Source organism: Scomber japonicus, chromosome 3, assembly GCF_027409825.1.
Source record: "Scomber japonicus isolate fScoJap1 chromosome 3, fScoJap1.pri, whole genome shotgun sequence".
NCBI lineage: Eukaryota > Metazoa > Chordata > Actinopteri > Scombriformes > Scombridae > Scomber > Scomber japonicus.
Window position 1 is genome coordinate 27390616 of NC_070580.1, and position 72089 is coordinate 27462704.

The following is a 72089-nucleotide window of genomic DNA, read 5'->3' on the forward strand; positions in this document are numbered from 1 at the left end:
GGTCCATACAAGTATCTTTAGTCTGGCCTGCAGGGCTGATTATAGGTTTGGAGGACTGGGGTGGTTTCAGCTCCTTGCACTGCTGGCTGGATGCTTTGTTGATGGCAGAAGACTGGCATGTTAAAAAGAAGCTGAAAGTCACCCTCAAACTGTGACAGAAACATGAGCCCCAGGGGGAAAACAAAGCATGATGTCACCAGAGAAAAATCGAAACATGAGTCACTAATAAGTCCACTCATGATAGGTAAAATGTGTGTGTGGGTGAGTAAACCTAGAGAAATAAGCAAAAAAAAGAGTGAGTGGAGCTGCAGGGTGAAGTGAAGACATGTAATTTGCCTTCAGCCTCCACTGGCTTGCTGTGGACCAGTATTGATTTGCCCCCGCTCACTTTAAAACAACACGTGGGTCTAAATTGTATTACTGTAAGCTGCATCATACTGTTAAGTGTGGCTCCTCTCAGCAGTGAACAAGTTAGTCTGCATTGCACCGTTGCCTCCTTATTGTCTCTGCACTGAAGATTGACTAATGTTGGACTTTTATTTATTCATACAGGTAAGACAAAACCTCTGAACTCATTTAACCCGTCAGTTTAGATTCACAAATAGATTAATTTTTTATTTAATTTGAGGTTTACATTGATGTAAATAGGTAACAATTCAGTATAATAAAAACCGTTATTAGTTATTAAAGCCTAAAGTATGGAAACAATTCATTACATTTAACATGAGTTTGATTATAATGAGACTTGTTTTACATTCTCCATACCTCTATATACTCAATCGATATTGGATTTTAACTATGTCACTTTCTAAATTGGTTTGCCTGCTTAGTTAGTTAGTTAGTTAGTTTACATATATGTACTAAAGAGCCAGAATGTGTGTGTTTTGGATCTGTGTGAAACAGGAAGGCAGTTTTTAAGGAAATGACCTATTAATCCCAATTCCACATCATGACTAACGACATGTGTAATACCTTGTGGAGAAAAGATTATTTAGGGCACAAGGGCACACAGAGACACAAACTTCATTTTTGCCATGATTTTGGTTTAGTTATCAAGATATATTGTATAAAATGATTAAAAAACAGACAGTCTAGATTATATTTTATATCCTAAAAGCAGTAGTCTGTCACAAGGTGTTTTCATATCTTTATAGGAAGCATATAAAACATTCCATAGTTGAAAGAAAATGGTAGAAATCACAGGAAAAAGCAACAAAGGAGGAATTTTCTCTTTCAGAAGAAACAGATGATATGTGTCAATGAACAGAATACAAAGAAGTAGAAATAATAGGATTATAATACATTCAATTAGTTAAACCGGCAGTGTTACAAATCTTTTCAAAGTACTGTAATGTCTTTCATGTATACATTATTATGTGTTTAAAAAAAGAAAAGATGTCTTTTTAATCCTTTTTCCAGCTGGAGCCTTTATGTTAAATTCATGACTTTAGGTTCAGAGCTGTTCCCTGTTGAACAAAACTGTTACAGGTCTATCCTCATAAGACTGCTGTTGACTTTTCTGTACAGCAAAATTGACTCCAAAATGTTCATCATAACAAGATGCATGTCCTAAAAGGGCTACAAAGGAAAAAAATCATAACACTAAACTTAACATAGATAATGTATACTTGAGGGTAACATGGTATAGAGAGAAGTAGCTCAATTATTCACATTTTTTAAGTGGTTATAAAATGTTGTTCATATTTTTTTCATAATGTCACATTATTATTTGATAACAATGTATCAAATGATGTAATGTGACAAATGTTGCTCATAGAGGCTGTTTACATTTGGCTTTAAAGTGCATTTAGGTGATAAGAACACAAGCGGACAGCCGAGACACATGAATCTATCTGGCTGACCACTTGTGTTTAGATTTCATTACTGCCTCCACTACAGGGTCAAAGGGCCCTGTGTATAGTTACTATGTCAGTTGGTCACCAGACAAGCACCAGATTTGTGTCATTAAGGCTAGCTTAGAAAAGAAAAATATTTCAAGAACTAATATACATGTTCGGGCCAGCTGTTGAGACTGGCAGGACAATTTGGTGTTGGCTTGCTGTCACCAAAACAACCACCACATCCTGCACCGATGATGTATTTTTTGTTATGTCCTTGTCTGGGACACATCAGGACACATTAACATGTGGTCAAATGCATCCCAGACCACCTCAGCAAGTGGTTGGAGTGATTGGATCACAATGCGTCTTTGTGGTTATTTACACTTACCCAAGACAACTTAGTGTAAACAGGGTCCTCTGTGTCCTCTCAGTGGTCAGTTTCATACTGTACTTTTAAAGAATGGTATCTTGTTTTTTTCCTAGTAAAACAGCTTTATGCTAACTACCGCTATTGCATCACTTCTGCATATTCTGTATTTCTCTATTGTTGTATAGTAGCCAAATTTACATTCATATAATTTAGCACAATCTATGTTAATTTGCTTTTCTTCATTTGTTTAATTCATATTTTTTAAACCTCAAATTTAAACTTCTTTTGTATTATGCTACTTCCTCACCAAAGCCCCAGGAAACTTAATAAGATATCATAAGATAAAATATTCCTTTATTAGTCCCACAATGGGGAAATTACTTTCATATCATCTTGCATTATGTAGCACTGAAATGAAAAATATGAATATAAGTGGTGAGATGACAATAAAGGTAATTGTGTCCATGAAACATGATGTCAGTATTTGAGATTGTGGTCATCTTGAACTTTCATACTTTAGTTACCAGAATAGGATGGATGTGAGGATGGAGGTGAGGGAGTTGGGGGATCCCACCATTACATCTTTGGAGGAGAGGTGGTGTCTGCAGGCCGCAGTGGGGCCAGCTGGTGTTGGCATGGCCTGAAAGGAGCCCTTCTCCTGCTGCACGTGCCAAGTGGTGTCAGTCTGACACTGGCTTTCACAGCACGTCTCTCATTGGAGGTTGTGGGTAGAGGAGCAGGAATACATTAGGCAAAGCTGTTGAAACATATGGCCTCTTTTTGGATGCAACTGAGGCCTTTGATTGATTTTCTGTTTAGCCATTTGTTTTTTTCCCATCTGATTTTAAACACATTGTAATTTAAGTAATTGTTCCTGATAGACATTTAGTTTCTTTTAATCCTTCTTTAACCAGTGACTTTTTTTTCTTATTGCCTGAGAACAGCTGCTCCACTTAAGCAGTTAAGAGTGCAACAAAAAAAAACATTCAACAGCAGACATTGATTCATTTTTCTGATCTCAATGTTTCAAGCAGTTGAGGAATTTGAACCGGTGACCAGTCTGGTTCTCAGACCTTTTGATGTTGTAATTGATACATAATGCTTTAATGGTCCTTCCCCTCAAACCATCTTCTCCTCTTTCCTCTTTCCCACTCTCTTTCATTCACCTTCAGTCAGGAGGTTCGTGGGTAGAAACACTCTCTGTGAGGCAGACGCCCTGGAATGCACAGCTGTTTTACAGGATTTTGTACACTGTACACACAAAAAAAAATCATGTTATTGGCCAAAATTGTAGTTTGTAAATTGAGTAAACTACAAAAAATGACCTAAAAAGTAGTTTAAATACTTGACGCAGCACAAAATATGAATGTAGTTTAACTACCAGCAAGTTACAGCAAATTGTAGTTAAGCTATGTAGTTCAACTACATGTAGTTTAAGTCTCCCCAACACTGAATATACACTGTGTATATACTGTAGCATTTAATGTAGGCTGACTTGCACCTTGTCATGGTAACTTGATGAAGTCAATAAACATTTTCTATTCAGTCTAACCAATGTGCAAATACTCTGCTTTTTTCCTCCTTCTTCCAATGACTGTTTTGGTATAATCTTAAAACTCTGCAGTTGTCAGATTTGCACATAAAATGGTTTTATAAATATTATCTTATGGTTGCAGCTCTAATTTGGTTGTGCTAAATTAGAGTTTCCTGTTTTCCTTTTCAGATCTTAGTCTGGTGACTCTCGCCAACCATGAGCGGTGGAGTGAATATCAAAATCATATCTAAGAGCCAGAATGACACAGGTGTCAGTTCCAGTTTGCCTGTACCTCGAAGCATGATGCCCCTGTCCAAGATGGATCCTAAGCAACAGTACAGAGGCCTCCCAAACTCTATGGTGCAGAATCAGCATGCAGCCAAACGACAGCTTTCCTACGCATCATCTACTGTTTCCTCAGGCCCTACAGAGCTGCTGAGAGGCACAGCTTTAAAGAACCACCTGCTACAGCAAAAGAGCAGTATATATTCTCACAGGAGCCCAGCGGCCACAGAGCGTACTGACGGGACGTGCTCGGCGTACAGCAGCCCTCAGATACCGAAGAGGGAAGTCCGGCGCTCTAAAGACACACTGGACCTTCGCACTAGCACACTGACCCAGAAAGCTTTACGAGACCTACAGTTAAGAAGAAACACCAACAAGAACTGGACCTTTGGAAAATGTCGTCTGAGAAGCGTTGACAACGCAGAGGCGGATGACCCCTTGTGTCAGCTCTCGGCTACTAACCAGCTTGGCCAAGGAAGAGGACGCCTCCTTTATACTAAAGGCACTAATGGGAATGTGATATCTTCCACTGGAATGGGGAATTTCCAAAAAGAAGTGAGGAACATCTCCAACCTGGACCTGAACACTTCTGAAGGAGTGGCGTCCACTAACAAATCAAAGCCTTCGTATCAGACATTCAATATGCACCGCAGAGGGAGTGAGCCAGGGAAGGTGAACATGGCAACTGTTGCTCCCTTCAGGTTCAGGTGAGGGCAGTGTTTCACCTTTTAAGTTAGGAAGATAAGCTTTTTTTTTCTCAGCACACATCAGATATCATGCAGCCTCAGGGCAGCTCATGCTTTGTCTTACAAATCATTATCTGTATTTACGTAATAAGCATTTTTTGTGGCACATAAATAAAATGTGTGTGCTTTTGTGCTTTTATACTACTGTAGGTTTCAGGTCCATGAGGAGATGGATGCCTCTCTGGATGATCTGAGTGACTGTTCCTCTGATTCCATGGAGGTCTGCTGTGACGATATAGGTGAGTCTTTTTGAATCTCCTCCCAATTATCTTGTGGCATTTGATTCAAATTAATTAGTTCCCGACTTGCCGTTTTCTTGTGAAATACTGCATTTTTCTTAACCTGAGAAGCAAAATTCACTCTTTTGTTGAAGTCCTCACCCAGAGGTCTAGCTGTCCTCCTTGTACCACCTTGTGCCCTGCTGGGGACATTTGCTGCATGTCATTCTCCATCTGTCTCTCCCCCTTTGTCCTGTCACCTCTCTCCTGTCAGCTGTACAATAAAGGCATCATTGAATTTATTTAAAAATAGTATTCACATCTAAGACATACACAGCATGTAACATGTGGCTTCATTTTTAAGAGTCACAAGCCAAAAAGGTTGGTAACAATGGCTGTAAACCTACCAATGAGCAGTAACCTTGACACACAGTAATGAAACATGAAACAGCAGTCGAGGTTATCATAAATGATCTTAAAATTAAGGAGCTGTCCATAAAGTTTAATCACTCAGTGTTGTGTTTGACCTACATTTCAATTTTCCCTCTGTTCTTTAAAACTTTGAACGTTGCTATGCCAGAGCAAGTGAGTTATATTTAGGAAAACAAGGTTTTTCACACAGTTCGCAGAGTTCACCAAGTTGGTTTATCAAAACACAATCTTTCCAGTTGTATTATAGTGCATCCTGTAACACCCAGGCTTTAATATGGCTGGATGTTGACACTGGACTCTGTTCAGCGTGGCAGTTGTTCTCACCAGAATTGCTGCCAACTCACAACGAAAGCTTCATTCTATATGTACCACCTGTTATGTGCATCAGGATTTCCTGAAGTACTTCACTTCTTTCTTTATGTGCATGTGGGAAAACACGGATTCTTGGCAGAGAAGTCTTCTCTCAAATCACACAGCACTGTTAAGTCAGCACTGTTTCTCAAATGTTTTTGTGTCTCCGGTGTGCCATCGAGATTTAATTTATGTCATTTAAGTCAGTGCTGCATAAAACATTAAAATTGTACTGTTGTGTGTTTGTTCGGGTGCCTACAACAATACTGTAACGCACACATCGTGTTGCTTAGAGACTGACAAACATGAGGTGTAAACACACACAGTATTACAGTATACTGTACAGTATTTGCTTGGTCAGTATGTCATTACTTAAAGAGAACTGCAGGAATATCTTGCTGAATGAAGGCAATTCATTAGAAGTAGACAACAGCATCTAAACCAATTAATCACAATTACATGATTGAGGATTTACTTTAAATACAGTAAGTGATATTGATTCAAGTAAGTAAGCAGACGCATCATGTATTGACTCAGAGAAGGCAATGACTACAAGACAGAATAAATACTTCAACATATTAGTTGTGAGATTGATAGATATTTTTGGATGAGCTTCATCATTTAATGTGAAATCTTGTTGTTACGCACTCTCTGACAAATAACCAATACCAACTAGACCTCCAATTAAAATAAACCAGACACACTAACGTTCATCTTTTTAGCTTCAGGGATAAGTTCACACACACACAAAAATTTACTTTGACACATATTTTTCTTGCTGTAATAATTTCTCCTGTTCATTCCAAACCTTAAGAGATCCCTTTTATAATGCACTTTCAATATAAGTTATGAAGGACAAAATCCACAGTCCTCCTTCTGTGCAAAAATGTATTAAAAATTTTATCTGAGCCCTCCAAAGTAGTCAAATGAAGCAGATATATTTTAACAAGGTGTCATTTTAATGCTAAATTCCCATGTTTTTTTTATTGGGATCCCTCCACTGCAGCTGAAGAGGGAACACTGTCCGAGGAAACATAAAGAAGGAATTTGAAACTAAAAAGATTTACTGGGTTCAACAGCCTCATATTATCTTCAGACACACTTTGAAATATATTTTTGCTCAAAACGAGGGCTGTGGATATTGTTTCCCATCTCTTACATTGTAGGTGTGTTTTGTAGCGGATCTCTTAAGGGTTAGCATGGACAGGAGGAATGTTTACAGCAACGGAAACTTGTATCTTAAGACAGACTTGAGACATCAAGCCTATCCTCTTTAACAAACTGAAGATTTTAAAATGAACAAGACTAAGAGTCTACAGCCATGCTAGCAGCTCTGTGAGGTTGTACTTAAACACAGCGATACCTTGAAATTAATGCTAAGGCAATGCTAACAATGACAATGCTAACATGATGTTTGGCAGGTATAATCTGGACTATGTGCAAATAAAAATACCTCTCATGAGATTGTCTTTTGCCAATATTTGGTCATAAAGAACAATATTGGGTAAATATAACTTTTTATCTGATTTGATGTTTTTTTTCAACAATTTTCTTGACAAGAAACTGCACTAAAATACTGCATGTTAGACAAATTAGCATCTGACTTCTTAAATTAATAATCAACCACCTAATTAGTTAATTCATTTCTCTTTTCCCTAATACAACCAACAAAACAGTAGCGGTATTATGTTAAAAATATAATTAGCCTGGCAAGTTATTTTCGATAACCTATCTGATTTATTTTTTGCTGCTGGTCACCCAACATGGACTGAATTTAGAAGATGCTTCATATAATTGTGTGAGGCTATTATAAAACCCTCCAAGTGGCTTCTTAATTATCTTAATGACCGTGAGGGGTGAGAGCCTATAGTCGGGCTCCTCGGGGAGAGACGAGACTAGAGACTGAGTGGTCCTCAGCTGAGTGTGGACAGACGCAGCGCTGAGAGATTGAGTGGTTTGATGGGAGGATCAGCTTTCACCTCCTGTCTGGGAGTTCCTCTTGTCCCGACTGGACAGACCTAAGGGACGCTTAAATTCTGTTTTTGACTGCAGAGCAGAGCGATGTGTCTTTGTAAGCTGTCATCTGGCTTCAACTACAAGTTAGCCGGAAAATGAAATACAAGGTTGTTTTTAATGATGGTTCCATTCAGTTGAACCATCTGCGGAAACAAAAGCTCAGTCCAGATTTCTGGTGAGAAAACTTTAAGAAATAAGGAGACATGTGTGTTCCATGATTAATACAAGTCAGCAAGTTAAGCACTCTGGCACAATTTAAACTTAAATGTGGTTTTACCTTGTTATTGTTTCTGGCAGTTTGGATTTGATCATGAATAGACTGTGGAGAAGAAAAAATATAACTGTTCAATATTCATCATCCCTCGGGCTACTCCCATTCCAAAAAGCACAATGACTTCATTAGGTCTATGTTTTGAGGTCTAATGCACAAACACAATCTTTACATGTGCCTTTTAACACCATGCTCATTCCCTGCCATTTTCCCCTCTCTGGAGGTCTTCCTGATGTTCTTGAATCTATTGCGTCACCATTGCAGCTGAGCAGCCCCAAAATGATTACACATGCTGTCCAGGGAAATGTATAACAGACAGCTGTGTAACTGTCCCGTCATACTGTGCTCACACATACATATAAACACACACACACACACACACATACACATACAATTACAGTACTCAGATGGCCAGTCAGAGAGTGGGAATCAGACCCAGATGTGAAAGAAAGCAAATTAAAGATGCAGCTCCACCCTTCACTCTCCTGAGAGCTGGTGGCGATTGAAGGTTTCTACATTTACAGAATGGACACTATAGTTTTTGAACTTTTCATGTTTAGTGTAAAAGGCACATATCATAAATCACATATTTGCCTCAAGGGCTTTATAAATCCATACAGTGAGAAAAAAAAACTTTTAATGTTGGAAGAAACCCTAGGAAGAGCCATGTAATAGATGTGTGTATGTACAGAAAAGACCAAGATAGAGAAATTACAGTATGGAAAAACAAGAGGACAAAAATTACACATAAAATGTCAGCCCCATTAAACCTTATGGGCATGATGTTAAGACTGGAATTGCTGGTGACTAGTATGAGCGGCTCCAAATTGGTTGCTATAGGCAAAACAGTCATTTGAGCGAAATGCTTACTTCAGCATGCTAACATGCTCAGAATGACAATGCTGACAATGCTAATGTGAAGCGGATATAATGTTTAGCATCTTAGTGTAGTGGTTTAAGATTGCTAACATTTGCTAATTAGCATTAAACACAAAGTACAGTTGAGGTTGATGGGTAGAACTGTATGTTGTAGGTCATAAAGGAAAAGTCAGGTGGTCACCAAAGTTATTATAATTCATCCTGAGGTGGACATGAATGTGTTGACCAAATTTCATGGCAAATCATTTAATAGTTGTTGAGATGTTTCAGTTAGACTGATGGACATTGTGGTCTCTGAAGTAAAGCAGCTCCAACAACTCCTGATTGAAATTGTTCATTTATTCTGTGTCTAATACAAACTGTAAATATAGATGATTTTATAAAAAGAAAATACAGCATGTTGGAATTTTTTTCCCCTATGATTCATTAAGACCATTCCCACTCCACTCACCAAAACAAATAAGCTATTCAGTGCATCTTGGGAGTGCATCATGGATCTAGAGTCAGCAGGGGAGTCCTGAAACTCGTGATGTGAAGGAACAAGACTTGACATTGTTTCCAGAAACTAATTGCCAGATCAAACAACTACTCACTAGTCCCTTAGCCGCCCCAGGTGCCTTGAAAGCCATATAAAAAAGCAGTAGAGTGTGTTGTGAACACATTGTGAGAGTAAGAGAGGGACGGTCCGGGCATTGTAGCTAACAGGTCAATCATATCCAGTGGATTTGCTCCATATAGCATGCTCTTAACCAGGCATGCTGTGTAGTGGAAAAGAGCAACAGTTCACTCAGTCATTCACTTAATAGGAATGTTAAAAATCTATTCAAAAGGATGGGATTCTTCATAGAATAAAACACATTTTATTCGATGACCGCTTGATAAGAAGTGGGCTATATCACAGTAGTATATTGAAAAGGTAAATGTTTCTTTAGCAGCTGTGTTTGTGCAGAGCAGCGAGGTCTGGTGCAGATGACATGCAGGCGATGAGAGGGTGGTTTCCATGGTGCAGCTCTGCATGCGAGCGCTGCAGAGCCTCCTCATATCCTCCTGAGAGACAGCTGTGTGGAATATCTTAAAAGATGATTACACTCATATGTCAGCAAAAAAAAACCCAAAAAACTGTGGTGACTGGATATTCAATTTATTGCAATCATGTGTGTGTGAGTACATGTGTCTTATACTGACCTGAAGATATTTCCAAAGTGTGGTTTTGGGTGTGTTACTTGCTTCCACTGGCACATTTGTCGCTTACTCAGTCTGCTGAAGTGAAGTCACCTATTGGCTGAAACACTTTTTGGACTTTAAGATTAAAACCACCCAATATTTTTTTTCATAATTTCATCAAGTTTCATTAGAATCTACACATTTTTAATATAAGTAATTGTTGTTAATATAATATAAGAATACAGTAGACTGTTAGCAGGGCAGCAAATTGCTGATATTTAATATATGATTTATCCAGCTGTAAATCTGGAATTGATATTGTAAGGAAGCTCAGACGGGATCAAGAGATAATCTGGTTGCTCCAGTTGTTGCATTTTGTGGGGTTTTGACAGTGATCATAGTTCATGCTATGGGGTGTAATTACATATCTAAATGTGTGTCCATCCACACATTAATATCAATACTCCACATCACAAATCATGCATCATGTTGAGTGCAACAAACATGGTACACTGGAGGTGAGGAAGGGGGAGGGGAAGAACAAAGGAATCAGAAGAGATGGTGGGAAAACATGGAGACTGGTGCCTGGTTTTTAAAAGCCACAGTTGATCATTTCTCATCAGTCTTTTTACATTTCACGTATTCTGCTGAGACACAGCAAAGCATCTTTAAATGCAGAAAAAAAGGAGGAGGAGGGAGGTTTGGGAGGGAGGATGGGAGGGAAGTCGGAGGCGAGGGAGAGGCAGCAGAGAGTAGGGGGAGGAGGGAGCGTTGATGCGTCTGCCGCCGCTGTCATTCTGCTGCTGCGCGGTTCAGCGGCAGGAGGGTGCGCTGAAGGGAGGAGTGTGGAAAAAACGGAGGAAAGGAGGACGGGAGGGAAGGAGAGAAAGGGAGCGCCTGGGCAGCACTGCAACAGCTGCAGCTGCAGCAGCCGGTCAGGAGGAAAGAGGGAGAGAAGGAGACACAGGGAAGAAAGCAAAGGCTGCAGGGATTGCCTTAGAGGAAGCATTTTTATATATGCTGTTTTTTTGCACAAGGAAAAAAGGTTTGATTGAGGAAGCCTGTTTTCTCCCTGCTGATGCTTTTCTATATGGTCTCATGCAGGAGGCATGCTTGGAAATAGTGTGAAAGGCAGAGAAGGCGATTTGAAGATGGAAAGGACGGATAGCACAAAGGCATACGGCCAAGCAGATGGCAAAGGAGTTGGTATGGCAGCTAAGAGGGCCAAGTCTGGAGTGCCCCAGAGCACACAGCGGGGTGAACTAAAGGTTTACCGGGCAGGTAGCTCTGAGGGCAGGCTACCAGTGCCCTCCAGTCTCCGCAAGCAGAGGTCTATGACAAACCTGGCTGTACTCACTGATGCTGAGAAGAAGTTGCATCTTTATGAGCCCAAGTGGTGTGATGACATGGCCAAGCCTGGAGCTGGGCAGACCAAGACAGGCAAGCCCAAGACAGCAGGGGGTGGCAGCAGCGCCGTAGGGGGTGCCCCTCTCTCTCGAAACCTATCCAAATCGGAGCATTCGCTGTTTCAGGGCAAACCAAAGCCCTTCAGCCCTCTGGCTGCTCCCTCTGCCCTGAATAAGCAGAGCCGCATACCTCGTGGTCCTTACGCTGAAGTGAAGCCCCTGAGCAAGGCACCCGAGGATGGGAAGTCCGATGATGAGATCCTCTCCAGTAAGGCTAAGGCCAACGCAAAGAAACAGGGAGCTGGAGCAGAGTCTGGTTCTAAAGGCCAGGGGGAAGAAGGGGGAGACAAGCCCTTCCTGAAGGTGGATCCAGAGCTGGTGGTTACAGTGCTGGGTGACCTGGAGCAGCTTCTCTTCAGTCAGATGTTAGGTGAGTACAGCAGAGTGATACCTCTACCACCCCAGGACCCCTCAGTGTGGGCACCATGTGCTACAAACCAAACACCCTGCTTGTGTGTATCTCTAGGTCGGCAGCACGCCCCCTTTTAATGCAGCCACCACACGGCACCTGCTTGCTGCTGCAGCCCCACATTTCCCCTCAATGGATTTTATGCAACTCACCGACTGAGGGGGAAAAAAATGAAGACGTTCCTGTTGTGCTTTGAAAGCATGCTCTGTAAACCTTCTCATTATTTTATTGAATGCTGCCCTCGCTTGGCATTTTCACATAAAGCTGAACGGTTAGCAGAAAGAGAATATAGATCATTGCCGTTGTGCTCCATTGTTCTTATTCCCTCAGCATGCCACTCAGGTGTCTGGGGCTCGGTGGCATTTATTATGTGAAATATGCTTGCTTTATATCATAACATTGCCAGCTGATTGCATGAAAAAAGCCTGAGGGGTTGGGGATTATTACTAGCACACTGATCTCGTTTCTAAAGCTGCCGTTTGCTGCAACATGTGCTGATACACTCGAGGGTCCGTCCACTGTTCCACATACGCTTCCAAAAAACAAAAATGGGAAAGAAGGCATGCCATATTGAATTAATTTTAGCCTCACAGACTCATATTTAGCCTCCCTCCAGCTCCATTCATCTGTAGAGCACTGACAGATGGTTTACACCCTGTGTACAACAACGGTGCAAATGGCAGAGAAAATGGCTCTGGAGCTGGAGGTCAGGGGTATCAATGGGGGCGGGGGGGGGGGGGGGGGTTCATGAACAATCAGGGTGTTGATCACATGATGTTGATTATGATTATGATCATTCAATCTTTTTTTTTAATATGTTTTTTTTTTGTATAATTAAGCATCCTTCTGTGTTTACTGTATTTGCAGCGTGTATCTTATTACAAGCTGTATTCCAGACAGGAGAAGGTATCATTGTCTTTGGAGACTTTTAGATCCATTTTTACCCAAAACCTTGATGCATTAAGTATCAAATCCATTGCCCTATCAGTTATCTCCCGGAGAGGATATTTTAGATCTTAAATCTCAGTGAGATTAGATTTCAGTCTTTAGATTTATTGGCTACTTGGGTAACTATTGGTTAAGAGATTAAATATTTTCTGTTGTCAGTGTATGAATCTGTGAGTTACTTTATAAATGTCAGTGTTTTGGTTTCTGATGATAAAAGTGTTTCTATTTAAGAAAAACTGGAATGTTAGAGGGCATGTTTCTCACTTGTCTGCACATTGCATTAATTACTCCTAAAATCCCATCATTGACAAATCTGGTCCAAGCATGTCATATTCCAACAAGCATTTCATGTCCCATTCACTCATGCAAAAGTGAATAATTTGTCATTTCATTGCTCCAGTATCATCAGGAGTGCATATTCCCTGTTGCATCTTAATGAACACATCTGTGATGATTTAATTTGTTATCCATGCTTCATTTCCCTACGTGGATGTCTATCATTTATGTTAGTCACACTTAAAGTCAAAGTAAGAACTGTGGGCAGTACAGGTTATCATGGATGGCCCCATGCAGGCTGGCAATATTGGGTCCTTTCATGTGTTCTTACTGTGTAACTAAAACTAGCATTTTTGAGAGCTCTGCCGGATTTGGCACCACACCCATGTCTGCTATATTAACCTAATTCCATACAATTTGCAACAGTTCACATACTGCTTCAGGCTGAGGCACCCTTCTCTCTTCAGTGTAATGTACTGACCTCCACAATGCCTCCAAATCAACTGAAGGTCATTATTTCTCAAAAGGGGAGTTTATCATCTCAATGAATTATTTATCATCATTTAATATGATAATCCAATGCAGGCCTTTGACCTTAGTGAAGTTCTTTGTGACCATGAAAGGAAAAACAGCCACCAAAATGGGAAGAGCACACAGTGATGGAAACAATTGCAACACTGATTATTGACTCGATTTAATCAGTGAGACACAGAAAGCTTCTTTAATTACACTGATAGTTGTGTTTTGTATTCAAGACAGCATTGTCTGAGCACTCTTTTTCGGCATGTCAGTCCACGACCCTGAGAACTTTTTCCTTCTACTGTACACATACAGCGGATGTGGTTGTTACTGTAAAAAGATCTTTTTATTCATAGTCTGCTTAATGCTTGGCTTCCGCAGAGTATCTCATTATAAGCTAACTGAAAGGATGCTTTTATTTCCGAACATAGAGGGACTTATTCTTTACCGATATGATAGAGAATGGTGGACTTAGTTAATAGGCTAATTTATTAAACTCGCCATGTTAGTTTGTGTAACACAGCTGTCATACAACACTGGAACATTGCATACCACTGTGTCATCACAAGACAAGGCTGCAGATGCGCAACGAAGTAAAAAGTTCCATCCATACGTAGCTCAAATGGATTTTTATGCTGTTTTTGATTTTTTCTTATAAATTTTTCCTTTTCACATGAAGCAGTTGATATTTGCAAAGTCCACTGTGTAATAAATGATAAAGGACAAACTTCAAATCAGTTGCTTGCAATTATTTCCAAAATGACAAATATACTGTGACAAATGGATTCCAGGTCATTAGGATGACAGATTTGTATCCACGAAAAGAGCAGAGGATTTAAGTAGTACAGACAGCAGCACTCCTGGAAAAAAAAGAAAAAAAACTCTTCTAGACAAGAGAGGGATGAGCAAACCTTATTTCATTGTAATTATATGTGATCTGTCATGCAAGATCTCCACAAATGCAGCAATGGCCTACAGCAATGTAGAATCAAAGTAGAGAGGGAGTATAGGAGAAGCAATGGTTAGGCAATATTGAAAGCTATGCAAGGATCAGAGATATTGACTCTAAATGGTAATGTGACATTTTATCATCATCAAGTTGTTGGCATTTAAGTATTATTTGAATATAACAGTTGAAATGATCTGCAGCCTTGGCCTTGAATCATCAGTTCTTCATTCTGCCTTTTACACAATTTTTATATATATGTAAGAAAGAGAAGTTGGGGCAATATTGAACGTGTGTGTCTTTGTGGACAAGTCAACCATCTTCTGGAAACAGTAATTGTTTCATGATCACAAAGTAATAGATGCTGCCAGCCCTCACAAAACAATGGGGCAGAGCCGTAAGCTGATTGCATGTTTCAAACAAAATAAACAGTGAAGCAGTTGGTCTCTGGCCCAAAGATTGTAAATACTGACTTATAGGAATTCACTATGAGCAGTTTATGTAGAGCTCAAATAAGTGATCGCCCACCACACTCTCCACCTGACATCACCCTGACACTGTTTCATGTTTTTTTTTTTTGAAGGGTTCAAGTTAGTTTCCCATCTGCATTCACTCACTGTATCAGCTGCCATTGCGAGGGGCTCTGGTAAAATCAGAAATTTCACTCACTGGTGCTACAAAATGAACTGTAGATGCTGATCAAAGATGTGAATCCTCACACTGATCTATATGTTTGCTTATGGAAATTGAAATGGAAATGATACCAATGTCACAGGTTCAATCGGTGCAACATGGAGAACCTTTAATGTTGACATAGTAGTGTTTGCAGGGTTAATAGCTGACGGCCTCTAACAACATTTAACAACATTAATTTTGCCATGCTTGAGTCTGCCTCTGTGTTGATACAGAGCACTTCCTGTAGTGTTGCATCATTCATAGGTCTTTACTCTCTGTGTCAACTTGTAGGAATCACTGCAATGCAGGGTACCAGAGGACTGTCGTTCCCTGCACAGGAACATTGTGCATATTCAATAAAGTAAATACTCAAAACAGATGTGACACACAATGCGTGCTGGATTGCGTCCAAGATTCCTGGTTGAATATATCCCCAGGTATTCACGACACAGTGGATTAGCAGTATTGCAGAAATACAGTGTAATTAAAAAATGTATTCCTTCATTCATTTTCTTTTATGTAGCTACCTACCTTTTATTTCTCCTATCAAGTACAACAATAGAAATAAGTCTCACACTTTACAGTGTTCTCCTTTACATTTGCTGGTGTGAGAGATTATGCATCTAACTTTTCATAATGTCAAATAAACTAAACTAAATGCCTGTTTTGGGTCACTGTGCCTATCCCAGTATACACAGGATGAGAGACTCCCTAAAGTTCAATGCAGGATTAATAACTGTAGAGATTAAGAATTTAGAGAAAATGGGATATTGAAATCACTCTACAGCTGGAACCAGGTTCACTAAAGCTTTGAACAACTGTCCATCACATAAACAGGTGTTGTAATTTGTTTAAAATGGAGCACATCTCTCTGGATCTAACAGCCGGATTTTGAAGTTGCTGACAAATACTGCTGATGACTCTCATAGGGGACTGTCAGCCAAATGTTATTGACATTCACTGATGATTAGATCTGTGTTTTTTTGCTCCCTGTGCTCATTGTTTCTAATTTGCCAGTCAAGATGTATTATAGAATCTGTCCTCCAAAAAAGCAAATTATACCAGATTCTCAGATAAATTTCCATCAGCATAATCTCCAAGGTTAACTCCATATCTCATTCAGTTCATAAATCATAAATAACAGTGCTTGTCAATATTGCACATACACAGTGTACACCCATAATGGATTATATTGAGGTTTCCAGAAGACTCCATGTAGGTTTGCCACAGAACCCGTCAGTCTTTGGGGTCTATGCTATTGAAGCCATCTAATGTATCAAAGGTCTTTGCCTTCTTTGCAGATGTGGACTCCCTGTACCAGACAAAAGGAGATTATCACATGTTTTTGAATGTGTGAACTGTATATGTCTGTTTGTGTGTGATATAGCTGCTTACATTTCACACCCTCTATACACTCCACTGAATTAGTGCAATATCCTCTTTATGAGAACAGCACATTATTGGACGTGTTTTCCCCTGACATCCTAGCCTCCTCCAGCCATCCCAGTTAATGCACTGAATGTTTTGCCTCCACACTGCAGTGGGAAGCCCCATCTCCTTGTGTTTTTGTGGCAAGGAGATTTCTCTTTTTGTTACAGCTAACACAACAGCATTGATAATTGTACTGTAATATTGACTTCACAATCCACTGACTGGATACTTACATTTACACGAATAAGCTGACCTGCGGTGAAATCATTCTGCCTTCAGTCCAGCGTATTGTTAACTTTACTGCATGGCTTTGAAACAATGGTCAATGCAACAAAAAACAGAAGCGCTGGAAAGAAAAAAAGTCCCTTGAAACAGATCCTAATGTAGTGAGAATGTAAGAATAGATCCCCCTGGTGGGCGAGCTAAGTTACAAGCAACCTTTCAGTGTTTCATTTTCAGGAGGTACCATGTCAGCTAAGAGGGGGGTGGAGTGGAGGTTACCATGGTGAGGCAGCCTATGGTGTGTAATTTGTCTGCCTAATGATGTGTACATACGCTGAATGTGCGCTCACCAGGAAAACACTTTCAGTCCAGACAAAAAATAGACCCAAGAATACATGCATGTGGAGGCAAAATTATGTGTGTATATATGTGTGTGTGCATGACTTTCTCTTCACAAACACACACACATACTACAATAAAAAAGACAGCTTGTATGGAAGTTTTTATATGACAGTAAATGGTTTATAAGCTTTTGTTCTGCATGACTGTCCCATAGACCCTGAGTCCCAGCGGAAACGAACTGTGCAGAATGTCCTTGACCTCCGCCAGAATTTGGAAGATACAATGTCGAGTCTGCGGGGCTCTCAGCTTGGCCATAGGTGAGTGCAACACATGCACATTTTGAAATTATTAGCTGCTTCTTACTGGTGTGTCTAACGTACTGGCTAATATCACATAACATCCTAAGAGAATGCACATTTTCTTCATGAAATCACAGGATAAAACCTTGAGCCAAACTCTGTCTTTGGTTATACTGAAAGCAAAAACACATTCTCATATGAACAACAGATAGCTTGTTGGATCGATACATAACACAATCATGTGTAAACAGTTGTGCTGCGGCCGCTTGGAGAATTGCCACCTGGTGCACATCTGGCTTCCATCCTTCTTAAATTGGCCGTCTCTGTTTCATGGTCATGACTTCATTCTAGGAATCTCTGTTTGGCTCTCACAGGAAAAAGGCCTGAGCAATAATTTGTTGCAACAACCACAACACAACAAGACACTGATGGAGGAAAGGTCTTAATTTTGTCTGGACATTAAAGTTGAGATGTGATATTATATGAAACATGAATCTTAACAGGAACACATTTCTGCTCGTATGTCTTTAAACCTACATTAATGAGTATTTTTAATAGAGTTGTCTGTGGGAAATTATAAACCAATTCTGCAACTATATAAAGGTTTTTAGCTTCTTTTAACTCATTACTTTGGTTTTACACCCTCTAGCATGAGTCTGAACTGCTCCTATCAACCCCTGTACGCATCAATTTCAAGCAAAAACTGCTGATGAACCAAGTTTAAGCCTGCCCAGCATCAAACGGTTGGCAAAGTTACTGTTGAACACATTTTCCTAAAACCACATAAACTACATGACCAATAAAATACCAAACTTAGATTGTCAGGTGGCTATAAATATGCTACTGTTGCTGTGTGTCTGTTGAATGTGCAATTAGGCAGCGCCAGTTGGTAGATAACATGTCATAATGACATTATAAGCTAGTGAGGTACAGTATATGTCAGCTTGCTTTTATGTTTTCTGACCGTACATAGCCAAAAAAGGGCTTACAAGAAGTGAGACTATAATGTGTTTGGTTTTAATGTAAAAACTATTCCTAGTCATTATAAGACATAATTTTCACTATTTTGACCATTTATGATCACATAATATAAACCATTTCATCCCAAACAAATAAAGAACAAATGATCAAACACAATAAATAATGATGTATATTGCATCCATTTTTTACTTCAGAATTTAATCCAATTTGTGTCTTAATGTGATTTACACGTGATAGAAAATCCTGAAAACACTTTTTAAAAACAAGCTACTATATCACTCATTGTCAAAGCTAAAAATTCTCAGTTTTTCACGGTCAGTACTGGAGTGCATCCATGCTGCCTCCATATTGATGAATAATCCATCAACAATGGATAAAAATACCCTCATGGTCGTAGCTATTGCAATATTTATCTAGGTGGGTTGGTACATCTAGTTATGTAATCGGCAGACACACAGACGCTTCCAGCCATTTGGAGACGACAGTTCTAACCCTGTCCCAGTTACAAGATTGAATAGGAAAACTTTGATGTTCTTGATGCAGAACAGCGGTAAGAGGTGAGCTGCTACTGTTTATGCAACAGCATTTTCGGGTGTGGTCATGTAAAGACAAGTCCTTGGTATGACAATGACAATGACTGGTTAGTGTGAATATATTGCCCGGAGAGACAGATGCTATGTTAATACAGAGATATCAGGTCATGCTTCTCTTTGTCTCTGGGTTCTGAAATGCCACATTTCTAGATTCAGTCTCTGAAGGCACAACTGCTGTATCTGGGTCAACCACGACTCAATGCCACTATGGATTTCTTTGAAGAACTTCTGACAGAGGGAGAAAAATGTCCTGCTCTTCCGTTGCACTGTTGTTGATTTACTGATAAGACTGTCAGCTAAATTCCTCAAACTTAAGTTGTAAAATATATGGTTCACATTTTTCTCTCCTTTCATGTAACTCTCCAGCTGTCTGGACACCAGCAGTGTGGGCTACGACAGTGACGAGACCAACGCTCGCAGTATATCCAGTCTGTCCAACCGCTCTTCACCTCTGTCTTGGCGCCATGGCCAGTCGAGCCCTCGTCTTCAGGCGGGCGACGCCCCGTCCTCCACGGGTGGAGGTTACCAGGGGAGTAAGACTGGTTCCCAGTATACAGCCCATACGATGCCAGCTCGCTGCTCCAGCCGTCTCAGCAGCACATCTCGTATTGAGCTCATCGAAGGGCTTGACGTTGAGGACACCGACCTCAAGTCTGGTTACCTGAGTGACAGTGACCTTCTAGGAAAGAGCCTGCCAGATGATGACGACGACAACCTGGCTAATGGGTAAGAGTAACTGAAGATAAGCATGGGTTTAAGCCTCCTGTTTCCATGACAACGTGAACCAAGTGGTGACTGTAGATGACTGCTTGCTGGTTTGTCCTTTTGGAGTCTACCTTGTGGCTTTGAAAAGGTCAGCTACTGGAGGAGTTGCTGTCAGATTGTGTTTAATTCACAATAATCAATAAGCTGATTGGGATCCTGCTATAATTGATACTGTTGCATTTAAATAGTTCATTTGGTTACCTCGAATATATGCATTTGAATATTCAACTTTGATGCAAAAAAAAAAAAAAGAAGGTTACTTTTCATGCATTATGGAGCTCAGCTTCGTGCTGGTACCTGATGTTTGCACTTGGCAGGAATATAAAAGAGCTTTTATCAGCAGTCTCTGTAGATTCTTGCTCTATTTCTCAAAGTGCTCACGACATTGTCTCTCTAAAGGCTGTTTTTGCTGACTGTGAGAACTTCTTCTTTCAGAAGTTGTTCACAGAACAGAGAATTTGAACACTCATCCGGTGTCCTCGCAGTTACACATGACATGCAGCCTCATCTCTAACTGCTATAAACAGTGTCTGAGTCTGAAAAGAAGCAACAAATAAGTTATATTAAATGTTTTCACAGGAATGCAGCATCTCCTTTTCCTCCTCTGCACTCTCTCACATCCTTTATGTCTTCACCTAATTCCCTCTCCCAAGTTGACAGCTGATTGTGAGAGTTGGAGAGGAGGAGAGGAAGAAAGAAAGAATCCAGGACAGTTCTCCAGTGTGCTTTAGCAGCTTTATCACTGTTGCACATGCAGTGGGATTTAAGCTCAGCCTCTGGAGCACTCACTAGGCCCTGCGAGCCAGGTCACATTCTTACTACTGAGTGCATTAAGGACAAGAAAAAAAAAGAGATGAGACTCCTTTTAGAGCAATAGAAATTAGAGCAAAGAAGATACAATGTGAAATGGAACTGGGTCGAGTTAAGTGAAGTAAGAATTTCGAGGTGAGGTGAATCGGTAGCAATCTTATCTTGCCGTTTTTAGGAATGATTAAAAAAAAAGAAGTGTTGTATTAAAATAAGAATGGACAACTAGCTCCATGTGTAAAGAGTTAGCATTTTGGGAGGAGAGAGGTGGAAAAGATCAGACAGTAGAACCCTGATAAGGTTAGGATTTAACAGGGATTATGTCATATGGGTCCGTTCCTCACAGTAACATCCATGCACTCGAAATCCATTTAAATCTGCCCTGTATTTTGTCCCGCCGCTTGCTGCATCTGCTCTGCTGCGGTGACTCAAATGAATGTGAGAGGTGGATGCGGGGGCTCGTGCCTGCTTTATAACACCACAGGCACCAAAGATTCAAATCATTTTATATAACCATTAAAAAAAAATGCTGCATCATGCTCAGTGTGCAGCCACCCAGTAATCCCCCAACAAGCGTTCAAGGTGACTGTGAGACACCCCGATGGGACCAACTGCTCCTTATGTTATTACACCAGGAGGATTATGGGTGTGTTTGGATACATACATACTATGGAAATTGCTTTCCTATGCATTATCATGGGAGTAATAATGGGCTATTGTGCCTGCCAAGACACACAAAGACATGGAAACAGTAGGTGCTATTTTCTCTTGGACCTCGAGTAGGTTGCATGTTTTTCTTTTAACTGCTCTTATTTGTATGCGTTGTGGGTCTGCTTGCTTTTCAGTGGAAAGTACCTTGATTTCCCTGCAGGAATACTGGAATGCTGGTGCTTATGTTCTCCATATCAAGGGTTTACCCAGGCCCATAAATTCACCAACATCCTAAACTGTAGATAACTAGCTAATCCGGTTTCTAGAGCAGCACATACTCTAATTTTCTTCTTACAATATCCTCTTCTGTGATACATTTGCATTTCTACTGTACATCCCCTGTCACACACTCACAGTTCAGCTCATTGAGAACCATTAGCTACCAGCTCTTGAAAATAGATCATGCTCCTCCTGCGTAACCATGGAAACCAGCTTGAAATCTGCTGTAAGGAGAGGTGCAATTTCTGTTCCCTTTCACTGAAGCCCAAGTCTCACATTTCATACATTTCATTGGTCTGAAATTAGCTTTAATATAATGAACTATGTCAATCGCACAGTGAGACAACTCGACTCAATGGTACTGTTCCACTTTTCAGTAATGCTTGGATAATGTCTGAGACCAGTGTATGTGGCTTAAAACAATCTGGAAACAGAAAAATGCATAAAGATAAAATAAATCAGAGACAAGGCATGTTGTCTATGAACTGTTATATGAGACATTGTAACAAAAAAAACAGTAGCACATCAGTAGAAGTCTAATGGATATTGATTAACCCACACTAGACAGCATTGGCTAGCTAAGGCTGTATGTGTACACACTGACAGTAATCACTGCTACTGTGTGTCTGCCTCATCAATAATGTGATACCACATGCATCCCAATCTCACTGAAGGCTCCATTTTTCCATCACAGAGGAGCAGTCGATTCTCTATGCAGCAACATGCAGCATAATAGTAGGTTGGTTTGTCCCAGTTAATAATCACTGGATGTCTTAGAAGAAGCCTTCCAAAAATGTTTGTTCCTGAGAGGCAGCGGCCATTTATGTTTTACCAGTATATGTCTGCGAGTATCATCCCATAATACAGCATACAGCCCTGCCTGTGCAATATGACCAACATCTCATATATTTCTTTGGGTCTTTTTATATCCAGGCAATGATATATATCCTGAACAAATAGTGTACATAAAATTACCAAATACATTTACCAAAAGTAAAATGCACTTACTTAGTGCTCCATGTCAGACTTTTCATACTCAAACCACATTGATGCAACAGAAATAGCCTCTCTTTTGGGTACAAGCTCCTCATTTTGTTGTGGCTGGTCAGAGTCCTCCTCCTGTTTGATATTACCCTGTTCAATCTCCTCCATGTTTGTTTTTGTTGCGTTCATGCAAATCTGCATCCATGCAGAACACAAAGAGTCATCCAAATGGCAAAAATGTTGCCTTAAAGGGTGAGATTTGTGGCACAACAAAATAAACTATAGAGCATAATATGAAATGATAGACATTTTTCTATCATCTCAAGATATATATCATCATCTTGGATATCCCTACATTAAATACTGACTTACTTAAAGCTGCACCATAGTTTTGGCCATTAGGGGAACATACAGCCAACTCTGAGCACCATTAATATTCACCGTCAGTATTTGCGTTTATGTTCCTAGCCACCTGACGAACATAAGTTCAGCATTCACTGTCATTTTGGCTTTGAATTAGTCTCCAACAACAACAAAGGTGGGTCTTTAGCTGTATAGATATTGAACAACCTCTACCAAGTTGATAACTCTGTCTGTCTGCTGTTATGTGCAGGCCAGGTAGCAGTATATAAGAGCTTGTTTCCCCAAAGAGTGCTGCCTCCTGTTGGAAATCATGTCAATTAGCAGCTTATGCAGGCCAGAAATAATGAGCTAAAAGAGGCTTAAAAGCTCTGCAGGGCTGAAAAGTTGACCTAAAATGTTTCAGAACATTGCCAGTTGGAGCAATTCCTTTCACATTACACATTTAATTATACATTGATACATAAAAAATGATTAATGCAACTTTAAAATGCTTGGACTTTTATTCAAATATCACTTGAGTTATTTGTGGGTTAATTCTGTGGTACATCTTGAAGCTTGATATACACGAACAAGCAAAAATATTAGGTAGACCTTACAATAATAACAACTTAATCATCATCATCATTTTCTGTTTTTCTAGTCATTCGGTACTCATCTTCAGACTGTCTATTATAACTGCAGACATGGAAATATAAAGGATGGAGGAGAGTTTATATTAAGTTTCATCTAAAATTTCCATAATTATGTACAGTGCAATATTACAATTACAGGAGTGTTGTGATGGCTTCTTATTCTGCCCTGACCACGTCAATAACCATAAGTGGTTCCTGTGGTTACATTCTTCACACCATACTGGCAAAGTTTAACCATCACTCATATGACATCATCCTGATGCAAGCCACGTTTTAAAAGAATGGTTTATGAGTAGAACAGTAATCACATTATATTGCTAGTGTATGGTTGGTTTTTCCATTTCTGGTATATGAATTATGACTACTATTCAGCATACAGTGTCATTTCAGTGGTGTTCAGTCAATTATGGTTGATGTTTTACAGGCACTCAACTGTAATGTATGTAAGTAGATTGGTTTAGGTTAGCTTTTCATGTCTAATACAGATGTTGAATGGGAAACTTGCTTGTTTTCTTCCATTATGTCAGTTAGTCGATGAGATGAATTTAAGCCTAATGTTTGTAACAGAACATGTGAGTTTCACAGGAGGCCCATTTGCTTGAATATGGTAATTTTATCAGACAGATTTATGTATCATCTTGGCAGATAAACAGTATGATTTTAAAGTCTCCCCCACTCAAAAATGTGTTTTGTTTATTGTGACCTCACTTGGTTGTTTTAGCTTCACTGTGCAGAATGATGTATGTGCAGAGTTTGAAACTGAAGGGATTTTTTTTACATTCAGCTGCTGAAAGTGGAAAGTTTCTCCGAGTTCATTGACAATCCCATTGTAAAGGTGTGGGCGTACAAGAATGATTTGTGACATTACAACTGGTTTGGAGCCAATCATGATCCGATCTTCAGTTTAAACAAGTGGGATGTGGAAATCGGAAGTCTGACGTATTGTGAAATAAAATATTTTCATATTCGTAGATCAAAACTTTTAATGAGGACAAAGAAGTAGATCATTTTAAGGCTTTTAATGTGGTACTTGACTGTAGAACACCATATCAGATGCATTATGGTTCAAAGCAGAGTATTTTTAGGAGTTAGATAGACATGAAATACATGTTTTTAAATTGGAAGACTTCACTGAAAAAAATGGAAATGTCTTTCAGTGTTGTTTTGGTTCCAGACTGTTTGGCTGACTGCATAGAGAAGCAGTGAAAGGCCAATAAATATCTACTGATGATTCCAATGCCTCATAAAAAGTTGATGGCCTGCTTCTCTTCCGGACTAACTTGAGTTTGACTAGTTTTGATCCAGAATGTGTTTTGACAGGTTCTTCTGTCTTTCTCAATGAAAACCTGAAACACAGATAGCTGTAATAGTTGAATGTTAACAAAATCATTCTTCTTTATCTTGGTGAGCTGCTCAAAATGATAACATGCACAAGGTATGCCAGCAAGTATAGGCATGCTTTACATTGCAGATTATCTTAGAATATGTACAGACTAAACCATCACGTATCATCCCCTTATATGTAAAGAATATTTGCAATGATGGTTCATGAACCACAAACTAGTTTGGAAGTAGGGTGTTGCTCCAGCTTTCTAGCATTGGTTAGCAATCAGGTTTGGCCAACATTCGCTAAAACTGCTAAATTTATACATTTTGGCTGGCTTTCGAATTCCTTTTGTCATAGGTTGAAGTCATTGTGCAGTAGCCAGGCTTAGACATGCACCTACGTTTCTATTCATGCATTTTTTTTACTACTCAAGTGCAGCAGGAAACATCTGTAAACACAATATGAATGTTTGATCACCTAATGTGGATATGGTGAATGTCACACAATGCACACAATTTACTACTTGCACATCCAGAACACATGAGTAACATTAGCATTCATTTAATCTAGTATTCACTCTCCTTTTAAGTCTGTCAAGGGCCCACTAACTACATATATGGCTAATTTAGCCTGTAAATACTCTACTATATTCACCAGCTAGTCACTAACTTTGTCAGCAGTTTGATGTTAAGCCGATAGCATAACAGTGAGTTTTGTCCAAGATTTTTTGCTGAAAAAAGCTGTCTGCTGCGGTTGGACACGGCGCTGTGAGAGCGAACCAAACCATAAAGTTGCAGCTGTAAAACCAAAACAATGGTTTAAAGATGCTGAGATACTCTAGAGAGCTGAGAGGAAATGCAAAGTGTCATTATGAGCCATGCCTTTTACACACATGTAGTCATTTGAACCACGTTTAGCATAAAAATATTGCTTACAGCAGCTTTAAAGTCATCCACCTTATGCCAGTTTCACTATGTCTTTTTTCCAATGTACATGTTCCTACAGCTATGATATGGAATACACCTTTTTAGATAAATCTCTTTGAGATAAATACTACAGATGTTTCTATCTTTCACGTGTTATTCATCTGGTGAATTTATTACATCTTGTGGCGGCACCACATGCCGTTCATAGCTTCACACATGAAGCAGAACAAGGCACATTTCCATCATAACCGGTACATATAGATCACATACTGTGGAAGTGGACAAAGGGAATCTGAAACAAAATGGCTTTATTCGTTCTATTGTTCTGTGCAATACTGTGCAGTGCTGTTGTCCTGTTCTCTACAACGTAACAGAAGGTTCAGAGCAAGTATGTGGACATCTGGAGGTCTGGTCTGTGCCAAGTTGTGTTCTCATACAGCAGCATAAAAGCAGCAATGCAGAGCAGAGAAAGGAGGCTGGTTCAGCAGCATCATACCTCTGATCATGCGGCAACATGGCTCGGGATGTGCTGCCATGGCAACCATCTTCCACTGACCCAGTGATGGGCTGCCTTGTGTGTCAGTGTGATAGCTGCTGAATGGATGTATGTGTATGGAGGATGTGCATAGGCTGGGGTTTTTGTGTGAGATGGAGAGAAAGAAGGAGACGGAGGAAGTAAAATAAAAACGGAGGGACAGAGTGGTGGAGACAGAAAGGGAGGCTAGTGTAGAGATTGCAGTTAAATTGTTTTATAATGGGGGGGGTTGTTTGTCTATGAGCTATGAGCTATGGCTTGTATTTTTGCCTGGATATACCATAGCACTGTGTGTGAAAAATCTTTTTTACAGCATGTTTTTTTATTTTTCACTCAATGTATTTAATTCTGAGCACATGTAATTAATTTAATAGTGATAGTGTAAATTACATTTTACAGACAAATACCAATACATATTTAACCTTGCTAAGCACTAAATGCATGTCGTTGCTCTCTTAGTCTACATTACAGTATATTGTCCATAAGCCCTTGGCTTAGTGTGCTCCTCTGGCAATGTCATTTCCATGGTAACCATACTAAAGCTTCACCCATGCTTGTGAGTGGATTGTTCAAAGCTTGGCATAAACAGTATAAAAGTGAGAATTTGTAGTTTTCTAAATACTGGAATACTTTAACAGCCTCACTCTTGGACTATGTGTGTCAACTAATATATTCTGTAATGCACAAAGGGTTTGCTGTAGACATTTGATCCTGTGCCGCAGGCCGTGTGCATTCAGTTTCTCTTTCCTGGCCAGGTTGGACCTTTCTATAGTCACTGTCTGACTGACTATTGAAGCCTCACATGTTTTCTGACCCACTTAAACCCATCTGCACAGAAATTTGGGTTTTGGCTTCTCTGCTTTGGTCCTGCTGCTGCTGGGATTACAGTTTAGTGAGGCCACCGCTTGGGGTCAGTCCATTATGGGCTACGGTTCAGTAAGAAGGGATGTGGTTTTCCTGCCTTTGGATACAACACACACACACAAACACATATGCTCACAGGAGGGCAAACACAAAAACACTGAAATGCTTAGTTAATTTGTAATTTGCATATGTTTCAAAATTGCTCACAGAAGAGCAATAATAAAAAACACTATCTCTACCGTACCATTACCAAAACACGCAGACACCCAAAGTCAGCAACTTAAAGACATCTGGGGTCAATATGGAGTTCTCCCCAGTGAGAGTCTGTAAAATACTGGATCGAGAAGCCACCCCACCCCCAAAACCCAAAACTATACCCGCATCCACCTCCACCAGCACCCTCGGCCATGTGAATAATGGACCATTACAGCAGCACCCCAGGGAGCATGAATCATCCGTGTATAATGTCTGCGTGTGGTCGTCTGAGTGTGCAGTTTGGATTCCATCAGTCCGTAATACTCAGTCCTGGATGGAAAATATGATACACCTACTGTTTTGGATCACAACATATGAACATATATGTTTGTTTGAAATTGATCGAGAATTGTCAGATTATCTGCTTTAAGTATGACTAATGACGTCTGTTTAGTTCAGATTAGTTCATAACATATGCTTTTATGTGTTGGATTTGGCTCTGCTTCAAGTCTGTTGATACTGAAGTCGCACTAGTAAGACAGTGGTCACCTCACTTCAATATTCAAGCTCCATATCAATCAACTTGAGTGAATTAGCTGAGATAAAAACAAGAGCACAGTACACTATCATGAAACAATACACCCTATTCCAAACTATTAGGTTGTACATGTGGCTCCTTATAAGACTGTGGTTCTCAGAATGAAGTGTGTATCAGCTGTACTGTGGACTACATCTGTGGGGGGAAGTTTCCTGTCTGAGCTTGATGGAGACTCTACATTAATTTTCCAGTCCAATAATCGGACGACGAGTCCATTTTCTTGAGCACCTACTGTCCCAGACGCAGCCACTGATGCATCTCAGACCCATTTATGACACTGATATACCACTGCTCTGCGATGATGGCCTGGCAGTCCTATTTGCCAAGCTACAGTATGGTCAAGCTTGATACAGAATAAAATTAGTCCCCAGAAAGATCAGAAATCAGAAATGTGCTAAAAGCTTTTCCGGCTATATGTGTAAATCAATGAACACAGTGCTTTCATGTGATGCCGTCATAAATAACCTCCCTTTTTGTTTCATTGAATTGAATGTATTGAGTAGAAGAATGCCTGCTCTTTCTCAGCTTCAATTCAAATTCCTGTTAAGTCCTTTCTTTTTCAAAATGTCAAGTGTCCCTCATTTTCTCTAAATGCCATGTGGTGCTCCCATTAATACACAATTACAGAGCATACACACTAAACTGCAGCAATAAGAGGCTCAGCTTTAACTCATTGTGCCTCCTGCTGGAAATCTAATGTCATGCCACCACATGGAAACAGGCTGTATAACAATTTACTATTAAATAGCTGCCAATTTGAACTGAATATTAAGAAAGTAATTTAAAAAGAGCTTATTGACCCACATGATTTCTTGTCAATGTTATTTACTGCCTCAAAAATCTACTTTTAGACTCACATATTGCTGCAGAGTTTACTGCCTCGGGGGCAGAATTGATAGATCAAAAGCCACAATAGTAAAGGTCAGATCATGAAAATGGTTTCCTGTCTGCAGCAAAGGTCTGACAGTGTTATGACCACTCACAGATGTCCTGAATCTCCATTAAAACAGTTTGTAAATAGCCCAGCCCACTGGTGGCAACATTACTCAATGGCCTTCCACGTAAGCAAATACACAGAGGATGTTTCTGACACAAGCCATTTGGTTTTAAGTGTAAGACAGCTGTTACGGCACAGCAGAAACATGACTTCAAGCCTTTTTCGATGACAGCTTGTTTAGTGCGTCTGTGGTCCAGCTGAGATAAACAGAAGACATGAGCAATGCACTCTTTTTTTTACTGTAAACAATTTCACTCATCATTCTAGTGAAAGAAATACACACCCAAGTTTTGTTGCTATTAGAAATTGAAGTTTTGAAGAATGTTTTATGATGTTTGTTAGCGAAACAAAAACAACAACATGCAGACAGGCTTGGTTCTTTGATGGTGATGATGACGCAGATGAGAGTTGATAGTATCAAAAGATGCAGGCAGACTCAACAATCTTTTTTATCACACTAGCAGCTCATTCTATTAGAGTTTTTCAGGAATTCCTGTATGTCTGGTACACTCACTGACAGCAAAATGGCTGCTTAATTTGAACAAAAAAGCAAAACCACAGGCGTCTCAAATTCCATTCATGCTGACTCCATATTTGTATTTCAAAATGTGGACTGATGTGGAAAAACATCCTGAAGAGCATAATATATCACAGGGGGTCAATAAGCTCTCAATAGAAACAGTTGAAAATCCTAAAGTGTACGTATTGTTTCCTGTGTTTTCTGCATCTTTGTGTTTTCTGCTTTGAAATTGATTCATGGCGTTTGGTCACGTACGCTCCTTTGTTGATACATTTTAAACCAAAATGACTTCACTTAGAGCCAGACTGATCCAATTTGGCGTGCGATGTGGACTGGGTGTGGGACTGTACCTCCTGGAGTGATCAGTTTACAGGGCAGAGATCTGGTGAGATCATCACCATGAGACTGTTCCACTGCTAATGAGAGGGGAGGGAAGGTTTTCCAAGGCTGTTCTCATGCCTCACTGGAGGTCCTCGTGTCATCTGTGGCTTTGTGGTTGCACTTGCACTGATTCAGGCCTCACCTTTGACTGAGTTTTTCCAGCTTGGGCCTCTGAAGGTAATGAATGAAGATGGAACACATTTTATTTTTAGGGATATTCATCTTTACGTAACCATCTCCTTAATAAGATTCCTGGTTCTATTATAGCTCAGCTTAATATGGAAGCCCATCATTGCCAGGAAAAGAAAAAAAAAAGTAGATGAAATGTTATGCGTGGCAAAAATAAAAATACTCATAAGTCATAATTATGAGAAAGTAAAAAACATGACGTTAGATGTGGTGTTAGAAGGTTGGTTCACAAATTTTAAAGTCTGTCTTAAAACAACAGTCAGGTGCCCAAATGAACACTGAAAGAGGTTTTCCTCTCTGTAATCACTCCTCCTGTTCATACTGGCTATTAAAAGATATCCCTTTACTGTAAATGTGTGTTCAATGTAAGTATCCTGTGTCCACATATTCATTTTTACCTGAAGTTTCTATGAGGCATCAGTAGTCTGAGTTAGTCATATCAAGTGGATCTCTGCCACATTTACAGTCTTTTTAGCATCAAATTCCCTCTTTGTGTTTCTTTGGACAGTGTCTCCATGTTGAGCTGCAGTGGTAGGAACAAAAAGAGGGACTTTGGCACTAGACTATAATATTGGAAGATATCTACTTGATTTGACTAATTTGGGCCAAAGCTTCATAGCTTAGCTTCAGAAAAAAGGACTGTGGATTTTGGCCCTTATCAGTTACTCTGTTCCCTCATGAAGGGAACTTCTAATGGCCAGTATGAACAGGAGTGATTGCAGCACACAAAATAAAATAAGAAACTTCAAAATTGAGCACCTGAGTTGGAATCAGTCAGTCAACATTTCATCACTTTGGCTACTGTATGAGTAGGTTAATTGGAGAAAGAGAGAGCATCCAGCATATCTTCACTTCATACTTATTTTCTTACATTTTTTAAAATTAGTATAACGTTTTTCAAATGGAAACGTTCACTTAGCCATTAGAAAAGAATAGAGTGCTGAGCTGTTTACTGTTGGGAGGAGAGCTCAGAGTTTATTTTTTATATTAGGCCAATTTCACAGCAACAGTGAGTACATTGTCTGCTTCCTTTAGCACATTTAGCAACGTAACAGCAGCAGCTAATACTTACTTCATCTCTGTGGCTACTGGCTAGGAGTGCTAAGAGGTTTATACGTAGCAACGTCATCAGACCATGTGAGGACAGATTTAACAAGTGCTTGGGGAAATGGCATTTTGACACCAAAAGCACTTAGACCAAAATTTGTATCTTCAGATTTGAATACATAGGGAATACTAAAGGGAAGTTATATCAGTCAGCGAATATTTATTTATACAGCGCCAACTCACAACAAAATCTCAAGGCACTTTTCACATAAACCAGATCTAGACTGTACTCTTTTATAATGAAATCCTCAAAAAATAACGTACCCTCACTTGGGGGTGCCATAAAGTGGATGAAAAGTTAGGACTATTCTAAGGGCATGTGACTGACAGGGGCCCTAAAAAATATAAGAACATTAGTAGATTTTTCCATAAAAATGTACATATCACTAATAGATATTAATAGAATAGTTCATTTACAAATATTTTTTTATGCAGAATGTTGCATGCATGTCTACACAGTGTTATATGTTCATAGCTCAATGTCCGTAGATATTGTACAGTTAGTAGCTATAGGACTACAAGAGAGTTGCAAGCCTTCACAGGTACAGTAGAGGTGTGGTTACAGACATTGCACGTGGAGCCCCATGTGATATCTGTTCATGGGGGCCCAAAATCCCCTAGCAGCGCCCCTGCCCTCACTTTAAAATACTTGACAAGAGAAATGTTATCGATAAAAGCACACCTCTAGGGCAAATATGCTTCAACATCAGTCCACCACTCTCAAATATTGTGATCAGTTTAATCAGATAACATGCGGGTCAGTACTTCGTGACCTTTAAAGCAGAGTGATGGACCTTGATGGACCTTATTACCATGGTTACCAGTCAGCCAGACAGCCATTGGCCATCATGTAATATGGGGGTCTCTGGGTCTCTCCCTCTGGCTCTCTAGTCTCGCCATCCTGCTCTCTCTCTCTCTCTCTCTCTCTCTCTCTCTCTCTCTCTTTTCCCTTTTTTTGGGAGATGGTGGGGGGGTGTTGCCGAGCGGCAGACCGGTTCTTGCTTTTCGCTGAATGGGAGGAAATGGACCTTCGCCATCGGAGGATATGATTTTGATTACCAGCACTTAAAAAACAGCAAAACGTTTCATTAAAATAATAAAACACTGTATCGGTGACAAATGAGCGGCCGTGTTTTAATCGGAAAAGTTCCTCCGCTGCAGTCTGCACCGAGAGCAAAACGGACTTTACTTTTTACTCCAAGGTAAAGATGACATTGCATTTACTGTACTGTATTCAATTGTATTTAACATTTTATTTAGACTGTGAATGCTGATGAGATGAATTTATGGCTTCTTTTATATCCACCAGCATCTCTTAACGATGTTTTATTTTTTATCTCATAAAGAGTCGTAGCTTCAGGTTAAGTGCATTACATTAATCGGCTTTGATATGAACCTTAACCGAAGCCGATCATCTCCTCTTGAGTAGCTAGAGGTTGAAACCGGCTGCTTTCAATGCAGTTTTATAAACTTATATTGCAGGAATACTGTAACAATAAAATGGAGTTCCTAATTACTATTCATTTGAGCCTGTAGTGTTACTATGAAGTGTGAAATGCGTTGACAAGAAGTTAAAAATGCTTAGAAAAAAAAAAGTGCAAGAACGTATGCTGATGGTTGTTTGACACCAGGAATTATAACATCTGTGCAAACAATTCTTGGAGGACGTTGCGGTGCTGCTACCACAGCTATCTGTGTAATAGAAGATGTCTTCACCACTCACTCAACCAGAGGCATGCATGCACTCCCTGCAGCCTTTTGTCTTCACTGTCTGTCACGCAGAAAATAGACACAGCGCCAGAGGCCAATGTTAAAATGCAGCCTTTCACTTTCTGCTACTTTATATGGCTTTATTGATTATACTATGGCATTTTTTTGATAAGAACCCTAACAAATGAGCATGTCTAAGAGATAGACATGTGTGCTTGAAGGACATGTTCAGAGTTTTTCAAGTCTGCCTTAAAACAATAGTCAGATGCCCAAATGAACATTGGAATAGGGTTTTCTTGTTGTAATCGTTCCTCCTGTTAATGCTGACCATTGGGGGACAAAATCCACAGGGCTGCTTCTGAGTAAAAATGCATTTAAAAGTTTATCTGAAGCTAATATGAAGCTTCACTCATCCAGATTAGTCAAATGACCTTTCATTTCAAGTCATTTTAGTGCCAAAACCCCCTTTTTTTGTTACTATACTTCCACCTCAGTTCAACAGGGAAAGACAAAGATTTGATGATAAAAAGACTGTAAATATGGCAAACATCCACTTAATATCACTAACTCAGACTGCTGATGCCTCATATAAGCTTCAGATAAACTTCAAAATGTTTTTGGGGTTTTTTTTTGCTAAAAATGACTGTGAACACATTGTGGATTTTGGCCCCCATCACTTGTATTCAAAGTACATTTAAAAGAGACCTTTTAATAGCCAGAATGAACAGGAGGAATGGTTGCAGTGAGGAAAACCTATTTCAGGGTTCAATGGGCACCTGACAGTTATTTGAAGACATACTTTAAAGATTGTGGAGCTATCCTTTTTCATTTCCTTGCATTGTACCTTTTGCATTGTGCTCAAACAATGCTGCAAGTCTCACATTATTGGTAACCAGCGCTTGTGTGTATTTAACAGCAATACTCTTAGATCCATTTCCAAGTCTGGACAGTGATTGTAATGTCCCCACCCTGCTCCACCCCGCCAACCATCTCAAGTCTTGTTGAACCAAAACATTTTCTCAGCAACTCAAATAATAGCATGGACACACAAATCAGAGAGTCGTTGGAATTTTGCCACAGAAAACAAGAAGTTAATTGCCACCCCATGTATGAAGTATGCACTTTGCTGGCGTACTCCCACCCTCTCCCCTGACTGGTTTTCACCTCTGAGAGCAGACAGTTTGGCTTGTAATATCAACATCCCACAAGCCCTCCTGCCTCTTCTTATGCTGACATCCCTGAGGTGTTATTCATTGCCCCGCTGTCACCCCTGACAGAGGTGGTATTGTTCATGTATACCACAAACATCTGGGCTCGGCGTAAATCATAGTTATTCCACTTATTGGTGGTATTTGAAAACATTTTATTATCTCAAATCAAATATTTATCTCATGTTTTATGCCGCTCTTGTCAAACTTCACCTCTGAGGTTTTGTATCTGCGTCCACAAATCTTCAGTAAATTGTTGAGTTTTATGCATCCGAATGCTCACGACCGGTACAAATCATAGGGGTAAGCCTCCTCTCTGTTTTACAACTGTGACTACAATTCAACTGCAGCCATGTGATTAAACCCGATTCTGAACGTGTACAGGCCATTTTTGTCTCTCTGTATTTTTCTATGCAATTCCATGTTCCATGGCTCTGCTAATTGCAGGCTGCGGACCCACAAAGTGCATTTTCAGCTCAGTGGGGAAAGCAAAAGAAAAGGGGGGAAAAGAACTGATTCAGCTCAAGCAGTGACTCAGCTTTAAAGGAGGCTTATTAATTTACCTTTTCCACTGTGCCACATTTCGGTGCGCCAACATAAATTCAATTACCACCTGTGGTTGCCAGTAGTAATGATGGGGAACGTAATTACACAAAATGTGAGCTGGACTTCCATCTTACTCTCTGGAGATGTAATTTTTAAATTCAACAAGGCATTATTACTCCTCTAAAATACATAAAAAAGTTTTCCGCCTTAATTTTAAACTCCCTTCAGACTCTCAATCGCTTTATCCTCATGTAATGTTTTGGTTGACTGAAAGGCTACACCTCTTGTTGAACTCTACATTTTTAATCTATTCCAATACAAACGCACGATCCAGAGATCCTCTGCTTAGTGAGCAGCCTCATGGAGCTGCTGTGGGACTGCCCATCCCTGTCTTCCTCACGCGAGGGGGCCAATCTGGCAGCATGTGTTTCAGGGCGATGCAGGACTTCATAGTGGGGTGGAGGGAAGGGTCAGAGAGGGTTTAGGAGCCTGTCACTCCAATTTCTCCTCACCCTGCGTCTTTAGAGCATACCAGACCGCTAACTAAACCCGGAGCTGTCAGTCGCCATACTTTTCATTCAGCGTGATTTATCAGCATATCCTGTAAAGTTTTCCTTGAAGCTAATGGTTCAGGATGGCTGTGTCTTGGCCTCGGTTTAAAAAACTAAGGTCTTGTTGTCATGGTGATTTATTAAATTATGGTTAGATCTAAAGTTTTACAGCTCAAAATGAACTGCTCAAATGTATTCACCTTTTAGAACTGTTTGTTAAAGGTAGGTGGTATTGGGGGAGGCAAGTAGATACGGAAAAAATGAGAAGTTGCAAGTGAAACGGCACATGTATGGTTAAAACAAGGTGTGTGATCTCCAGTTAAAAAATGTCTTTTTTGGATAATCCTCTTCACACATTCTGGATTCATCACAATCATTGAATTACAGCCTCTGGCACCATAATCATGATTTGTTTGATCCAAGTTATAAATATTTCAATTTAACTGTGTAAAAAAAGGTTTTTTGATCATATGAATACCAAAAATTCATTTTTAAAAGTGTAAAAGGACGTTATGATACAGGCAATTGGAAAACTCCTACTTTATTGAGCGGCCACCTACAGAGACGGCTTACTGCAGCCAGATGGACTTATTGCTGTTGCTGCCAGCATTTTCTCCCTCCAAACTCAAGATTTCTGCAGCTCTACCTGATGTATATTCATATGGTTGTCATTTACTTGATAAGTACACACTTTTTTTTTGCCAACTTGTCGTTCTGTCTTGTTTCAGTTGGGATGAAAGCAGCTCCATCAGCAGCGGGCTCAGCGATGGAGACGGTGATGGGTCAGAGAACCTCAGTTCAGAGGAGTTTAACGTCAGCTCCTCCCTCAACTCTCTGCCAAGTACACCACTGGGATCCAGACGCAACTCCTCCGCTATGGTGAGCTGACATATTGTACCTACTGTAAGAGCCTGTAATGCATCTTGTGGCAAAGCTGGGCCCTACCATATCTTGTTTTGTGTGTCAACGCAGTGCTAAAGATTGCAACAGAGGCCTTTACTTCATGCATTTCCAAAGCTTCACTCTGTGATTTGCTCTGTTTTGTTTGTTAAAATGCGAGTTCATTGTTTTGACCAAGGCCACAAGACAGCACCACAAACCTCACCACTGTTATTAAAATAAAACAAGGGAGAAAAAATGTTTAAAGATTCATCTGAAACTAGAATGTTTACTTTGCATAGTGGTAATGGTTTCTACCTTTTGCACAGGTAGATATTTTTGACTTGCTCTTCTGATAATTGCTTACTTACAGAATGCTCATTGGGAAGAAATGAACATTAGTGCTTCTCAATGAGCCATCTGTCGCTCTATATCACATTAGTGTAGTGCCAAGAAGCAGCATGACCAATTTTGTCTGCAGTGCTACCTCCTCACTGCGCCACATGATAGGTTTTCTTTTACAGTTTAGCTGTCTTTTTTTGTCCACTGCACAGTGGTACATTCAAAAATATAAGCTCCAAGCTTTTCTGTATTCAACTCAAGCCTTAATATATTCATGCATCTCTGAAAGTGTGAAATCCATAAACAGATTTTTTCAATTCTTGTTTTTCTTCCTTTGTCTTCCTCTGTGGTTTTCCTTAATCCACTTGGGGCATATCAGTCTATCTCTCACTCCTTCCCACTGGAATGCAGTTGAGATGAAACAAAGATTACAGAGAACAGTCAGTTCCATAGATAACACAGACCATGTCTGATGGTTACCCACACTGTGCCTCTTCCTTTCCTCTCCCCGCAGCTCCGCACTGACGCAGAAAAGCGCTCCCTGGTGGAAAGTGGACTCTCTTGGTACAGCGAAGACAGCAAAGCCAGCCACAAGCTCGATAGTTGCAGATATGACACAGGGAGTCTCAAGACCGAGGCTCCGAGTAAGTGGAGAAAGAAGCCACCGAGCCTCAGTGATGATACAGCGGGTAAAGGAGAACTGAGGAAGCCTCAAAGTCTGGGTCATCCAGGGAGTTTTAAGAAAGGTCGTAATCCTCCTGTGGGCATAACCTCCCCTATCACCCATACCTCTCAGAGCATGCTAAAAGTTGCAGGTGAGATCTGATGACATGTTCTTAATTCATCTGTCTCTCTGTTTACCTGTTTTCTCAGTCTGTCTTTCTCTGTTATTCCTCTCAGAAAGGAATTTGGTTAGTCACTGATGTTTTTAACTTGGTTTAAAGAAATCTGTGTCATCCGTTCTCTCTTTGTATGTTGAATCCAGTTGCAAAACAGAGCCTGTTTGTAAAGCAGCCAAGCCGGATATCTGCTTGGTGTCAAAAGAAATACACAAGTTATACCCCTTAGCGTAAGCCAGGGTTTGATTTGTAGCACAGCACAGTATACTGAAAAAACTGCACCATGAAATCCATTTCCGTGAGGAAAAATCTGTGCTTAAAGCCCAAAGCCATGTTGCTTTTATTATCTCAGAGAAAGCATGTTACTGTACATGTCTGCAGAGACACAGTGTCTGCCATCTGCTGCAACTATATTTATTCTAATGCCCCTCAGTCCTCAGCAAAACATCCCATAATGTTTCAATAATAATAGGTCAAAATTCAGTTCCAATACCAATATTTCTCTGCGTGTTATTGCAATTTCCTCAACTTAATTTCACCTTTAAACATTAGTGATTAAAATTACATTTGATTGTATGTTTTTTGGCTTCAGCTTGAAGGGAAATAACATAATTTTAGCTGATGCTTTTCTAAGGCTTGGTTAACAGAATGTCTTATCACATGTTGTATTTTATGAATTTAGAACTTTTGTCCCATTGTTTTTACCTTTTCATTAAAAATAAAATCTAATTGTACTCTTTGATTACCCTTCAGTTACTCTTTTCCTTTCATCATTTAATCTTTGCATATTTAATACCTCTGCACTAAATCATTTTAATGATTCATACGGAACATATTTTGATTGATTATGGCACCTGGATATGTCATGCAAGATGATAAAAAAGGTTTAATTTTGTATTATGCTCATTTACAGTAACTCAGAGAGTCTTTTAGTGAGACACAGTTGACGTCATGGGAATATAAAAGTTCTCTAAGTAAATACAGATGTTTCTTGTTTATATTTTATCTCAACTGCAGTGGATGAAATGATATGTACCTTCACTTTTATGTGAAGCTGTCTAGTTAGAGAAAGATGATGTATGCCTGTGTTGATTGTCCATCTTAGCTTCAGTGTCATTTTTGTGTGGTTGTTGTCATTTGTCTCTGCCGAGCGCATCTTATTCATATACTGTATGCAGTGTATTATCTTGCCTGGCTTTTAATGAAGGCAGTTATACTTTTACAGTGTGTTTTTATTTATTTATTTTTGTCTTGTATGTTTGAAATCCACTTAAACCAAAAACCTTTGCAAAAAAGCACTGACCTATTATATTACACTGGTAAGGCAACAGTGTGAACAGAGCTGCCCTCACTGTCAAAATCATAATTAAATTTTAAATATTTAAATTGTGATTGAAATTACATTAATATTGTTTATTCACCTATTTTGTCTTTCTTTTTGATGCAGCACATAAAAGTGAGAAGCCACAGGATAAATCCAAGATTTCCATCAAAACTGCTGGTCTCCAAAGGTCTCGTTCAGATGCTGGGAGGGATCATCATGGAGAGCACCGCAAGCCCCCTTCAGGTTTAGTTAAACCCACTGCTGGAGCCTCCTTTGGCTACAAGAAACCACCAACAGCCACTGGTACTGCCACAGTTATGACAGCAGGGGGCGCCACCATCTCCAGTGGCTCTGCTACTGTGGGGAAAACTCCCAAGTCATCTGGCATCCCTGTGAAGCCTGTAGGAGGAGCAACACCCTCAGGTCGCAAGAACAGTTTTGATGCCAGCAGTGAGCAAAGCTTCCTGGGGCCAAACGCCCGAAACAGCATACAGTACCGCAGCCTGCCGCGACCTGCCAAATCGAGCACGCTCAGTGTGATTGGTCGGCCTGCATCTCGGCCTGTCAGCGGTACTATTGACCCCAGTCTGTTGAGTTTGAAACCTGTGAGCATCGCCTCCGCAGGCCCAAGGGTTAAAGAGCTGAGTAGCTGCAGCAGTAAAATGGCTAATCGGACGAGCACAGGCCCAGTGAACCAGACGGACAGAGAGAAGGAGAAGGAGAGAGCCAAGGCCAAGGCCGTGGGCGTTGACATAGACTGTAGCTCTCTGAAAGGAGATGAGTGCACAGGAGAGTCTACTGTGAAACTACACGGTCTGAGACGAACCAGCAGCAGCAAATACCCTGAACTGTCATCACCTACCACACCAAGGTGTCTCTCATTTAAACACTGTTTTAAAGAATCACCAAAAAGAAAGAAACATTTCTTGATATCTAGCCATACACGTAGTAGGTGATTACCTGGATGCCCTGGATTTTTGTACAGTGGAAGGGAATAGAGTTTCAGCTATGGCGCTCACAGGATTGAGAAATTGCATCTAAAAAATTTAACAGCAATATCTCTTTCCAGAGACAGTGTCGCAGTTACAGTTAGACATGATTCAGAGTAATGGGAACATCATTTTTTTGCATTTATTTTGCTCTTGATAGAACCACTGTGTGCATGGCTATGTATCACTAGAGGAATGAAACAATCCTTTACAATGAACAAAAAATCAACTGAAATTAATGATCACATCACACATGCATGGATCCAGTATTGACATATGATACATGTTTTTTAAGTATAACATCATTACTCATGGAATCACCCTAGTTTACATATTCTGACATCTTGTTTTTCATACCTGACTCCTAGGATGCTGAACACTAAATCTCTGGGTCGTCCACCCAGCTTGGCTCACCTGGACAAGGTCAACTCCAACAGTCTCGACTGCTGTGTGACCATCCAGGACCTCCCACCCAAAGTACCCCCTTATTCCAAACTTCAGGACTTGGCTGGTTCCCACACTGCCACTCACCTCACCCCCAGCCCAGCACCTGTGCTCCACATCGATTCTCCTGGTTCCTACACCAGTGAAAGCCTGAGCTTGAGTGGATCCCCGCTGCTCTACCCGAAGCTATCTGGCATGCACCGCAGCATGGAGTCCCTGCCTCTCCAGATGAGCGTGCCTTCCAGTGCGAGATATCTTGCCATGGAGATGCAGGAAAAGGAGAGGGGTACAGGAACATGGGGAGGTGGAAGCAGGACATCCCTCAATCTCTCAGATGGGTAGGTCTCATCACAGGAAGTGAAATCTAATTACCATTCCATCTTTTTGTCCTAAGTGTATGTTGTTTTTGTGCCTCTGGAAAAGGAAGATAGTGTTGGTTATTCACCCTTGATAGACTAACATTTCAAGTGGATACTTGTCATTTGAAGTGAGGTTTAAACAATCATGGATAAGCCTCTTAAATAAAAAACAGCTAAATGGTTTTTTTTGTTATTGTAGGTTAATTTAATCTAATTAATGTGTAAAAACGTATGCTACTTTAATGCAACAAAGGGAACCACATTTAATGTGATTTCTTTAATTTATGATGTGAAAGTGAGACAGGGACCCTGCGCCAGACGAAACAAACTTTTTTTTTTCGCCATTCAGTATTTTTTGGCAACTTAATCAACAACAAAAGAAAGGCACATTATTTTAAGGAACTCCTAATAACCCCAAACCCTGCACAAAAAAAGTACAGTTAAAAAAGAATGAAACAAGAGCTTTCATCTGTTATCCTCACATCAGTAGATCAATGGTGTTTTTAGAAAGAAAACTGAAAATTGGTTATCTAAGTAGAAGATCTTACACATCCACTTTTCCATCTTCCCATGAATCAGTAGCTGTAGAGGCAGCTTCATTTATTTTAGCAGCTGAGTTGGGGAAACATAATGTCAAGTTCTTTTAGTGTGGAGACATCCAAAATTGGGCTTTAAGTTTCTTAGCAGCCAATATATCAACTAACCATATTTTATGTGCACTTCCCGGTAGTGGAAACTCTGAGAAACTCTCAAAACTAAATGATTCGATGGATGATTGGGTTGATGCAAGACTGTTTTCAGGCACTTTTCATTATTAATAACTATTTCTTCTCCTTTTTCACAGCCTGCAAACAAACAGGAATACCTTGCCAAAGAAAGGCTTAGAGTAAGTCAATACAAGTGCTATCATCTACATTTATATGACATCAATGTAATGTATGTTTGAAGTTAAAAATGACCCATTTCTTCTTAGACGCTATGGCTCAAGCCTGTCAGAGAGTGATGGGAGCAAACCAGCAAGACGCCACTCCCACAATATAGTCAGCATGACGGATAGCGATAGCCCCCCTCAGCTGCCCTCTCCCACCCGCCCACTCCACCCCTCCTCCGGCAAGTCCCCTCTCACCAACGTGGGTGAGTCTGCTCTGTTCCTTTTGGCTGCCAAGTTCTAAATGCATTCACTGCTTCAGCTTGAGATCTTTGATAAGCCATCCATCTTATCGTTGATTATAACTGAGGATAGGGATATTAAAAGGATACTGTGAGAAAAGCCCAACTTAGTTCTTAAACTGAAAAATGTTGACACAAGTTGTCAATTATAGATCCAGTTATTTCTGAGTGGTGAAATGATAGCCAATTAGTGTGCTATCAGATTTACTGTGTACTCTTTACTATTACTATCCCATATCTCCTAACTAATTTGGGTTTGGGTTTAAGTCTGAAAGTTGCAGGAGATGAAGGCAATAAGGGGTCAAGTCAGGCTATATTTATCACATTGACTGTTGTGGAAACCGTAGTGTTGGCTTTCACTGAGTCATCAGAATAAGGGGCTATACCTAGGTGAGCTGTGTGTGTGTGTATATGTGTTTGTGTGCGTGTGTGCGTGTGTGCGTGCGTGCGTGCATATTTTTCTGCAGCCTACAGTTTCAGTGCCACTCACTGTCTTTCCAAACATCTCTTCTGTAATAGTTGCCCCAATTTCCAGTGGCACCCCGAGGATATCACGCTCCAACAGCATAGGACCCCCCAGTGATTCAGCCTGTGATCTCTATGGATCCTCCCCGCCGGGCAGCACTATGTCCCTGGCTGACCGCCCAAAAAGCATGATGCGGTCAGGGTCTTTCCGTGATTCAGGGGACGATGGTGAGCAAGCTTGGTTGGCCTCCCTGCAGGGGAGTCACCAAGGTGTCCTCAAATGAGACAAAGCTGTCTGCTCTTGCACGCAATCTGTTGGGCAAAATGTCAGAAAGCCATTTGTTTTTATGAATAATCACAGTGCAGAGGAGGCTTTGTGACTCCATTTTAGATTATAAGCTAGTTATATCACTAGCTGTCATGCAGATGTTGACAAAACAGTTCGAACTTGCTTTCAACATGAGATTATCATCAACTCCAAGTTAATTATGTATTCTGTGCTATAACAAAATCAGTATTGTTCTCAAACACAAATAAGAAAGCACAAACTGAAACAGGCCACTATGCCTCTTTGACTTTATTTAATATGATAAACAGACAAATCGATCTAATTCTTCAGTTATGTACGTGTATAAATTTCCCTGTTATTTACATGCCGTTAATGATTGAGCTTGACATTTTTACAGTTGTCAGTAAAAAAAAAAGAGTTTTTCTCTTGCTGTTTAATTCATGCACCACTTTGTCATTTTTGATGACGTGAGATTAGACTGTAGGTGAAGATGAATTGTTGCTTGACATCTAGTTCTGGCTACAATAGTAAAACCTATAAAACTGCCTGTAATAGAACTCAGTTATAATATTAATTCCTTACCTTTTTGCAGTGCATGGCTCTGTGCTCTCATTGGCGTCAAATGCTTCTTCCAACTATTCCACTGTGAGTACATCGTCATTTTATGTATTTTTATTTACAAAATGTTGGTGTTGCTGGAGTTTAATACATTGTGTCATTAGTTTATGTCCTCAAGTGGAAAAGAATCATGTATGAAAACCCACATGCGTTTACAAAACACTACTCATAAAACTTCCTGTCCCCTTTTTTTTACTGTGAATAATTAGTTTTTATGACTGCGCCCTAAAGTTAATGCTCTACCCCATTCTTCTTTATTGTTTATTTGCTTTCACCATGCCTTCTTTAGAATGAGGAGAGGATACAAGGGGAGGTAAGGCCAACGTGCCGTAACTCTTCATCTCACAGTGTGCCTTTTCCCTCTGCATCATCTGTCAGTCATTTCCTGTTGAAACGTGTCCATTCGTCAGATGGTGTTATCAGTGTTCAGTGAAGTCTGGGACCACAGATCTTTATCTCAGAAGCTCATAACTCAGTTCATTTTCTTTTTTATCTCTAATATTCTCTAATATATAACCCTCAGTATTACCTGCTACCATTTAATAAAGAAATGTTCAGACCTCCGTACAATTCTCAGTGCATGAGAAAAATGTCACCCCATGAATTTAACATTATATCATATAACAGTGTGTTAATCCTGTGTACTTCATTACTGTTTCTGTTGTGTGTTGTTTCATATTTTGTGTTTTGAGTATTGTTTGTTTTAGTTAACCAAACAAAACCACACATTTAAACACATTCCATTGCTGCATAACCATAATCAAAACTTGTATTAACAACTTCAATTCTGGCTTTTTGTCCATGCTGCTTGACTAACATCCTGTTATTTGTCCACAGCAAATCCGCAAATTGAGGCGAGAGTTGGAATCATCGCAGGAAAAAGTTGCCAACTTGACCATGCAGCTTTCTGCTAATGTACGTAAGCTTTTCAAATTTCGCTTTTGGATTCTTTTCATGGACTAATTTGTTGATGTCTTGGATACATGACAGAATTTTGTGTGACTAATCCAAAATGTTGATTAAACTTTCTTGAAGTGATTGTGTTTTAAATCCACAACCAACTGGCAAAAACAGAAATCCCATTTATCAAACTTTATTGCCCTGCACTCTGTGAGGGTCATCTGCAGGAAAAAAATGTTGTTAAACCTAGTGGACTGAGGAAAATTAAGACAATAGTAGATGGTTGTTGACTCTAATGCATAATTCTTACAAAAGTGAAATATCAAGAAATATTTAAGATGATTTGGAGTTTACCACCCTACCAAAGACTCAGCAAACATGTCAGCACCAAGTTGTCCGGCTAACAGCTGTTTGATCTATGGACGTCCATTAAATCTTTGTCCTTATCACTTGCTTTTAACCCTGCACTTTAACCAACTTTCCCTAACAAGTTACCCACCCCTGCTTCTATTTATGATCTCACCCTGCAGCTTCTAGATGCTTGACTCTAGCTGTTGTATCACAGTCAACTTTATTTTAACCCCAGCTCACTAACACAGAATCAGTATGAACTACAGTCTCCTACTTGCCTTTGCTATCAACTAACCTGGGTGTTTTGACCATGATAAGTTATGATCTGGGTGTGTTTGTCTTTATATGTTGTTTTTTTTTATGAAAAACTGAATCCCATGCCTGACAACACTTTCCCTCTTTTTTTACGTTCTTGGCTGTATTGACTGCCGGACTTGCCACTGTCTGCCTCCCGCTGACCCGCACCTCTGGATGCTGGGTGTAGCAGCTAGGCCAGGTTTGTTCGACTGTTGCTTCTAGATGGCTTTCTGTCGCTTCCGCATGATTCTGAGTGAAACTCCAGCTGACAAGTTGCTATTAGACATCTCTGTTGGGCTTCCAGTGTGGCACAGCAGACCCCTTAACGGCTACATTGAAGCATTTGTCGATGGCTGCGACTAATAATAGCTTTCATTATCGATTAATATGCTGACTATTTTTTTATTCAATTAACCATTCAAGATGTGTTGCTTGATTTGTCAGAGCATCAGTTTAGAGGCCAAAGATATTCAGCTGAGAAATGAGACAAATCCTTTGTAAAGCTGACACAGTGATCAATTACTTAAACTAGAAAACAATTATCATGATTCTTGATTGCTCTGTCCATTGACTAATCAATCTATTAATTAATTGATTCAGCACTAATACAATCCTTGTTAGTTTACTTAGATTTGTAAACCAAGATTATAGTGTGACCTAACACACCTTCAGGCAGTGAGGGTCTGCTGCTCTAGAGCAAAAGCTAAGCGTGTTGCATTTCTTATCAGTCACATTAATTTCTTTTTCAATTTTACTTCATCATCCTTCTTCATTATATCCAAATCAGGTATGTTTTCATCAGATTTAGAGAAATCCAGCCATCCATTTTAGAGGATTTTAAATTTGTTATTAAAGACACTCCACCATCAGCAGTAACGATGTGAGACATCTTAAGGTCAGCCTAAAGGTCAAACATCAGGTCAACTAACCCTAACCCTCACATGCAGTTGATAAGATATGTGTGCTCCAGCGCTACACCGCCTCCCACCATCACTGCCATTACCCTAACGTCCTCTTTCATCTCTAACACCATCCACAGCTGTCCACTTCCCCATCCCCTCCCTCTTCACCTAGCAGTTGGAAAAAGCCATTTGCTTGATGTGCTGTGAGCGTGTGAGACTGCAGACTGATTCGATGCAGCCTGGTGACTCATACCTGTCTGCTGTCCCTACCCCCTCCACCCCCAATCCACCCCTCACCCCTCACTTTCTGTCTCTCTGTCTACCTCTGTTTATTTCTCTAAAGGCAAATCTGGTAGCAGCATTTGAACAGAGTCTGGCGCTGATGACAGCACGTCTGCAGACCCTGTCCGTCTCCTCAGACCAGAAGGTATCTCACTGATATCATGACGCTAATTAATGCTGTTCCACCTGTGACATTGATGATAAAAACCCACAATTCCTATTCCTGATGGTTTACTTAGGTTTTTAAACCAAGAATAAAGCATGCTAAGCTATTAGTTGATTTATTTTATACATTTTTATTGCACATGAATAAACCCTGCTCTAAATAAGCCAGAGTTAGTCCAAAGGCTAGTTTTCATCCATTGTCCCTGGCCAGGTGTGAGTTGGCCTAAAATCAAAAAACAAATTTAAAACACTGTTTGTAAAGACAAGCTAATTACATCTGTTGTCAGAACCTGTCAGCAAAAGAAATCTACCAGGTGACATACAGTAATCGTTCTGGAAATGTGATGTAGGCCAAAGGTTTGCATGGCAGGATTTCCATGTTGTCATTAGCCACTCAACACAACCTGTCATCCTCGTTGACAGCAGATAGTCATTCCACAATCCTCAGTTCAGTAGAATCTTGTTTCAGTTACCAGCCTGTAAGCTAATGAACGCATATTGATGTGTCTCCTCTTCAGGACTCTGAGCTCACTGAGCTCAAGGATACCATCGAGGCTCTGAAGACCAAAAACACAGAGGCCCAGGAAATCATTCATGTGGCTCTCAGTAATCCAGACATCACACCTAAAGGTACAGAATATGCTAGGAATGTGTAGTAAACAAGCACATGCAAAGATTCAATAGCTTCCCTTCATTTGCTCTATTTCTTTCTTTTCTCCTTTCATTCAGAGCTGCTGATCAATCGGCAGAACTCCTCAGAAAGCATTTCTAGCCTCACCAGCACCACCAGCCACTCAAGTATGGGCAGTCTCAAGGAGCAGGAGGCCAAGAAGAAGAAGAAGAAGAGCTGGGTGAGGACTTTTAAAATGAATCTGTTTTGATGTTTTCCCAGACATTTGGAAATGGGTTTTATATAACTTAAAGCACAAGATAGCAAGTGCTTTAAATAACTTTAAACCAACATGCTGGCCTATGCTGTAAAACAGACACATGCACTACCCTAAACACATTCATTCAGTGACTTATGAGTATTCTATTTCCCTCATATTGTCAGAGAAGGGAGTTAAAACTATCAAAGCATTTTTTATATTGATTTGTATATTTTTTTGGTTGTTTGTTATTAATTCACCAACATCAAATTCATCCAACTTTGAATGTTAGTTCTTGTCTTGACTAGCGTCAGTTCTCAGTATACAGTTTGTGCTTGATCCAAAAAATAAAATAGCTGATGTCCTAGTTCGTGTCCCTGCATGTGTGTGTGTGTGTTTGTGTTTGTGTGTGTGATTATCCTATCTCGTTCCAAATCTGTTTTTAAGTATGACTCTGGTCTCTCCCTCACGCTGCCCTGCTTTTCATTTCAGGTCTTTGAGGTGAGTGATGTTGCTAAAGTAAATCAAGCCTTAACTCCTTCCTCACTCTGGCCTGCATGCAATCTATGAGTCATACTTGTGAAATGTTTGGAAACTTTGTGTCATCCATGTCTTACCATGCATGTGTCATCATATCATTAAATACTTTATTGTACAACAACAACTTGATATATAGATGGCTTTCAGAGGCTTTTAATTAGAAGTTCACCTCATTTCTCTCTCTACATCATAATTAAGTAACATGTACATCATAGACTAAACTAATAAAATACTTCATTATATTATTGTTCATTTTAACTCCTGCCACTATTAACTCAGAAGTTTAACATTAAACCAAGTTAGAGGAGGACAGATTCTGCCTCAAAAGGTATGTGTCTATTATATATGTAAAGTTCAGGATTACATAAAAGAAACATATTAGAAGAAATTTCACAATAAAGTGGAAACCAGGTGTTTAACAGAAACTGAGGAACCTGTCTGATACAAGCAGTTCAACATATACATGTTTTAAGGAATTGCTCATTCATTACATTCATCTCTTATGTCTTCCAAACAGTTACGCAGCTCTTTCAACAAGGCCTTCAGTAAGAAGGGTGGTAAGCCAGTGGGGCCATATGCTGACATTGAGGAAATTTCCACCCCAGAGTCCTCAGCACCTTCTTCTCCCAAAGTCCACCACGACGGGGAGGACCCTTCATCATCAATGAAATCCTCAGCTTCTGCATCGTCATCCCGGTAATCCTCTCCCTGCACAGGCACAGATTCAAAACTATAAATGCACTGTATGTATTATATATGAAGATCACCGTCAGACATATACGACCTGTGCAAGAAGGATATTTATCTAACTTTCCATTTGTGGCTGTCAGTCTGCTGATTTTTGCTACCTTTACACTTCTCTAATGCGATTTGAACTGAATATCTGCAGACTCAGTGTCGGGGATGAGGGTGACGTGGTGGAGGAAAAAGTTGTATCAGAGTTGCGCTCAGAACTGTGGGAGAAGGAGCGTAAGCTGACAGACATCCGCCTGGAGGCTCTGAGCTCTGCCCATAAGCTGGAGCAGCTGCAGGACACCATGACCAACATGCAAGTAAGTGTGATGTGTTCCTTTTTATTTATTTTTTGCTCACCAAAAAAACTAGATGTCATTTTTATTGACTTTTAGATTACTTTTAAACCACCTCATTAACTTCCTGTGAAGAGTCATTTTTCTACAGTTGTATGTCCATGTTCACCTTGTAATTCACCTTTCAGCTCTCAAAATAATCATCTCCCCAGTAGGATTGTGGATGTGGCATTGTGACTTATGAACATGCAGTATGACATGTACTTTGTTTTTCCTTGGTAGAAAACAGTGGAGAACCTGAAGGCTGAGAATGACCATCTGAAGACAGGAACTCTGTCTCCTTGTCCATCTCCTGGACCGTCCAGCTCCGTTTCCCAGTCTTCAGGTCTCACTGCTCTCGGAAGTTCTTCACCACGTCAGTCAGTAGCCATGAACATGCCCAAAAGTTACAGCAGAGGACTGAGTGAGGGGACCGGCTCAGGTACAGTTTAATCCCCTGAGATGTAGGAAATGTAGTGTTATAGATTATACCACTGTGTTAGACAAGCAGGCATAGCATGGAGATGAAATGGTAATATTTATAGAGTCAGGACAATATACTGAATTAGTTTTAAATACTTTTTGATGTCTTGTTGAACTAAGAAATGGAACATCAGTGTATAATTTCACAAACCGGCTCAGTGTATGTGACAAAGCGGGGAGATAAGTTAGGTTGAAGTCCCAATGAAATGTTTTATTAAAAAGTCAAACAACATAACTACATTTATTTACAAAAGGCATGAGGTGTGCAGAGTAACTGCATCAGTATAAATGAATAGAGTGTATGGATGAATGAGAAATGTGAATGCTGTTGAATGCAGAAGAAATGCCAAAACAAACCCAAACCCCAACCCCGGAGAGATGTGAAGCCTAGGAGAGAGAGAGAGACAATGAGACTAGACTGATAGTTATACCTTGGTACAGGTGTAGCCAGGTGTCATTACCTTAACAACCCTCCCTGACTGCCAGCTCCTGCAGAAAGTGGCCAATTGAACCACTGCGGGCAGAAAGGGATGGGTCATAACAATAAATTATTGATAAATGTATCACGCATTTATTCACAATCCACATATGTGATTATTAATATAGTACAGGTCTGTGTAATATAAACATTTATAGCAACTACTCAAGAGAGTATATACTCGGCTATTATTTGCATTTAAAAAAAACAAATGTTCAACTGCTGTATTTAAAAGCATACTATAACAGTATAATCACACTAAATAAAATTACCTGCTTTCATTTTAAGCATCAGAGGCCAATATCAAACAGTGTGCCTAAAAAAATCAATAATTGTATTCAGTATACCTGCATCTATTTAACTTTTTAACACACGGATTACCAGACTATGTTGAATTCAGCAAACATTTCAACATTAATATTTGTTTTTGCCATGTGACCTCAAAGGGGCTCAGTGTTATTTAGCTAAAAAAGGCAAAAAACCAAATATTGCATGCATATGAATCAAACTAGTGTCACACATGCTACATGATCGGTCTTTTCTTCTTTTGTTTCTATCCTCTTCTATTTTTTCCTCTCAGCAGATGTCCTCTCAGATTCTCTCAGCCTTTCCTCACAGAGAGATGATCATCGTGTGAGGGTGGTGGTTTGTGTGGCAGATTTACATGTCTTCAAAGACGTAAGTATGTTTTTTTGTCAGCTGTTCAGCTTCAGACTAATATACATGACTGTAAATCCCTGTGACACCTACATGTTGCACATTATATCAACAGGAGGTCAAACAACAGGATTTCTTCATCGGCACTGTCAGAGTGAATGGCAGGATGGACTGGCCCATGCTTGATTCAGCTGTCAGCCAAGCGTTCAAGGTGAGACGGCGTCTTCTGACAAGTTAGTTCAGTGTGACCTGCACAAGTACTGAATGTACAGCTTGCGTCAAGAACACTCACGTTTGTAATTCAGCTGTCACATTAAATTTAGCTGGTTAATACTTCAAGGAGTTATTACTGCACAGAGATGGAAACCGGAATGCAAAAATAGCATTTGGACTCATGTTGAACTTGTGATTTTAAATTTGAGCTATTTGAATTTACTGTGCCAGTTTGGCAGGTTCTTTAACAAGGTAATCCAGGCAATGCATGTTGGGAATAGCAAGTTCAATTGGTGGTTATATTATGATGCTCAATAAAACGTAAAGTACTCATGAGCAGAAGCTTGTAACCCCCTGTACAGATCATGTTTACTCTGACCTTTGACAGGCATTAGAAGCCAGCTCTTCACTATCTATGTGAAAGATCACAGCGGGAAGTTGTTATTGTTTTGTCTTTATTATTGTGCTCTTACTTTTATCCTTGTAAAATGATTCTGTCTGTACACACAAATTCATGTTTTAACAATCTTGTCCTTTTTCTGCCCTTTTCATTCCAGGTCTACATAGCCAAAGTGGACCCCACCTCCAGTGTGGGCCTGTCTACTGACTCCATCTACAGCTACAGTATGGGCCATATTAAGAGAATTTTGGGAGGAGAAGCTCCAGAGACCCAGCCCTCTCGCTGCATGTCCCGAGGCCCCAGCAGCATTACGGTGGCTCTAAAGGGTGAGTGAAGAAATGTGAAATAACTATGACCCAGAATATAAAATCATACTGTTAAGAATGAAGATTTACTTCCACAGATGTGGAAATAAATGAATATAGGCCAGCATTGATAGCATCTAGATTTTATTAGGTTAGATTACTTTTTGTTTTGAAAACCAAGTTGAATTCAGGCCCAGAAACATGATTTGTGCAACCTAAATGTAGAAAGATTGAAAGATTTTGTTTTGTTTTTTTAAACTTTTTTGAGTCAGATGTTGGGTTAATCAAATAAACTGTTGTCTGTTGTCTGTCGTCGGTCTGCAGCTTTACTGTTGGAGTCTTTCCATTTTCTTTTTTTAAAGCCAGCTATTCAGTTCTGAAACAATAAATCTGTTGATTGAAGGACATATCCACACAGTTACATATGATTAATACATCACCAGGTGTCTTTTCTCTATCAATCATGTCTTTTTGCAATTGAAAAGTTGTGCAGGGTTTATTTTAGGAGTTTAATGGTCTGACCTCTTCATTAGAGCTGCTACATTTGGGCCTGTCTGTCTTCCTGTCTGTCAGATTCAGTGTTGTTTTTTTGCTTTACAGTCTTTATATTGAACGTGCATTTAGTTGCATTGAACTCAAAGCTGTTTTCATGCTTAACCAAAACATAAACTCAACAGCTGATGCAATCATTAACTTAACAAAGGTAAAACTTGCTTTTCTGAAAATAGCCTAGTTAAGATTTTTATGGTCAATTTTTTTTCACACACATTTAACATTGTCACTACCAGTGCAGACGTACGTGGGTTACATTAGTAACAGTGGTGTTTTAGTTATGCTAGAAGCACATATGTGGATCCCATCAGTGATTTTAAACCAGAGCTTTGATCAGTGAGGCGAGCTCTGGTTTGGTAGTCGACCCCTCTCCACCTTTGCATGCAGGAATGCATGGAGGGAGTGCTCGGAGAGCTGTGGAAGCAGTGGAAGCCTAGACAGGCCCTGAGTAACATGATCTGAGTGCAGCCTGGTGTCAGCTAGGTCCAGCTGATCAACCAGCCTCAGACGCATGGGCCCCATAGAAATTAAGGTGGAACATTACACTCCTGCAGGCTGGTGGGGGTGCACAGACTCCCTACACTTGATGCTAAGCTATTTTCAGAGCAAAAATGTTGGAGCTCCATGTTGCTTATGAAGGACATGCGAGGTGATACAAATCCATCTTCCTACCCGAGCCCTCCCCGTTGGCTATGTATATTCTTTCTAGCATAGATATTAACAGAATTCTTAACTTAAACTTAACTCCACACTCAACTTCACACATCACCAACGCTAATTTGTGCTGGGTGTTTAGCGGATAATGAATTTGTCCTTATTGTTTTTTACAGTCCAGTCTCACTTGTCCCTCACTGTGTTCAGGTTTGAAGGAGAAATGTGTGGACAGCTTGGTATTTGAGACCCTCATTCCCAAACCTATGATGCAACACTATATCAGTCTGCTTCTCAAACATCGTCGTATCATCCTGTCTGGACCGAGCGGAACGGGTAAAAGCTACCTTGCTTCCCGGCTGGCTGAGTACCTGGTGGACCGCAGCGCCCGTGAAGTCACAGATGGCATCATGGTCACTTTCAACATGCATCGCCAGTCATGCAAGGTGACCGAAACTGATGTCCCATAAGACCTTACACAACACTGGATTATTTGGTCTGTCATGTTGTCAACTTTGTTTCATCGCCTCATGTCGCTGTTTCTCTCTCTTTCTCTTTCCCTTTCTCTCCACAGGATCTGCAGCTTTCTCTTTCCAACTTGGCCAATCAAATCGATCGGGAAACCAGCACATCAGAAATACCGCTGGTAGTTATTCTGGATGATATTCACGACCCTGCTTCCATCAGCGAACTTGTCAACGGTGCTCTAACCTGCAAATATCACAAATGGTAATCTCCACATCCACATATACCTAAAATAGCTACAAATATAATCATGTGATTATTTATTACAGTGTCTAATGCGTGTGAAATTGTTTCGCCCTTTAGCCCGTACATTATTGGAACAAGCAATCAACCAGTGAAGATGACAGCAAACCACAGCCTGCACCTGAGCTTCAGGTTAGTTGAAGAAACAGATGTGGACTATCTTCTGCACTCCTATTGTTTGTGTTATGGATGAATGTCCCCTTCCTGATTACTCTCAGATAAGATTTCAAGCTCAATGTGGAGTAAACAGGTCAATAGAACAAAGATGTGCTTAAGCAGATCAATACTTAGACGTGAGTTAATGTCTTTATATGCAATCTGATGCTGTATGATTTGATACATTTTGATTTCATGCCATGAATACCAGTGATGATATTACTTTATGATTGAGACTCAGTGAAAAATAACAGCAACAAATCTGAAATTGAGCGTCTTCTCCATTTAAGATAATTGAATTTCCTTCAGAAAATGTTCTGTTCCCGCTACCAAAGAAGAAAACACAAACATACAAGGGTTGGCTGTGTTGACTGCAAGATAAGCCACAATTACACCCATGGAGAAAAGATATAGTCATCCTGTATGTGCCATGAAACAAAAGTGAAGGAAGAAGTTGATGAATTATTGATATTTCAGTGATTTGGTGGTTTAATTACATTTTCACTGTAAAAATAAAGTCTCACTTGTCCTTTGCCCTGCATATTTAAAACATTGATTTAAGTCATATAATGATTATATATTTTTTAGATTCACTTTAAAACTGAACTCAAAGATCTAATATGAGTGAATAAGAGGCATGCAGTGTAGCTAGTGAGCTAGACTGCTGACCTTATCCCCTCATTTGTATTTTGATTTGACCTTTTATCCTCGCAGGATGGTGACCTTCTCCAACAACGTGGAGCCAGCCAACGGCTTCCTAGTGCGCTACTTGCACAGGAAGCTGATGGAATCTGAGGATGAGAGAAACTTGACCAATGAGGACCTGATCAGGGTGTTAGACTGGGTGCCCAAGCTGTGGTATCACCTGCACACATTCCTGGAGAAGCACAGTACATCAGACTTCCTGATTGGTATGAAACACTCTAATTAGGACAGGGCAGGTTTTTTTTTGGAAATATGTTGACATCTTTTTGTATGACTGCATGTTTCTCAGTATGTGTCCTCCTGTTGTCTCCTCAGGCCCATGCTTCTTCCTGTCCTGTCCAGTCACTGTGGATGAATTTCGATCATGGTTCATTGACCTTTGGAACCACTCTATTATTCCATATTTGCAAGAGGGTGCTAAGGACGGTATCAAGGTGAGAAACCAGAGCCATCAAATCCAAACAAACATTTCTGAGTCCTAGCTTATAAAAACACATCTGCAGCTCACTCTCCAGCTGGATTCTTCCTCAGGAAGTGGCGGTGGCTTCCGTTTCACCAAAAATGTTACACTCTAATTTTACTCTTCTGGTATGTTGTGACTCTCTAGGTCCACGGCCAAAAGGCAGTATGGGAGGACCCGGTGGACTGGGTGAGGGGCACCCTTCCTTGGCCGTCTGCCCAGCAGGACCAGGCAAAACTGTTCCACCTGCCTCCCCCCAGCATAGGCTCCAGCAGCCCTGGGCAGCCGATTGAGGAGAGGCCTCACAAGGAGACTCCACCCAGCTCCATGGAATCTGATCCGCTGGTAAGAGTCGTGTCGTGATCTTCTTCTTTTCATGTATGAAATTTGTCAGCGTTGAAATCAATACTTCCAGATTTCTGATTTGTCAACTCTTTCTTCTTCTGTTGTAGATGGCAATGCTTTTGAAACTTCAAGAGGCTGCCAATTACATTGAATCCCCTGACAAAGAAGACCCTAGCCTGCCTAAACTTTGAACACAAAGCTTACTGTACACTTTACACTTAGCACTTCAAATGTTATTTTTATTTTTTTATCAACTGTAATGACGCAGTGCACATTCAGGAACAAACCAACCCTCAGAAATGGTTGTAGGGTGATTTAAAACTGTCATTCCTGCGCTTGGAAGTCAAAGCGTGACTGGTTAATTCTAAATCATCTTAATATACATACAGTATTTTCAAAAACTGTTCATAAGTATTGTATGAGAAACTATATACTTTAGGATATAGTTAACTGGATGACATTCACTTCAGTTCAGAACCCTTTATATCACTGTAGTCCTCTTAGATCGGTGCTAATAGCTCAGTATGAAACTCATCGTCTCAGCACTGATACTTCAGGTGATTTCTGCAACAGTACACCGTGTCCATCCTGCTTTGTGCTCAAGTGCATCATGGGGGATACAGTGTGCTTTGTCAAATAGAGGTATTCTCAATTAATGGTGACTCATTTTGTAAAAGAGTATGACAGCATGACAAACGCTATTATTTATTGCAAAGTTCTTTGGTACATATCTACTGTATAAGTCTTTCAAGGCCAAATCTTATACATATGCAATCCTGAACTTTACAACCCAAGCAGGTGAAACAAGTAAAATGCCTTAAGAACAAAGACGTCAGTGTCACCCCAACTTCAGCAGAGTATACTGGTGCTTTCATTAATATCATCCCGGCATGGAAAACCAGAAGTGTTTCCTCTACACTATCCATTATTTATTTTCAATAAATAATCTTTTTTTAGTTCAAGACAACATCAGGTACCTTCCTTTTTTTATCATGTGTTTGGCTCATAAGCTGGAAACTTGCTGTCATACTCTTTTGCATAAAACAAGACTTACTTATTCCTGATCAAATGTAACCTTGTCACATTGTGGCTGCACACTCAACTTTTTTTTCCAAGCACTTAATTTAATTTTATGAACTGCTTTATGTAAAAAAAAAAAAAAAAAGTAATGTCACCACTATTGCCATATATACCATATATGCCATATATATCAGGTATTTAGATTCGTACTTCACAGGGATGATAATATAACAATATAACACCCTCTAATGAAAGTAAATTGAGCAAATGCTATTTGAGTCCAATCTGATTGTTTTTTTTTCCTAAAATGTTTATTTCCCCCAACACTCACCGTAGTAACTGTATATATTATGTACATACGATCAGGCTACATTGCAGTTATTTTATCTGCAACAGTTGCGTGGTGCAAATATCAAATATACCGAACCAAATACTGTACTGAAACTTAAACCATGTTTATTGACTGTCAAGTTTAGTTTCAACTGCTTATATGAATGTATAGAAAACACTTATAAAAAACAACCATTTATAACCATTCAATCATCTTGTAGGTGCTTGTAAAGGACGCATTATCACAAAGCTCCACTGCAAGGCACTTGTAACACTGGCTAAATAGAATGACTTTAAAGCTACCTATACCCATTTCATTTGCAACAGATCATGCGCTTCATAGACAGAGTTAAAAAACCTATTTGTTAAAGACTCTCATGCATATTATCAATATTTAGGTGCATACGGTGCTCTTTAACAATGTCCCCACAAATGTTTTAAGTGTTAAGTAAAGACCATATAGACATTCAGGGTAGGCCGGCAAGAATTGTGTATACTACAAGTGTCAGATGCTAAAGATATGATGATATATGATATTTTATAGGATGTGTTGTCGAAGAAGTGTTGAAGACATTTAGAGGCAGTGAAGTCATGTGAGACATTGTATGGTGTTTGCCCATGTTGATGTCGTATTCATATTTTGGTTTCTGGACATAATAAAAAATAGATTAAATTGTTGATGGAGGAAAACAGGAAAACACTTATAAAAGGTACTTTGTGTAGATTTCTTTTGTTTTTTTAAAAGCCAATATAGAGTAAAGAAGAGATTAAGTATTAAGTGGACTTGAGGATTTTGCAAGTGGTGTCAAAATAATTCTTCTGTTCATCCAAAACCACTTTTTCTTTCTTCTTAAATGAATGTCAGACCACTTTGATGACAGCTTGATAAGAAAGTTTAACATTTTAAGCTGCTTCTTGCTTAGTTATTGCACTGTTTGCATATAAGGCTAATGACAAAACCTAAAGCAAATCCTCAGCTCTGATTGGTCACTGTAATCTAAAGAAAATAAAAAGTATGAATTAAAGACATTACAGCGGAAAAGATGCCAAATGGCCAGTGAGTGTCACACACTGACCACATGAGAATAATTTAAGTTTTGTAAATATTTCAGATAGTACTACGAACCCCACCCTGGTCTGTTTTTTTTTTTTTTTTTTTTTTTTTTTTTTGCAGGTTTAACAAAAGCCATCAGCTCAAGCGTCTCATCTCATTCACTGGTTGTTGTGCCTGTTGCTCTGTAGTAGCTGTGATTTGTGTTTGCTTACTAGTGTATCAGGACTATGCAGCAACTTCTACTGGTGTTGGCAATTTGCAAATGTCTGAACTTCACGAGCAAATGCTGTGTGTTTTCATCTGGTCTGTCTTTGAGGTCTTAATTTGGACTAAATTGCACCACAGGATAAAAGTAAGAGCTTGTTTCAGTGGGTGATACTGAGCCTTAAAGAGAGGAGGATTTGTTTGGTGTTGCATTGAGAACAGGGTTAATTGATATACTTAAAGAAATTAAGATGTTTGAGAGCAGTTTGATGTGTTTTGTCCTTATGCATGGCAACAAAAGTATCAAAACAGGGCTTATTAATGGTCAATAAAATGACGATTAGACTAAATAATAACATGATTTAAAATCAAAGTTAGAGCCCAAAATATTTGGCAACAATCAGCACTTCATATTTTGATTTTTTTTAAATGATTAAACCAGATACAGAATAATTCTGAAAGGCCAATACAGGTTGCTGAATAGTCATATTTTTGCAAAGCTTGTTGTGGACTTAACAGAAGATTTTAAAAAATGTTATGCGGTATCTAATGTCACTGACGTGCAAATGTTAAGGGTTTCTAAGTGTTGTAAATGCATGTAAACTTTGCTGTGTGATGAGAAAAAATGTTAACATTAATGTATTGTTTAGGAAAATCATTCTAGATAATGTTTTCTTTTTTTAATACTCAGATATTTGATATTTCTTTTTCCTTTTTTTCTAAAGAATCCTTTGTAAAACTTCATTTCTCTATTTTGTACAGGACATCATTGTAAAGATTGTAAATAGGTTGGCATTATGGATGCGGCAACAATCATTAAGGAGGGGGGAAAAAAATCATCCTTAAGACATCGGTATATTTCTTCAGAGTTGGGTCCAATACAAGGATAAGGCATGCTTCTGAAGGCTTTCATCCACCTATCACTGTTTGTTGGAATCAATAAAATACATGTTATATTTAATCTGTTGCTTCCTGTGTGTCAGTTTGAAAGGGTTAACATTTTTTTAATGAACTTTAATGATCTTTTGTGCTTTCAATCATCATTAAGGTCACATAGAAATGCTTTAAGTGTTGAAAACGTAAAATTTGAGCAACATAAAAGTCATACAGTATTGAATCCAAAAAGCCCCCAAGCCCCATATAAGTCAGTATTTACTTGTATTTTAGTCTATACTTTATATTTTTATGTTATGTTAATAAAAAGTTATAATGTGACTGGATCATAGTTTTTGTACTGGAATAGTTGATGATGCACAGCGAGTGTTAATGAGTGAGACCACAAACAGACATGGTGGCCTGAGTCATAGATGGTGCCTAGTATCTATTACATGTAATTCATTGGGGGGCGGTGCCTGACCCTGAACCTGCCGAGCTCTATATAAGCCTGCAACCCCCGCAGGAATGATGGCATTGGATACAGTTTCAGGACTTTACCGAGTTGGGAATTAGCTGCAACCTTCAACATGCCGTCTAAACCTGCCCCGATCAAGAAGGCGGCAAAGAAAGAACCTGCCAAGAAGGAGGAGAAGGCTCCAGAGCCCGAGCCCGCTCCCGCTCCTGCTCCTGAACCCGCCCCAGAGCCTGCTCCAGTCGAGGCCGCTCCAGCCGAAGCTGCACCTGCTGAAGGGGCCCCTCCTGCCGAGGGAGAGGCTCCTCCAGCTGAGGAGGGCGCTGCACCCGCAGATGGTAATGCACCGTGCTCAGCGGCGTGTGAGCCATGAGTTCCCGTCCATTATACATCGTACAGTCCACCTTTATTTTATCTGTCGGTGGATGAACATGAGGAAGTTATTTCATTTTTTTTAAGTCCAAGGTAGTTTGATCAACTCATGGTAAGCAAGCGGTAACCTTTACGCACGTGTGCCGGTGCGCACAGAGCGTAAAGGTGCTCTGAGTTACTGGAGAGGGCGCGTCAGACGGAAACTGCACGTTTACTGCTTTAATTCTCTGCTTGCACTAGAAGCTTTTAACTCTTCATTGCTAAAGGCTACTGAAACATAGTAACTTTGGACATAACTGATATGTTAAGGCATATTACCAATACCTCGTTTATTAATTATTTCTATACTATTTATAATATTTAACGCTTATTTAACACATCTGCTGTGAGCATTAATTAATCTGTCATTCTAACGTCTAACATCTACATCAGCTGCTCCACCTGAAGAAGCTACTGCTCCTGCAGATCAGTCGACTGCTGATGGTATGATCATACCCCCCCCCCCCCCCCCCCCCAAAATCACCCATCTCTGCTCATATTAACTTCTCTTTTTTCATTCTACTAGATTTAACCTTTTTATCAGTATATAACATTTTCCAAATGTTTGACCACTTTGAACATGTCATATACTGATGTCCTCTAACTTCTAATATCTGCTGCACCTGCTACAGAAGAAGCACCAGCTGCTGCTGCTGCTGCTGCTGAGGCCCCTGCTGATGGTAAAAAATAATAATTAAAAAAAGACTATCAGTGGAATAAAAGGCATCTTCTAAAAGTATTGTCAAACTTCAACCTCCTACAGTAAAGCTAACTGCACGAATGCCTATTGCTAATGTACTCTAACCTCCTATATCAGCTGCTGCACCTGCTACAGAGGAAACACCAGCTGCTGCTGCTGAGGCCCCCACCGATGGTAAAAAAAAAAAAAAAATAGAAACAAAGTCAGTGGAGTAACAGACATCTTATATGAGTACGCTATTATTAAACCTTCATGCTCCTATAACAAAGCTAACTGCACTAATATTACATGATAATATCTTCTAACCCCTAATATCAGCTGCTGCTCCGGCTGTAGAAGAATCGCCAGCTGCCACTGCTGAGGCCCCCGCTGATGGTAAAAAAAGACAACAACTTGATCCACAACAGACATCTTACACAAGTAGTATTAACATTTGAAGTTCCACGCTTACATGGTAAAGCTAACAACACTAACTGACTCCCACATAACGCTTTTAACACCTTCTAGACCACTAAATCCAGCACATACATTATCATCTGTCAGAACATATTCCATCTGCCTAATGCACTAATTAATATCTAACATTTAATAATAGCTGCTGCCGCTCCAGCCACAGAGGAAGCTGCTCCCGCTGCTGACGCTGAAGCACCTGCTGATGGTAAAGCAACCAGCATTTAGTTTTTTGTTTTGTTTTTTGTTTTTTCATTTGAGAAAAACTGGATACAAATAAATGCTTTGACATGCCAGTATGAGAGACAGAGAGCTGTGAGGTACATAACTGGATTATAAGTGATGCTGTTGCATTGCCCTCCTCATCACATGCTGCCAATGATAATGCCAATACCTATTCAACATCAGGTGAAGCTGCTGAGCCACCTCCACCAGAAGAGGTTAAACCACCCACACCTCCACCACCTCCACCCAAAGGTAACCCCTCTATTCACAAACCTTCATCTCAGAGTGATATGATTTCTCTTTTCAGCACCCGTTTTCTTTTATTACAGTACTAGAATTAAGAACTGGATCGTCTTTTAATCAATATCTGATTGATGTGTATTTTTGCCACTTATATCAATATCACTTGAGTAATTTTGTGTTTCTTTGGCATCTGCAGAGCCCACAAGCGCTCCTGTGGAGCTGTTTGTTGAGGACAAAAATGACACTTCAGTTACCATCATGTGGAGCCAGCCGGAGACAGTCGGCCCAGACGGTCTGGATGGATACACCATTGAAATCTGCAAGGACGGAAGTAAGTCCTGCTCAGCTTTTGACCAGGTGCACTAAATACTGACACATGCACCAAAGGGGTCAGATAGTGGTATTAATACACAGTGACAAAAGTGTCAACTGACTTTTAAATTACTTCAAAAGGTTTAATGTCAACAGCTGATATTAGGTTTTTACATCAGCACTTTACATTGCAGCTCTTTCTGCTACACAATGTTTAAGTGCATTTTAAATATACTTAGGAACATGTTAAATTGCTGTTTTAATGTGGGTCAGCCATATCGGTTGCAGCTGTCCCTGAAGTGTCACTGGCAGAGTTATATCATGAGCTACCTAACTTCTCCCTACAAGGAAAGAGGCATTTCAGGAGCTGCTGTGGTCTCGCTGGAGGTCCTGCTTTTAGACTTACAGCTCTAAGCTAATATCAGCAGCAGTTCAATGCAAGCTTGATTTAGCAGGCAGGGCTTGATGTATATCCACAGAGCAGCAATTTCATGTATACACACAAAAAATTTGCGTCAAACATAATCACTCTGTTTCCATTTCAAAGCTGCACAACAAGCTGTGCTCAGTGTCCCAATTTATTAATTATCAATCTCTTATTATCTGTGTGAATCAGATCTGTTCCTCTCATGATGCCAACAGTTTGCACATTAAGTGCTCTTTAATAACACATTTTTGATCTTATAATAGAGAGATAAACAACAGCTTTGTGCCGGTATGTCTTCAATCTGTGTAATTGTCCCATTCAGCTGAGGACTGGAAAGCAATCAATGAGGATCTGCAGAAGTCCTGCCGCTACGTGATCAAGAACCAGACCACCGGTGACCGTCTGAAGATCCGTGTGGTGGCTCTTAACCCCGGTGGCCGCAGCCCTCCATGTGCACTCCATGAGGCTGTTCTGGTGAAAGAGGTTGCTGGTAAGAAATGTTCACAAAGACAGAGAGCACATAACTTAACACACACTATTCTATGATCACTTTTCTTTACATTTTCAGCACATGAAGGGAACTATCTATACCACTTTTACCACAAATAAAAGAAAGAGTCAGAAAAGTTCAACTTTATTTATCCAACACAGACATTTAAGTGTTAAAGCAGTAAAATAAAATATAAAAACAAATGCATCGTACTGATACACAACCTTTAAAAAAAGCTAGAATATTATATGCATGACGAGCATCTAGTATAATGAAATGAAACACTGAAAAAAAACATACTACATAAAACATACATAAGTAGTACAGAGTGTGTTGAGAAAGATATAATAAAAATATTTCACAAATCAGTTTGTCATAGTCATTGTTATATCATTTTAGCTGTTTATGTTCTGCTCACTGGTTGTTTGGTACTCATAAAGCTCCTCAAACGACTACCTTTACACAGATGGTTCTTAACGCCTACATGACCAAAACTTAGAATCAAAGAGTCAGGTCTAAAATAAATGTTTATTTTCATTTGTAGTGGGTTTATTGCATTAGGACAGCTCAAGAAGCTACCACATATGAGTGCATCATAGACTGGGCTTCTGAGTAATATTAAACTTTCTCTCATGTGCAACTTGATTAGCTTAAACACTTTGTAAAGTATGCTACAACAAATATGCGACACACCATTTGACATAACTCTGGCTTAAACTTCATAGGGCTATTTATCATGAGAACAGGGAGTTGTAAAGTGCAGGAGTCAAACAGAAACAGCTCAGCAATGTTTTCCTCTCAGCTATCTGGACCCTGCTGGCAACATACCTGTAATGCTAATGGCTTAAAACTCTGCTCTTCTCACTTGTCTCTACTTTCAACTGGAACACATATCCAGCCAAACACACTGTGATAATTACACACTTGTTAAGTAGAAGGTTTTAAAGACACAGTGTTAATCAGAGACATTATATCTAAAGTGATTTGTGGTAAAACAATGATTGGATGCCTGAAGGCTTTAAAAAGAGGAGCTGTGTTACCTTGGCTCAGTCACAAATCATCGTTATGCATAATGGAGAGTTGGACGGGGCAGGAATGCTAGTTGATCCCAGCTAAACTGGCAGTATTTCAATAGTCACAACCATGTTCGCCATAGCAGGCGGTCCACATTTAGAAATATCTTATGAATGCTTTCCTCCCAAATGACCACCGACTAGAAAGCTTTGGAAAAATAGTTAGGATGTCGTCGCTATTAACACAGATTTTTCTGTGGAGAGGTTGGCATTGCATTGTGCTCGCTGTCAGGATTCCTGCTGGGGGGAGTGTCAGGCTCCTTCTCTAAGATCGATGGTGACAAGTGATCTGACTGCAAGCAGGTGGGGGCTGTGAAGAGGAGAGGGGGTGGGTAAATTCCAGTGTGTCCTGTGTCTGCGTAGAGAGGGGGGTGGATGACGGGGGTGGTGGGTGTGGATCCAGCTTCTCAGGTGACACCCCAAATCTCATGACACTTCCAGAGATTCACTGTTTATTTTGAAACATGCCACAGACTTTGCAGGGGAGAATTTTCATTAAGCCTAATGCTCCCTGTATGAAGTGTTAAGACACTTAACATGCCAGCACACAGTATGTGCTCAAGGTCTCCAGAATATGTAATATTTCAGCTAACATATAGATGTACTTAAGCTCATAAAAATAGTTTTTACCAGTTCATTTATGATCCTATTTATATCTACAGTACAGTTTGAAGAAGGCATCAACTGGCTTTATTTAAACATGATTTTAATGTATTCTGATGTGAGTGGGTGTAACCCAAGCTCCAAATCATGCGTCATTTTGGAGAGGTGATATACTACAGTACGCCTGCTTTATTTAGAGTCACAGTGACAAATGTTGCTCTGCTGTACTCAGCAGGTGGTCCGTCTCAGCAAATCACTTTTACAAATAAGCTTCAATAAGATACTGAGGCTTCAAAAGTCACTGTTGGTTTGTCAACTGTTTTTATGATTTTTTTAATGATGATGTTGGGATTTATTTTTGCCTTTATAGAATATATTACACAAATAGGGAGTTAGGGAAGAGGTGGGTTGGTGCCTTCTTAACAAATATTTTACAGTCATGGGGTGAAAATGTTTGCTTTCTAATGCTGTGATATTCTAATACTTTTATATCCACAATTATTTTTATTCCCTTGACGCATTTTAAAATCTCCGACTTCAAGGCAGAAATGTACTAATAATAAACACACAAATATGCAAAACAACAGTTAAGGTAAAATGTAAGCTATGAAGCACTGAGTAGATAGCTGAGGTGATAAAGGAAGGATAATGGTGGCTTTTACAACCATTCAAAACACAGAGATGCCCTGATGGCACCACCGGCTGAGATGAACTTGCATGGTTGCTGATTTGCGACTCCTGTCTATAAGATTTATCGGAAATGAAATCCTTTTGTTTGACTCCAAAGATCCTAACAGTCCTGCTCAGTCTGTTTCCGTCATTCACTGACGAGATGTGGAACCAATACATGATTGATTAATATTGACTAATGCTAATTTCATTCATTGTATTTAATTTTCTCTAGATCGCCCCAAAGTTCGTCTGCCTCGTTTCCTCAGACAGAGATACGTCGCTCATGTTGGAGAGAAGATCAATCTAACCATCCCCTTCACAGTAAGCCCAAGATGACTGTGTGTTACTGCAAGTATGTGATGAACCCAGCAACATAATTCATTAAAACCAATTTGTCTGGTTTCTTTCTCTCCAGGGCAAACCCAAACCCGTGGTCACCTGGACAAAGAACGGAGAGCCCCTGGACAAAAAGAGGGTGAACATCCGCAGCACCGAAAGAGATAGCATCCTGTTTATCCGTGCATCTGAGAGAGAGGACTCTGGAGAGTATGAGATGTGTGTGAAGGTAGATGACTTTGAGGACAAGGCTTCACTCGTCCTTCAAATTGTCGGTGAGTATTGAAGTATTGATGTTGCATTAAAAAAAAAAGTAAAAACACAAGTTGTTTTCCAAGCCACAGGGAAGCACAGCACAGTGACACACTGTGAAAAATCCAATTCAGTGTAATGAGATTGAAAACTCTGGACATAATACTTGATACCTCATCAATGCCTGGTCTTTCACAGAGCTGCCCGGGCCCCCTGCCAGTGTAAAGGTTGTGGATGTCTGGGGCTTCAATGTTGCTCTGGAGTGGACTGCACCCAAAGATAATGGAAACACAGACATTACAGGTTACACAATCCAGAAAGCCGACAGAAAGACTACTGTAAGTAATTTTTAATAATAATTATAAAATAATAATTGTTAGTGTAGGATTTCAGTACCAAAGGGTTGCTGACTGCTGGTGTGATAATAAATTCTATTTGATGATTATTAATAGTGGGATAGCGATCCTCAGTATCTCTGCAGCTAATTCATCTTGTCATTGCTGTGTGTTGTGTGTTCACAGGACTGGTACACTGTGTTGGAGAATTACCATAGACTTAATGCCACTATCTCTGACCTCATCATGGGCAACACCTACAAGTTCAGAGTGTTTTCTGAAAACAAGTGTGGAATTAGTGAGGACGCTGCTGTCACAAAGGAAGAGGCCACCATCGTGAAAGAGGGTACTCTTTGCTTTATTAGTTCTTTGCCAAGACACTGAAGACTTAATTCATTAGTTCACTCACTCAGTAGCAATGTCTGGGAATCATATCTTTATCCTACAGAAATGTTACTGTTACTTGCTAGTAGGCATTTCTTCTATTAAATTAACCCTCTACTTTAACCTAAATATATTACATTTACATACATTTTTGCATGCATTTTTATTGACAAATCTGTAACCTCACATGTAAATGTGAAAACTGCAGCCATGCAAATGATGGTTGACCAATGACAAAAAGCAACAATAGTTATATTAGTAAGAGCTGTCATTGGGCATGCGACTTTTCAAGAAATCCTGCATAAAGCATAAAAAGACGGACTCTTATTAAGTGGTGTATATCAGGTAAGCTGTAATGTAGTTAATAGTTTATTTTCTGTTTTCCAGGTATTGAATACAAGCCTACTGAGTTCAAGGAGCACGACTTCAGCGAGCCGCCCAAATTCACCACTAATCTGACTGACAGATCCACCACTGTTGGCTACAGCACCAAGCTGCTGTGCTCTGTCAGGGGACTACCAAAAGTACAGTAACAAGATTTTCTTTTTTTTCATGCACGAACAGTACCATGTCATTACCCTGTAACACTAAACAGTTTGTCTTCAAAGTTTGTTTTATGAACAAATAATGAAGTAGACATTTATATATCACATTTCACAGACACCAGTCACAAAGTGTTTCACAGTTAAATAAATAAAACAAAGATAAACAACAGATAAAACAAAGTGGTAAAAACAGACATAAAACACAAGTTTAAATATGAAATACCACAAGCTTCCTCAATGCTTGTCTGAACAGATGGGTTTGAAACTGCTTTTTGAAAGAATCCACAGTCTTAAAAAAAAGTGTCTGAGGGACCCTGAGAACAATCTGAGAAGTCAGCTAGTGGTCTGAGTGCAGATGACCATGATGCAATGTGGAGCATGGCCACATAGGGCTCTACAAGTGAACACCAAGATTTTAAAATTAATTATAAAATTAACAGGAAGCCAGAGCAGAGAGGTTAAAATAGGTTTAATGTGTGACCATCTGTTGGATTGTAGCCTAGCAGCAGCACTTGAGCAGTCTGTAAACAGTCCAAGGGAGATTTATTAAGGCAGGCAAAAAAATCATTACAGTTAACTATGATGAGATTAAAGCATGTATTAGCATCTCCATTTCAACTCTTGACACAACAGACCTGAGTTAGGATGTGTTTCTTAAGTGAAAGAAACATGATCGAGTCAATATGAAAACTCATGGATTGGTTAAAAATCACACCAAGATCATGCAGACTAGATGGAGACGAGGAAAGAAGTTCTGCCTGATTACTAGTGACAATTATCAGCAGCAAAAATGAAGACTTCAGTTTTATCTGCTTTTGACAAGAGAAAAGTATTTGCCATTCAGTTCATAATTGCATTTAAGCAGTTGTTTAATACACAGTCTATCAGGCTCATCATGTTTGAAGGATAAATATAACTGGATGTCATCAGCATCCAAATGAGTGAAAGCATCTATAAGGAGAATAGCACAGGCCCCAAGACTGATGCTTGTGGTACACCACATAACAAAGCAGCACGTCCAACACATAGCTCATGACTTCAATGTATTTCAGATGCTACATTTCAACATTTCAATCACTGAACAAACCTTGTCACAGCTAATGCAAAAATAATGACAAATATAGATAATTTGGACTAATGTTTTTTCTTTTTCTTCAGCAAGTATCTCTTGAATGAATTTGTTATTAATTGAATGGAACACAATGGCTTCCCATAAAACAATTATGCTTATGGAAATGGTCTGCAGTTGTAATGTAGGGCTTTTCTAGTCGATATAACCACTCAAAGCACTTTTACATTACATCTCATTCACCCATTCACACACATTCATACACTGATGGCAGGGGCTACCATGCAGGGTGCAAACCTGCACATCAGGAGGAAGCTAACCATTCATTCTCATTCACACACCATTGGCGCAACAACAGGAGCAATTTGGGGTTAAGTGTCTTGCTCAAGGACACATCAACATGTGGACCGCCAATCTTCCAATTGGAGGACAACCGCTCTACCTCCTGAGCCACAGCCACCCCCAAATGGTTTTTAGTATTCCTTTTATAAAATGACTCAAAACGATTACACAATTCTTAAAATAGTTGTCATTGCTGTTGTTAGCTAAATGGCTGAAACCAACAAAATCACTGGTTCTGGCCTTTGATATTTTGAAATACAGAGGTTTATTTGTAATTAATGCACTAATGGAGTGTTCATTGAGTCTTTGTTAGATTTGCTCAGTCATTAACCTACTTGTCAGTACGTTAATGATTATATTAAGGTTACTGGCCATACTTTGAGTTGTTTAACAAACACCTTTCCTCACTCAGTCAGTCATGCTTTGAGCTGAGAATGTGGAAGCCTGCTTTCTTGAGTATCTCATCTCTTTGGGACATAACCAACCGGGTCACCAAACAGGATGGTAGTGTAGAATTGGTATATATATATGGTGAGAGCAGAGGAGGGTGGAGGCCATAAGGGTGACAGGTCAGCAGGGAAGCGGGGTCAGATGTGTAACATTCCTTTTGGAGCCCCAGGAGGTGCTTACCATGTCAGTGCCATTAAAACTCCCATAACGACTGTGTGCAGTGTGTCCACTTCCATCAGAAGGGTTTTTTTTGCCAAGTGACTGAAACATAAATAGAAACAGCACCACTCCTTGTTTATTTATGAGATGAGGGTTGTTAGGGGGCATGATCTGTACTTCTAGAGGGAAGTGTGTAAAAATCTCATATTTTTCTGCAGCCTAAGATCATATGGATGAAGAATCAGATGATTATTGGAGACGATCCCAAGTACAGGCAGATCTGCGTCCAGGGTATCTGCTCTCTGGAAATCCGTAAACCCGGTAGCTTTGACGGAGGTGTGTACGCCTGCAGAGCCAAGAATGATCACGGAGAAGTAACTATCAGCTGCAAGCTGGAGGTTAAACGTAAGTACAACAACTACCTAAAGCAACTACCTTAAAGCTTTTTGTGGGAGTTAAACAGTATAAATTTACACTGGAAGCACTGGAAATATTTTGAAAACTAATAACTTGTTATTCTGTTAAACAGAGCCCACTGTTCCAGAGGGAGAAAAAGAAAAGAAATAGATCATCATTTTCACAGGTCAGAAATTAAAAAGAAGAAGTTTTCTGACATGTTCTATGTGATTATAAGTCAAACTCAAAAAAGGAGTGTGCCTATCAGCCTTATAAAGAAAACCTGATAACTGTTTTATTTTTGGAGTAACTTGTTACTTGCATATTTATAGCATACTGTAGATATTTAAAAATGCTATGAACATTTTCCAGTTAAGCTGGATGTATATTGTATGAATATTAGATTTGATCTATGCTGTGATCAAGTGTACTTGAGTCCTGAGGTGGCCTCGTCCTTCTCCGTGACTTACTTTCCATACATGGAAGGCACTAAACTTGGAAAAGGTGGCCTCTGCCACTGACAGTGAATCCAAGAGGCAGCACCCATAAATTAAATCCCTAATGGCTCCTCATATACACGGTTAGGAGACTTAATCACATTTCCTTTACTCAGCAGTAGTAATCTCCATAAGGGCACTGATATACAGCATTTAATAATTGTAGGACTTGCACAGTCTAAAAAATGTGAGTTTTAATTGGTTTAAAGAAGTGGTTTAATATAACACAGTGAATTTCTTATAGTGTTGACAAATCTCCTTTTTAACATTTACAAGTATTTCAAAACTTTTATGTCTGCCCAATTTACATTTTTCTCATGTGATTCTAAAGCCCAGGCTAATAGCTGTTTCTGCAGTTGCAGCTCAGATTCCTCCTTTAACACCTGTTCATTTGTTCAATCCTAAATTAGGAGCAGAAGGAATGAGGCCTTTACAGCATAAGGTGCGTGACCCTTTTAGCGTTTCTAAAACGGTCGTGCGAAATGATGAATCAAGTTTTTAAAGTTTGAATTTCTTTCTGTGTCCACAGGAAGGTGCTGGATTCCTGGAGGAACATGTATATATGGCTGGTGACCATACTACCAAATTGTTGTTGCCTGTGACCTCTTGCTGGGAATTATGATGAACACTTGTTGTTGTCTGATGCCTTTTTCTTCACTGCATTATTCAGTCTATATCCATGTCCACAAACAGCTTTTTCCCCAACGACGGTTCATACTGACAGATCTGCCAATTACTGAACCTCTCTAGTTTTTCAGTCAAACTGGGAGAATTTTACAGCATGAAGGAGAACTACATGTAACTTCTACGTGTTTATACCAATAAATCATTTAATTTCTGGTTTTGTTTTTTCAATACAGTGTCTTCTGTAAATTGAAATCTGTAAAGTTGTGTGAAGGCTACTATGATGTAATAAAGTTAAAAAAAAAACCAATAACATAATACTGGGCTTAACATCAACTACTACCTTTAATAACTAACTATGAACAGTTCTTCAAACTAAAAGTAAATACTTCAAAACAGGGACAATAAAATGTGAGGCTGCGATGTCATGCATCAGTTTCAGTTTATAAAGATCTTACATTTAAATGAGCTACTGCTGAAAGTTGTAGAATTTATTTTAATTTCCTAGAAGTTTCCTGGAAAATGTCATATTAATTTTAAGGAAAATAAAGACCATGTTCAATTGGTACAGTTCCATTTGATTAATTGCAGGAGTAACCTAAAACATCTTTTGGTCAGTGCTTCATATAGCTACTGTAGATATTTAATGTATTATTATTTAATGGTGAAAAACAAAAATAAATGTAATTTTAAGCAAGTAAAGAAGTAAATAAATAAGTTATGTAAGTACAAGTAGTATAGATGATTAAAGCAGTGATAAGTCAACGTTCCTGCTATGACAAGGTTTGCCACAAACAAGTTATCTGTTATCCACAATTCAAATCAACTGCCACTTGTCTATGAGGAAGAATCAAGCACTGAGAGCAGTCTGACACAGGTGCATCCAACATTTAACATTATATATATATGACTGAAAATAAGGGAAAGCACAATAGGTCCCCTTTTTAAAAAATGCATATAGTTCAGTTTTTCTACAGAACTGACAAGCTGTCCTAAATCACAAAGCTACAGTCTCTGGAGAATGAGTCTATTACTTTCAACTACAGTTTCACTCAGCAGCTTTTGGCGGCAGACCAGTGAGAATCTGGAGACGGCAGCACTATTCATTTGGCTCATAAAGACCCAAGAGGTACACAACAGTATGCCAGGACTTCCATAATAATAATACCAGTCTATGATACTGATCTTGTAAGTATTCGGCTACGAAGTTACTGACATAGTGATACGGGGCAGGACGCCAGAATTATCCAGGTTACAGAGAGACATGGGTTCACACAGGGGCTGACAAATTTAGCTTCAGCGCTCCATCTTGCTCAAGTTATTTTGGGAACAAGCAGCTTAACCAGCAAGATGTGCCTTTATGTTACCTTAGAAAACTAAATCACAGATGAAAATAGGAGAATGCAAATTGAGCAAATCGAATAATGCAATGATTGTCTGAATTTTAAAGGAATAACACTCATAGCCTCAGTCACCTTGGACTGCATTAACACGATTTGTGTGATAAAGTTTTAATGCAGGCTAGACACTCACACAGAGTATTATTCTGGTAGCAATACAAATGAGGAAGTACGTTGAAAGTCTGCTTTTTCATCAATGACCAAGCTCTGAAGATTGAGCGAAAAGAAATGTGTATGGCGTCCTCTAGCGTTGCATGAAAGCAATGACATCTGCAGAAATGAAAAAGCCACGTGACCTGGAGGGGTGGAAAGCAACTAAATGCATTTTCTTAATTACTGTACTTAAGTACAGTTTTCAGTATTTCCAGAGACTCATTGTGTGCTTTTCACTCCACCACATTTATTTTTTTAGCTTTCATTGCTGCAAATTAATATTTTACAAACAAAATAATATTTGGAATAATCATTTTATAAAATATGATGCATTGCTATCCTTTGTCTATCTAATAGTATAAAAAATAGATAAAATGATCTCCACCACTACTACATACAGCATGTAAATGTTGCCTATGTTGCCAGTAATATAACAAGAATGATGAAGGCCATTTTACCTGTGTACTGAGTGCTTTCACCTTTGATACTTTTTCTGATAAATATTATGTACTTATGTAGTTTTGCACTTGTGATAAAGTATTTCTGTGATGTTAGATACATAGGTAAAACTGAATACTTCTTCCATCAGTAACATGCAAAGTCCACTCATTAAATTGCTTTCATGGCATATTTTAAACATGTGAGTTATATGAGTTGTGTATATATATATATATATATACACACACACCACTTTTCATGGGGTTTTAAACCTCCTCAGCGCGGGACCTAAATTAAACAGGATGTATCTCGCTCTGTGACCCGATTGCAGTGTGTCAGCAGGGAGCAACCAGAAGTAGGCCTGAGACCCATTATGGCTCTAAGCCCACAGGTTAAAACTGCACGATGCAGCCTTGCACGTAGATGGCCCAAAATGGCAGAGAAAGATGTCAACACTCATGAACAATCATGATATGATATGATTTGGTAGCCATATCATGTTAGTTTTGCCTACACTGTATTTTTTTTTAAATC

General features: G+C 39.6%; 2 protein-coding genes and 1 long non-coding RNA gene across 3 annotated transcripts; all 3 read left to right on the top strand.

Annotated features, from left to right (window-relative positions):
* The first annotated feature begins 3961 nt into the window (after positions 1 to 3961).
* nav1b (neuron navigator 1b) lies at positions 3962 to 55407 on the top strand. Its single transcript, XM_053315142.1, has 34 exons — positions 3962 to 4737; positions 4927 to 5015; positions 11212 to 11943; positions 17556 to 17658; positions 19581 to 19940; positions 36078 to 36228; positions 37085 to 37385; positions 38857 to 39604; positions 40091 to 40504; positions 41370 to 41414; positions 41493 to 41659; positions 42215 to 42421; positions 43042 to 43094; positions 43357 to 43380; positions 43905 to 43982; positions 44806 to 44814; positions 45861 to 45944; positions 46434 to 46439; positions 46483 to 46594; positions 46694 to 46815; positions 47326 to 47334; positions 47891 to 48069; positions 48263 to 48425; positions 48684 to 48882; positions 49985 to 50079; positions 50174 to 50269; positions 50829 to 50997; positions 52390 to 52625; positions 52754 to 52908; positions 53008 to 53079; positions 53818 to 54014; positions 54124 to 54242; positions 54416 to 54613; positions 54721 to 55407. The coding sequence occupies exons 1-34, from the start codon at positions 3962 to 3964 to the stop codon at positions 54802 to 54804; spliced, it is 6552 nt and encodes a 2183-aa protein (XP_053171117.1). The 3' UTR covers positions 54805 to 55407.
* Positions 55408 to 58647: 3240 nt separating this feature from the next.
* Positions 58648 to 68487, top strand: mybphb (myosin binding protein Hb). The gene is made up of 10 exons (XM_053315567.1): positions 58648 to 58907; positions 60539 to 60607; positions 60795 to 60929; positions 61660 to 61827; positions 64408 to 64496; positions 64591 to 64786; positions 64962 to 65101; positions 65285 to 65444; positions 65870 to 66006; positions 68266 to 68487. The coding sequence occupies exons 1-10, from the start codon at positions 58685 to 58687 to the stop codon at positions 68485 to 68487; spliced, it is 1539 nt and encodes a 512-aa protein (XP_053171542.1). The 5' UTR covers positions 58648 to 58684.
* Positions 68488 to 68609: 122 nt separating this feature from the next.
* LOC128355604 (uncharacterized) lies at positions 68610 to 69656 on the top strand. Its single transcript, XR_008321138.1, has 3 exons — positions 68610 to 68630; positions 69354 to 69382; positions 69470 to 69656. It is a non-coding gene; the product is annotated as an uncharacterized LOC128355604 (long non-coding RNA).
* The last annotated feature ends 2433 nt before the right edge of the window (positions 69657 to 72089 follow it).

Excerpts from the sequence above, each read along its gene's own strand:
- mybphb (XM_053315567.1), top strand. The coding sequence starts at position 58,685 with ATGCCGTCTAAACCTGCCCCGATCAAGAAGGCGGCAAAGAAAGAACCT. Across the intron at positions 60,930-61,659 it reads TGAAATCTGCAAGGACGGAA|CTGAGGACTGGAAAGCAATC; the intron begins GTAAGTCCTGCT and ends TGTCCCATTCAG. Across the intron at positions 65,445-65,869 it reads GGCCACCATCGTGAAAGAGG|GTATTGAATACAAGCCTACT; the intron begins GTACTCTTTGCT and ends TCTGTTTTCCAG.
- nav1b (XM_053315142.1), top strand. The coding sequence starts at position 3,962 with ATGAGCGGTGGAGTGAATATCAAAATCATATCTAAGAGCCAGAATGAC. Across the intron at positions 36,229-37,084 it reads GACGCAACTCCTCCGCTATG|CTCCGCACTGACGCAGAAAA; the intron begins GTGAGCTGACAT and ends CTCTCCCCGCAG. Across the intron at positions 46,595-46,693 it reads TCCAGACATCACACCTAAAG|AGCTGCTGATCAATCGGCAG; the intron begins GTACAGAATATG and ends CCTTTCATTCAG.